Source organism: Parambassis ranga, chromosome 8 (assembly GCF_900634625.1).
Source record: "Parambassis ranga chromosome 8, fParRan2.1, whole genome shotgun sequence".
NCBI classification, from domain to species: Eukaryota; Metazoa; Chordata; class Actinopteri; family Ambassidae; genus Parambassis; species Parambassis ranga.
The window spans coordinates 1,887,673-1,946,803 of record NC_041029.1 but is presented as its reverse complement, the minus strand read 5'-3'; the positions used below and the strand labels follow the sequence as shown (position 1 = coordinate 1,946,803).

Sequence of the window (59,131 nt, the reverse complement as noted above, 5' to 3'; positions counted from 1 at the left end):
CAAAGGTTTTTGAAATTTATATGAAGGTTTAAGGGCCTGATGCAAGCACCACAAGGGTCAACGTGTGACAGGAGTGGGGCTGCTGAGGCCAATGAGACAGTGGTGTGCAGGTAGCTCAGTTTCCCCAGGAACACTGGGGATGGAGAGACATGACGGGGCACAACCCAGAGTTAAGGAAATACAGAACAGTGGCTGACAGCACAGACAACCACAACAATGTATAGATCTGTTCCCTTGATGAGAAGAGTCTGACAAAGTGTGCTGTGCCTGTAAGTCCTCAGTAAAGGATCAACCTGCAGACTGATACAGTGTGATGACCTTTTTCCTGTGGTGAGCCGTGTCTCTCTACAGCTCTCACACAACACTCCACAGAGGAAGGTTGTGTTCTGCTTGTTGGACAAGACACTCCAATATACCCGTGGTATGCTCTTATATTTTCAAAAGAGGGCAGAATAACCCATGAATTTGTTTCCAAGCTGCTCTATAGGCTGCTCTGGACAGCTTCATTTTCTGCTGTGTGTAAACTGGACTGTATGGTGACAGTATGTATGCCTTTGAAATACATAGTCATATAAAGTCATGTGACACAGAAACAATCAAAACTCCCAGTGTATACAACACATGTAAAACACATACTTCTGAGCCACTCATTTTAACTGAAATGTAGACTTTCATTTTGTATTATTGAGGGCCTGACTCCTTTCAGTGATGCCAGCCCCTCAGCCAACATAACATAATGTCCATATGTTCTTTTTTATCTTATGTTTGGGCTTTGTGGCAGGTAACACTTGCTGCATATGAAGGTTATTGATCGTAGGCGTGAGGTTGTGGTAAGTGTGTCCCCTGATGCAGTTTGTTTTGCTTTAAAATATTGTCTGACGTAAAAATGAATGAATGAACCCACTGACATGAAACATGCTATAACCCAGTCTGGCAGCCATTGTCATATTATTATTTCTATGCAACAGAACAGGTCGATTCATTCATCGTGACAACATTTCTATCTGTATTATATATATATATCGACTGGATTTCTGTGCCTGATGTGCACAACACTTCCCTGAACTACACAGCTTTCCTGGATACAGTCTGGACATCTTCGTTTATCAGACATAAGACACGTCACGTTCTTGATGCACACATGCATGCAAATCAGAGAGCTGGTTTTCTGTGAATCTGTGCTGTAAACCGAGCACAGAAGAGCTCACCTGGGTCTGTAGCCCTGCCCGGGGCTGTTTTCGTTGACGAAAGGAGGACGATCACTGCATATAAATAGAGCCGGGCTGCGCGGACGCACGCACAGAGCGTCGACTGTCCAAGGAGGGAAAACTTAGTCCTAAAGGTGCGCAAGACCCCGTTTAAGTAATGCCGTCTAAACTCACCTTCCCGATCGCAGTGATTTCCATGCTGGTGGCTTGCTGTCCTTCAGAAGCATGGTACAAACAGGTGCCCGGTCCGAGCTACTACTCAGTGGGCAGAGCATCAGGCTTGCTGTCCGGGATCCGGAGGTCACCGTACGCGAGGAGAGAGGAGCCCTACCCGTCAGAGAGCGGAGAGTCCGAGGCTGAACTACAAGCGCACAACTCCATCCTGAAGAAGATGGTCAGTGATCCCTGATTTCTGTCAGCATGGCTGCGCTAGTTTACAGCTAAAGAAAAAAGTGATAAAACCGCTAGATTTTTATTTGTACTTATTTAGAATATGCCAAGTTTGAAAATCAAGCGTTATTAGCGACACAATTTGGGACTTTATGAGCTAATGAACTCTCCATTCAGCAGTGCTGGGATATTAAATGTGGTTAAGAGCTCTGACTGTAAGGACAAGGACATTTCATTTGAATTAAACATGCCAGCGCAGCTAAAAGTTCCGTTGATGAATCAAATTGACTATATTTAGAGTGCATCATTTACAGTTGAGTTACATGTTTTCTTCATTCTGTAACCCTCATGCCATCTGTCCCTCTTCCCTCCACATAGCCCGTTTGTATCAAAGAGATTAGACCAAACCTGCAGAGCTGTCAATTTTTCCCGGAAACCAAGGACTTATTTAAGTGCAAAGCTGATGTCGTCCTCTCGCTGGACGCCCCAGACTGTGCAGGAGCCTGAGCAGCAGAAGCACCTGCTGGGCTGGATGAAGTCACTTTTCAGAAGGAATGCCATTTAAAGACTGTACAGTCTACTGACAGCATTGCACTAGATGGGAGATGTTTTCCATGTATGATTTCAGCAGTTATTAATCTTATGATATGCCTGTTCTAAACCTGTATGCTGTGAATGTATGATGTACATTTCCATGAATAAATGAATCATTGCTGAAATTGCACGTTTGTTTTTGTCACATATGCACCACAGTCACTTTCAGTCTTTTTAACAGGTAGGAGGCATCAATCAACCAGATACACTTATCCAAAAAATAATTTTATTTAAAATGTTATTTTTCAAATGTAAAGAATGTGCAATTGGTTAAATAATTTAAAATTACAATTAAAACCATGCTTAAAGAGTCTCAATGGCACCTTTAGAGCAATGGGGTTGAATTAAACATGCCAGCGCAGCTAAAAGTTCCGTTGATGAATCAAATTGACTCAATGGCACCTTTAGAGCAATGGGAGAGCGGCAAGGTTCTCCTGGATTATCTGTTCAACAGTCATGTGGAAGACCACTTGTATATTGGAAGTGTCTGTGGCAGTGGTGAAATGGTGGTACACAGGCTTGGCAAGACTGCCGTTATATGCCAAAAACATGGCAGTAATGTGATTGGCGGCAGCGTCCACATCACCATCTGCACCTACAAGAGGATGACAGTCAATGAGGAGTGAGGAGTTGTCTTCAGTTACTGTCCGCTACACTGCCTAGCCAACAACAACAACAAAAAGGTCACACACTAACAATTCCTTGGACTGCTGTACGCTTTGATTATGATTATGAGAAACTATAGACCCCATATAGAGCCTTCAATGTATTCCACAAAGCATAATGAAAAGTACTGTTCATCCGGTACCATCATGCACTGCGCAGACCGACGAAAAGAACGGGACAGAAGTTATGTTACCTGTCTTACAAATATAATGATCTGTATAACATGACCGGTTGTGTTTGTTTTATTGATGTTTTGCCATAAAACAAAAATGAGGCTATAACGGGACAAATTGTAATTGTTAGCAACGATTGTTTAGCTGGCAGAGATCACCACATTTTATTTCTGTTAGTAATTACGTAGTTAACGGCGGCAGAAAATGACAGAGGTAGTGTCCGAAATGTCCGAAAATGTTTTCTTGATAAGTTCACCATATGGTGCCCTACACTGAACTCCCCATATGGGGGGTAGGGAGGAGGGAGTGAGTGAGTGACGCAGCTTCGGTCATTCAGTAGGCCATATAGTCAGCTGACCTAACTTTTTTTGGGGCACATAACATGGCAGTGGGACCGAAGCGGGATGGTAGCATCCACCACCTTTACACTGGAACAGTGAATCTAGACTCATCAGACCACATGACCTTTTGACATTGCCCCAGAGTAAACACTCTGATAAGTGCGTTTTCTTAAAGCTAACCAGCTGTTTATTCCCTCTGCCTTGACATCTCACACTTTCTTCATTATACTTGTCTTTGTGTCCTCTCCAAAATGTATATGGGGTTAAGATTTTTTTCCAACCTTTCTCAGATCATGGTTCATCACTACCCTTCCAGCTTTAATAATACATACAACAGTTCTCCAGTTTCATTGTAGATATTGGAAGTTCCTTTGCTTTGCCTGCAAGCCAATAATTTTGCCATGTTCTGACCTTCACAGTCAAAACATTTCACATGGGAAGCTAATTGGTGCATCAGTGTTGCCAAGCACCGTAGTTACTACGCAATTTACTTAGCCCAAATGTACAAAACAAAAAAACTTGACAGACAGAGTCAAGGATTAAAATGTTGATGTCTGAGAGTCAAATGTACCTTTATAGCCAGGAAAAGAAAGTCTCAGGTGTCTCCCGGACTGCAGGATCTTCTCCTGGAAAAGGTCAGTTTTGTTCATGAACAGAATCTGTAGGAGAAGAATAAAAAAACTGTGACGACCTTCAAATAACTCTCTGCGCTGATGGTTTTCACTCAAGCTAGTCAAAATAATGAGAAGATAACCCATATCACTAAAAACACCTTACATGCAGTAGAGACACACAAGTGATTTATTTGCATGTAAAACAGTCCCACACACGGGATGAGAAATGTAACTACATCACATGCAGTCATCTCACCAAACAGAAGTCAGATGCCCCACATCCCATCCCACACTAATTATGTTTGTCAGACACAATCAAAGCTCAGACGTGCCCTGTTTTCTTAGCATAAATGATTGCAAAAAAAAAAAACCCAGTCAGTGTTTTAGTCACACTAACCTCTCCAATCCCACCTCCACGCACACTTAGCACAGGACAGATAAACTAAATAATGTAAAGTAATATGTGATGTCTAAAAATGAAATGTGGAACTTAATCTAAATGAAACTTAAAGCTTACCAGTGAGGTTCTCTGGAAGATGATGTTAGAGCAGACGGATGAAAACAGTTCAAGACTTTCCTGCAGCCTGTTCTGAGAGTATATGGACAAAGAACATATGGTTTAGAAAAACAAATCCTCTGTATCCTTTAAAAATCAAAACTATAGATGAATGTGATCACAGTTTGTCACCATACCACTAAAGGATCATACTGTAGTGTCATGTCGTAGCTGCTAAGGGCCACAACAAACAAGATGGCTTGAATACAATCAAAGCAGTTCAGCCACTTCCTCTTCACACTCCGCTGGCCCCCAACATCATACAGCCTGGGTAAACAAGATGTATTCAACAGTGATGTCACAAACGAAACAGATCTGAGAACTGGCTCTTTAAAGTGAACAATCGGAACAGACTCCTACAGGAGGTGGAGCCACCGTCCATAGGTAATATAGGCTACATACACTCATTGGATCTTTTTGCCAAATTAACTTGAATATTGTTTTTGTACTTTAAAATATTTACTCTGAGTATAATAAGCCATTCAAATAAAACACGTTGACAGTGTGTACACTACTGATTGATTTTAAAACAATTTAACAATGTTTTTTAAAAAACAACAAAAACTAAGGAGCCAGATGGGAACTGAAAGAGTCAGGGGGAGGAGAATGTGATTCTAGGATAGCAGTGAAAATTGGCCAACCATTTGAAATATTGAGTCAATGATGTGGCATTGTGTGGAGCTGAGGGTCTTTGTGACACAGGTAATGACTTTGGGTTGGAGTGTCTCCAGGTGCATGATTGCTGTACTTATGTCAGAAGAAATGAAACGTTTATCCTCTGGGTCAAATCTCACTTTTAACAAGCAAGGGAACAAAAACTGTTAAGCTGTGCCTTCAAAATAAATAAATCAAACTTGCTCCACATAAAAGATTTCTCGGTAGTTTTCCCACATGAAGGACCCCGAAAATACAGACATCATTAAAATGAATACATTACAAAATGAAAGCAGGATTACAAGATCATAAGATCATAGCTTCTTGATGTATGGTTTTATTTTTTTGTGCAAGTGCAGATACAGCTTATCCCATACAAATGTTTCAATGCCAGTGTATTTCATATTTTTGTTTGCGTTACACCCCTCTAACCCAAGAGCCCTAATATATATGTAAAGCAATAATGAATTGTGGGATCGAAAGTTCCATCTAGCAGGGAACATTGCCTTCTACTAAAATGTATATCTTTATATTTAAATGACAACCTTTTAAGAATGTTTTGAGGATGCTCAAATAAAAAATTAACTGAAACAAATTTAAATAAAGCGGCCCTGAAGTGTCATGCTAGATTTAGTCAACATAAAATAGTGTTTACAGGTGTGCAGTGAAATAGTGGAGATGTAATCCTGTTAGCATTTGCAATGCAGCTATTTTGAGCTAACAGCTCATTTTTTATATGATATATCTGATATTATCCAACTCTTTTTGGCCCATTGCAGATACCATTATATGCACATATTATTTTAATGGAAAAATGTGGCATGAAGCCTTTGCAGTCGTAGAACTGACAGATTGGCTGCTTTTCACATGACCGATGCTGCCACGAGCAGCAACCCTACACTTTACAGCCTCCTTTTAAGTGACAAATGTGCGTCATTGTGCAGATTGTTTTGTTTGTAGGTCGAGAGACTAGCAGTGTCATTGCATCACAGTGTGATGTGAACAAAGCTTTTCATTTACTAAGATGCATAATTTATCAGAAGGCTTGATCCCAAACCATTAAGATATATGCAGTAACTTTGTTCAACAACAATGCTTCAATAAGTTACAGAAAATTTTAGTCAAAACATAAATGTTGAAATATTGTCCTTATATAGATAAGAATTGTGGGTATTCAACCACTGACCACTTTGAGAAGGTCATCACTGAATATGTTGAATGATTTTAGAGAATGCTATCTGCATGAAGCATCGCTTGGACATTTTACAATGACATGCTCAGATTTTAGATTCATGCAACTTCAAAACATATGTCCTCCAAACCTTTTCCAGCAGATTTGAATATTTAGTTATTTTCAGAATTATGACATTAAACAAACGTGGTTACTGTTACAATAAGGGCTAGGGTTGATTTCGAGAATGTGGTGTGGGGCTGTGGTTTTCATGACTCATTTCTATGCTTTCTCTACATTTGCACTATTATTCCTGAAATAAAGACGTAGCATGAAGCCATCGACATGTCATGTCTGATTTATGCTCCCTCAGCTCAGTCAGCTTTCATCAGGAACGACTCGAGTCTTGCTCAACACACTCATCATATTAAAATGATCACTTCATGTATTGTTTATGTATATTTATTTAGTAAAATCAGATTTAGATTAGTGATAAAATAATAATCTTCCTTCAATATGGTGTATCATGACCGATGTCTGGGTCAGAGGAAGGAGGATCAATGCTGCTAGTTTCCAGTTACTAATAGTAGACCAATGCCATAGGTCATGTTTCAGATTTGTATAATGACAACTGCTTCTTAATCTGCCTCTACACAGACCTTACTACAGCTCATAATGAGCAGTACCCATGTGTCAGAGGTATGTATTATAAACAGGAGCATCCCATTATGAAATATGAACACCTTATGTACAAATTTCTCTTTTAATATCAAATTGAGGTTACATAGAAAATGTGTATCAACACTGTGCATTTTTATAATGATATATATGATATATAATTATAATTAAAGAGCTCATCTGACCCAAATTAAATTAAAGAAAAAATGTTTTAAAATGTAACTGCGTATTGTTTAATACAGGGGTCTCAAAGTAATGGCCCGCGGGCCGATATTTTGTGGCCCCCCACTTGACATCAAAGTTTAGTGTTAGTGCGGCCCGCACATTTTTCTCAAACGCACTTTTTGCTGAGGCTTGTCCTGTGCATTTTATTTTTATTATTAATTGCCCGTCAGAATTTCTCTGATATTTAGTTTTTTTGAGGAGTGGCAGCGTCCGTTCTGCTCGACGTGTCGTTTCTGTCTCTGTTTGCTCGCGCATTTCTCCGCTGCAGAGGAGTTCCGACACACACACACACACACACACACACACACACACACACACACACACACGTGAGCGTACTGCACCAGCGGAATGAGAGCGCGCATTGAAAACTGCGCCAAGCGACGCGCTGTCTGTTGGACAGTTCTCAGCAGCCTAGCCATGCTGGTATGTTGACGGTGTGTGTTTTCAGGTGCTGCGTGATCTCAGTGCGCATGTAGCAGTGCTAATCAGCATTTCCATTTGTGCTCGCTGTGAATACTCAGGTCACATGAAGTACTTGGAGTTTCTTTCTTTCTTTTTAATCAGGATGCTAGTTGAATGGAACACATGTTCTCAGTAGCTGCCCTCACTGTAAACAAGCTGCGCATGGTACAGCAAATCACTCATTAAGGAATATGACATGCAGTTTACTTAGTAAACAATGTTTAGATTTTAGTCTGAGTGAAACTGAGGGAAATTCAGGCCCAGAAAAATCACCTCTTATCAATTCGATCGATAAGGTCATTCAACTAACGATTATTGAATTAATCAATAATTTGCATCACTATTCTGACCTGTTATTAATAAAGCTTGAGACGATTGGACCAGTTGTACTTTTTTGGAATATTTGAAACCCTTTTTTTAAATGCGGCCTTAATGCGGCCCAGCCTCACCCAGACTCTACCCCCAGCGGCCCCCCGGGTAAGTTGACTTTGAGACCCCTGGTTTAATACAATGGTCACTAACCACCGATGTAACATGTCATTCATGTCATGGTCCATTCAGGGATTCAGTACAAATTATGACCGTACCTACCGTCACAAAATCAAAGTTGGTAAGTACCAAGTAGATTTCAAGGAAAATGCAGCAGTGCTCTTACCGAAACAGGGTTTCATTCACTTGAAACTGCGTCTCAATAATTCCACAGGTTCTCACTCTGACTCTCAGGACATCGGTTTCAGTAGGAATGTAGTCAGGCCCGACGATTCGACTCATGTTGTCAAAGAAACTGGAGAGCAAACAGGAAGAGAAGTAAGACACACGCCACATTTCTGCTTTTGTCAGATTTTCTTTAGCTTGTAGGATATCATAGGTGCCGCTGTCCCGTTGGTTTCTTACAGTATGCCTGTCTGTTTATTTCTTGATGCTCTCCCCACACTGGTTTTCCATCCAGCAATCAATCATAGCAGCTTAAATAACCAGCTCAGTCCTCTACTTCTCGCCAGTTCATCCATTTATTTCCATTTATGACTACTCCACACACTACATTTGAAACAATTCAGATGAACTGGAACCACCCCCGGCTTCCATGCAGCCAGCACAACTAGACTTCAAGCCCCTGTGAAGGACAATCACGTCATGGGAAACGTCATCTCATCTCCTCAGCTGCTGCAGCTTTGTGGGACTCAGCTCCGCTCAGTGAAACACGCCTGTCTTCTGCACCAACCCCTGTACCCTTGTGAACCTCATAGCTCAGATTCTGGCCCATTCCAGGTGACTTTAAGAAAGATTCACTATAAGTGCAGATTCTTTCTGCAATGCACAGCTGACGCTCACCACCTACTCCTCAGATACGTTTCTAAAGTATAAAGATTGTGGGGATTTGGGGTAGGGCAAATGCCTGGTTGGTGCCTGAAGAGCTCATGAGTACCTTTAGTCACTTCAGCCACTTTCTCTCACCTTCTTCTGTTAGAATCTGATCAATCCTGTCTCCAACTCTTTCAAGTCACACTTCTCACTCACCATTGTCAGACGGTCCCTGGATATTGGTGTGGACACATCCCCACTGTCCTGTGTTCTTTCCCTTTCGGTTTGAAACGCCTTTATTGGCAAACAACAAATAAAGCTTGGAGCTGCGCTGCCTCACCCACAGCCGCCGGAGTATGAGCGTCTTTGATCTTTGTGATTATTTTTTCCACGACTAATATAAAAGTTTTTAGTAGGACTGGAGTATATTGTCAATGCATTTGAAAGTCTATGAAAAATCTTACATTAACCCAAAACATAACCAACAGCTCAATGAGATCCAAATCCAAAAATGAGACCTAGTCTAGTTGGTTTTTAGATGACGAACTTAATTTTCAGATGCATATTCCCATTAGACATCATTGTAACACCTCAAAAATGGTTCAGTCTTATTCTGAAAGTTGGTTCATGCTTTCGTATGTAGCAGGTTAGACTGATGCACTACAAGTATTAAATAAACTTCAGCTTATTCAGAATGTGGCAGCTATAGAGCCATCCTGTCCTCTCTCCACTGGCAATCAAAGAAATGATTTTCAAACACTTGTATACACATGTGTTCCTTTCTTTTTGTCCTAACAATAAAACGTGCTATATATTTGATGACTTGTGTATTTTATTGCCCAAAAATGTGCCTTTAAGAAGTTAATGTAAAAATAAATATGTCCCCTGTTTAAATGCACGTTTTTAAAATGTTGCAAAGTAACAATAAGGTCAAGGTTATTAAAATTGTTGATTCGATTGGGATACTAAAACCCTTTTACTAACACATTATATATATCAAAAGTCATTTAACACGCCCAAAGGCCTTCAGGTCCTGAGGAAGTCAAGTGTGTCACGACACCATCTAAGCCAACATTTCTGCAGGCAGAAATCGATATGAGCTCCAGCTGAGTGAGAAGCCTGAAAGAGAGCTAGTTGGAGCTTCATGCCATCCTCCGGCTCTTATCGACATCTGATAATAAAGCTGTCACAGCTCTTTTCTGACTCACCTGGCCACCTGTCATGGGGTAGATTTTATCTATAGCGTTCCCCCGCTCTGTTAGTGCAGAGACAATAATTCATGTTCATAAAATGACTAGCTATAAAATATAACACATCACATTACAGCCTCTAACACTGGCAGGGGCTGAGTCACACAAAAACACATGTTAAAAAGAACAATGAGAAGTCTCATCACCACTTTTTCCTTGATAACATCATTCCTGCTCACACAAGTGCTATGTTTTATAGTTGATCTGTATTATAAAGGGTGCTTGTATCCACAGTTTGCACATGTTCATAAGCTTACACCCACAATTTATAAAAGGTATGATTTCAGTAAAAGTACAATTACCCAGCAGAATATACACTGACGTGCTAGATCAACAATCCTACAGGTGAAAGTCTTACTGTTAACTGTACTTAAAGTATTAAAAGTAACAGTACTCACACAGTGAGTTGTCTTCTAATCTAGGTGGTGCTTCAGAATAACCTAATAAAGACAACAAAGACTATAGAATTATGAACCTTCCTCCACAGAGCCATGCTGCAGGAGATAAAGACTGACCCGACCAGTCATAAAACTTGCTGATGCATTAAAAAAGACACTTCACACTCTCATGTTCTTTCTTTTATACTATTCTTACTGTTCTTCTCTGTTGGTCTGCTAACAAACCAAACCTCTTAATCCCATCAACCCATCACTGAAGATCCAGTGGAATCTGCTGCCGAGCCACGACCAACGCCTTTGGGAGTCACGCGAGAGGACGGCCGCATCAGCACCGAGGTTCTTATCTCAGCGACATCCTCACACCAGGACATTGATGTCGAAATTCTGAGTCCATTTCAAACAATAAGGAGGCACTAAGGCATCATTACTGCACTGCATTGGTAGGCTGAAAACAGTGTGCTCAGCTAAAAACAAAGCCCATCCGTCACATCCATTCTCATTTTTCCTTCATGGAATAAAATGTACTTGGACCACAAACTGGACTGGGGTAAGAACGTGGACACTGTTTACAGGAAGGGCCAGAGTCGCCTCTACTGTCTGAGGCAGCTGAGGTCCTTCAACATCTGCAGGACGATGCTGAGGATGTTCTATGAGTCTGTGGAGCCATCATGTTTGCTGGTGTCTGCTGGGGCCTCAGTCTGAGGGTGAGGGACATAAACAGACTCAACAGAACCATCAGGAAGGCGGCCATGTTGTGGGAGAGGACCTGGACTCTGACAGAGGTGTGTCAGAGGAGGACGTGTCCAAAATAAAGACCATACTGGACTGTCCCTCTCACCCGCTCCACACTGTGCTGACCAGCTACAGGAGCTCCTCCAGCAACAGACTCCGACTCCCACGATGCACCACTGAGAGACACAGGAAGTCATTCCTGCCTGTCTCCATCAAACTACTGAACTCTGAACTGTAACAGTCACTCAGATAGATTAGATATTCAGACAACGCTGTGAGTTCATTTTCAACACTTTGAAAGATGCAGCTTTAGTAAGATTTTCATAATTGCCCTTTATTTTGCTCCTATGGTGTTTTAACTACCCATCGACTCAGGAAACGCACACGTTATATTGTTATAGCCTGTCATGATGTCAGCAGCTTCCGTATCTCAAAGCCATTTAACGGAAACAACCCCATTCAACAAATAATGACAGACATATCAAGTATTCACCAGATAATATCCTTTATCAACATGTATCATATGTGTGGAGGAGGGGCGCAAAACAATGATACCAATAATTAAAATGTAACTACACTTGAGTTAACATCCGCACTTCATCTGATGGTGCACGCACTTGACAAATAATCTAGTCCTATAGTGAGGTGGGATTTCATGACACTGTGGAGGCAGCCGTCTTTTTAATAAACTGTTGAAAGCACAAAAGCATGATTGAAGGACAGTGATGACACATAATACTGTCCTCCCCACACAGACCTGTGCCGTATGCTAATCACCTAAGTCCTATAATATATGCAGAGAATCTAATTATAATACTTCAGAATTAATAAAAGTGCAGGCTCACATGTGCAAAGCTGCTTGGCCTTACATTAAACAGACCACTGACTCTTTAATCATGTCTGCTCCACCCTAATTATATATTGCAAACAGTGCCTGTTTTATGTTTTTATTATTTTATTAAATGCAGTCCTAATTAAGCCTCTCCGCCTACAAATGTCACAGAATTCATTTCCTGAGTTGCTGTGTATTGACAAGATGCCGTGACACTTCTTAGTGGGCAATTTCCCTTTTGACATTTCAGACAGCTATAATTGGGAGAGTTGTTAAGAAATCAAATCAATAATTTAAGATCAATCTACTCACTAGAGCGCAGAGTCATTCAGCTCAAACTCATAACCTCTGGCAGCAGCTGCTCGCACGCCTTGGTCAGCCCAAAGTGCGAAGAAGGCATGAGCCACGAATGGAAGCAGCTCCTGGTCATCTCCCCAACAGCAGCTGCAGGACAGGATGGAGCGAGCATGTGCCTGACCAGGACAAAAACAAAGACATGACACTGCTGTATTCAGTCCTATATGGAGGTTGTATATGATACCTTGCCCTCAAAAATACAGAGTAAGGCACAGCAGGTTGTGTAACCAAAGGTAAATGCGATTCCATTTCAATGTATAGGCCCTATCCAACCATCCATTTATCCATCCACTTTCTGAACCCGCTATGTCCAGCAGTATGGGCTCACAGGGGGCCTTCTCTCCAATAATTATTCATTTTCAGTCTGCTTAGAGTTAGGGTTTAAATTTAGTCAGGATCAATACATCTTGAATCAGCAACTGATCAACAAACACTTAGACGTCGTCAGAATGGCCTTCTGATCTCTGAGCAGACTCAAACAGGTCTGATTCTATTCCATGCAATACCAAGTGGCCATGGACAGGTAAAGACTGCCCTCTAGTGTAAAAGGGTGAGTGTCTGCATTTCACCTTATTCTTCTGGTTGGCCAGGTTTATTCTCAGCATTCCCATTCCTCGCAGAACGATCTTCATAGAGGTCAGAAGGTTGTCCAACACAGCAGGCTGTCAAAGGCGTCACAACGTGTCATTAGTTTCGGGTTTAGAAAGCAGTGACACTATGCGTGGAGAAATAATTGCAGCACCTTAAAACTCATCAGCTCCCGTGTGGAGAAACCATGACTGTGTATTATCTTTATCTGTTTGATCAGCGTGCTCTTCCCACTCTCCGCAGCTCCTGACAAACCAGATTCAGTTTAAGGCTGTATACTGACAGTAATGCAAAATAACTTAAAACAGTATTAACATACCAAGCATGAGGATTTTGACAACGTTCTTCTCAGACCTGGCATATTCAGTAAGGTCCTGTTCGATCTTAGAGCTTCGGATTTTGGCCTTTTTGCCTTCCTCTGTGACATCCTGGGTAAGGCACAGTCCCATGCAGATCTGAGGAGACGTTCAGTGTTACAGCACATGAATACAGCTGGTTGTTAATAAAACCACTTTATGAAGCAGTCACAGAACTTCTAAACATCAAAACAGATCAGCCGAACTGCAATGCCAAGATCACACGGGCAGCAGTGGCTCAGTGGTGAGCAGGGTTGTCCAATAACCGTAAGGTCGGCGGTTCAACCCCAGCTCCTCCCTAGTCATTGTTGTGTGTCCTTGGGCAAGGCACTTTACCCGCATTGCCTCCAGTGCACTCACTGGTGTATGAATGCGTATGAATGAATCTGCGGTGGTCGGAGAGGCCGTAGGCGCACCTTGGCAGCCACGTCTCCGTCAGTCTCCCCCTGGGGAGCTGTGGCTACCACTGGTAGCTTACCACTGCCACTGTGTGAATGTGGTGTGAAAGAATAATGCATCTCAATGTAAGCGCTTTGAGTGCCTGCCCAACAGAGCAGAAAAGCACAGTATAAGACCAATGCATTATTATTATTATTATTTACATACATTTGGATCCCTCAGATGATGGACAGTCAGATGGATGAATCATTGAGCTATAATGAGTTATAGTAATAATATAACAGAATATCCTCAGAGCCATCAGCCTCAAAGATGCTTGATGTTTTCTTCTCTTATTTACAAAGTAAAGCTTTATGAAATTGTATATGCACCATGTGAACAGTGAAATAATTGCATTTTTAGAACTGGGTACTTCTGTCCAAAGGTTTTTATTTCTCACCTTCAGGACAAAATAAAGGGGGTTGGAGTAGAGATGTTACATTAGTTTAGTCAGATGATGACAGTATAGACAACAAAAGGTAAGGTTACAACCCAGAAACACATCATGTCAGCACCTTTGCTGTTGTTACCCATCGTTCACAAGACTGTAGAATGTTTTGGTCTCCTCTGGAAAGAACTTCAAGGAGAGCGGATTGATTGTTGTGGAGAAGACTTCATGGCATTCAAGAAAGTACAGCAAGAGCCAGCACTGTATCCTAAAGCTGGTTCAGTGCAGAGCCTGTTCAGGAATGGCAGCAGACAGGTGTGAGGGAATCTGCACACAGTGAGACCAAGGCATTTGGAGGATGGCCTGGTGTCAAGAGAGAAGCCATTTATCTCCAGGGAATACATCATATTCTGCAAAAGCTACAGGGATTAGACTGCTGAGGACTGGGGGTAAAGTCCCCTCCGTACCCAAAAAAAAGCTTGTCCGGAGAAGCAAAGGTGACTCTACCATCAGTCCTGTGTCATGCCGACAGTGAGAGGTGATACTTCTCAGCCAAGGGATTGGGCTCACTCACAATTTTGCCTAGAAACACAGAAATCAGCTGCTCTGCACTGTGTGTGGGGAGACGCTTCAACATGCTTGAACCACACACTTCAATAGGATTACACGATACACATTTAATAAGATTTATATAATGCTTTTAAAGGAAGTCTATCAGGACCTTGCAAGATAGGTAAATAATCGGCAACCATACCACAGGTCGGATGAGGAACACTGCCTTTCCCAGCACCTTTGCAATTAGGCAAAAGGGGCTTGGGGAGAAAAACATCAAAATGTTAGGTTCATGACCAGGAAACTCCTCTTAACCTTATTTCCGTTGAGAACCTCTTGTCAAAAGCAGAAGGACGAGCCGGTCCCTTTAAATGTAAAAGACCCATGTCAGACACAGAGCTGGAGATGTCCCTCAGAAGAGGTTCGTCAACAGAAGCAGGTCAGAAAACGGTTTGGTCTGACACACACACACACGCTGAGAAATGATCAAATGATACACGCACCGAAAACTGCACAGCATCAAAACAGCGGAACAAACGGACGCTACTACCTGCAGCGGCGCCGGCAGAGTGTTCAGACAACAGAACATCACAACTCCTCGGCCTCTCCGGTGTAAGGTTTGCTTTGAGCCGAAGTCAAAAGCGACGCCACTCATTTCACTTTATTAGAAGCACCTGCGTGTGGCGTCGTATTTCAAAATAAAAGCTGCTGACACAAGCAATGGAGTCCTCCTACCGCCGTCCTTTCAAAATAAAACGACACAATTCATGAATGTGTGTTTGTGAAGATCACTGTTTAAGTAAACAAACTGTTAACCCTTCAGGTTCACGTCCTTAGCCCATATGTTTGTAATGTACGGAGCAGCTAATGGACATTTTTAGGTGTTATTGCTGCACAAAGGGTCACAGATGAGATTCAAAGCAAAGGTTCACATACTTTTACCAGAGGCTATTCAATCCATTTCTTGAATAAATAAATGACAATGTCAAATATTTCGATGATTTAGATTTTTTTTAAAATGGGCTGATGGTCTAATTCTAAATAATAAATCGACTTCTCTTTGAAACCAATGCTCCTCTCTGTCCAAGACTTAGCATCCACCGCCTTTGAGCTGTAGACAGACCTGAGTCTTGGCCTGAAGAGCTGGCTCTTCTTTCTTTTAGGTTCGCAAAGTTACAAGTCAGAACCAACTGCATAGACTACACTGCTCTGCTGCCTACATCCACTGCCCTTACATTGCTAGAACTAATCAGCATCTATTATTGATGCTATTTTTTTCAATTCCTGTAGAAATATCTACTCATGCATAAAACCCGAACTCAACAGCGTTTCCTCCAGGGAGAGATTATGAGCTGGATCATCCTAATAGAGCTCTGAGCAGGACCTGCTCCTGGAGCAGGACTCCTAGTGAACAGGAATGTGTAGATGGTTCAGGCACTGGTTAGGATGCTCCTGGCCACTGCCCTGGTGGCGCCCACGTGGTAGGAGGCCAAGAAAAGTGAGCTGGGACACATGTATTGCCCAAGAGATGGCTGTGGAAGAGGGAGGTTTGGGCACACACACACACAGTGTTTTTGAAATGAAAACAAAGAGACGACAGCTTTTCAGAATGTTACTATTATCAGTTATCAGTGCGCTGCAGTCCAAACAGCTTCTCCAGTGTATTTTATAACATATAGATTAGTGCCCATACATTCCAACTTGACAAACTACTGTGTCTTCTGAACAACGTGAAAACATCTATATGGGAGTCAAGGAAAGAGGGGTGAGTAAAATATACATCTACAAAAAATATTGGAATAGCATTTTCTTATGAACAGAGGTTAAATTGTACATGATACAAGTGAAATGATCTATCAGTCAACAACATTGATCTGTTTAATTTAAGGTTACAACAGACTCTTTTCTTTAGTGGAGCAGGCTTATAAAACACACCCAAAAAGGCCAGACATGGTGGAAATGTGCATTACAACTCCATGTCTCAGTAGATCAGTGCAGTCTGGAGAAGAATCTGATATGTACATGAGGTCCAATAACATCTGTTTACCCCAACTTACAGCAGAGGAGCAAGGGAGTATCTCCATGATTCCCTGTGCTTTCATCACTTCATGTTTCCATGTAAGACTACATGCCTGACCAACATCGAACATATTTTGAAGGTAAAAGAAATGCATTTAAAAATATGAAATATATATTTTTAAGATACAACTTCCTGTCCAATTTATTACAATTATCTATTGTCTATCAGTGTATGTATTAAAAACATGTAGTTGCATAATGTCCATCCCACCCATGTCCACTCACACACATGTGATCCCACAGCATTAACCCCCTGGCTGCTGGAAACAGGATCATGTGTGGAGGATGTTACTAGATTTTACTGTACACAGGTTTATATATTATTGGGCTTGTCACGGGTATGTCTACAGCACAGCTCTTTCTTTTGTATTTTCCTCCTCTTGTCGCTTCATGGCCTGGATCACAGCAATCTCTTTGGCCTCTTTTTTCTGGTTCCTGGCTTCAAACAGTAGCCTAAACGAATCCAATACAAAACAGACTTTAGGAACATTGTCATTTAGAATAAAGCCAACCTACCTATATAATTAGATATGCTTTGCCTTAAAAAAAATATGTTTGTTTTAACCTGTTTTTGATAATCCTTTGCACAATAGCATCTGTAGTAAGACTGTTCCCACTGTCAACAGTGCGCAGAATGCCTTTTCTCCTGGGCTCCTTCATATGAAGAGATACATGTTCAAACATCATCATTACTGCATTTCATGAAGGCAAAATAATTGTCAACATAACTTTCAACATGTGTTGGCAATTTTATATATTTAAGAGGGGACAATCTACATGTATTAAAAGGAATCACGCAGTGTGTCTTCTGGGCTGCATATGTGTCTCTGTCATAGCCTGTGCGATTTCTCCCGTCTCCCCCACTTTCATATTTCCTGTTTGTGTCTCTTTGTGTGTCCTCTCAGCAGAGCAATGCATGTGTGTGTGTGTATCTATTTTACTTAAGTAAAAATAACAGTGCATACTTTTACTCTGAAAGGTTTCTTGTTGTACATAAGCACACTGTTTCCTGTCATTAGGTGTAATGTCTTACAGCGTAAGGGTCAGATCCATCCTTGTCAGGGTATATTTCTGTCTTCCCATGACAAACAAGGTCCACCTATGTACACAAAAGGCACTTGGTAAGCTGGGCATACACTGTGCAGTTTGGGTAATGTTTTTAACACCAACTCACACAGTACAAAATGCAGTGAAACGCACACAAACTCAAGTCAACGCTCACGATTTACATGCTCACATTGTAAGGTTCAGGATCAGCTGTGACATCACTGCTCATACCACACATGACTTCAGGTGTTGTGTGTGTGTGCCCGGTGTTAGTCAATTACTGATAGTAGTAGTAAATTGATCAGTCTTACCTTAAAATGGTCCAACAAATCTTTTGTGACTGCAAAGGGAGCACCAATCACTACTTCGGACACATACTATAAAGAAGTAGAGAAAGACATTTGTAAAGAGGTATCTGTATAATTAGTGAATGAGTGATGGAAAAAAAACATACTCGACAAGCCAGCACGCTGAGGGTTCTCTCATGGACATTCATGATGGGGTAGTTTTTCCCTTTGTAACGATTGACCTCCTGAAAAACATAAGCAAACATATAGACCTTTCCGACACTCAGAAAGACAGTTAATGTCTTTTTATGCAGTAGTAAATGTGTTCTTCTTCTTTAGATACAACTCAGGGATTAGATGCTATCTACGTATTTATTCTATGTTCCAATTTCATCTTTGATTTCTATTTGTAACAAAAATAATTCTGATTAATTAAAGAAAGAATGAAATAAAATGACTCACTTGGTCAAAGTGCAACCCCACTATGATGTATGGCTTTTCTGCAAGCCTATGTACTGCTTCCAGGAAGTCCACATGGCCAATATCTGATGAAATGAGATGAGTCAAGGGATGATAACATGTTGTCCTCCATAACTGTGATAATACACAACATTATGACTATTATACATCGTGAAGTTGCTTGTTTTGATGAAAAAGTAAAACTGTGTTGGTTTCCTGTTGAATGGAAGGATACGGAAGAGGTCAAAGGCTCCAGCCACATAGATGATGGTGTCCCCCGGCTGAGGCTCCTGTCCTGAAGCAAACTGTATGATCTTCTGAGAAGTCTGCAGAAACTGAGACACCCCTGTCCAGGGACTGTGGCCCTTCTGCCCATATGAAAAAAGTAGCAATATGGTGTCTCCACATATGAGACCAGAGTGAAGTGTTGTGCTGCACTGCTACGCAGAGGTGTGCTGTGACTGAAAGTATTCAGCCTGCGCTAGTACAGTAACATGTTGAATTGTGAAGAGCTGCTGCTTGCACAGTGTTTCGAAGGACAGCCCTGGCTCTGAGTTACACTCCCCATTGAGGAACAGAAGTGGGATTTAGTGTTCAGTGGCAAGGCCTGTACTTGACTACAAAGTGGGTCCATATAAAGGCATTTCTCTGGGCCAAATAGCAACTTTTTATTTAACAGTTAGGGAGAAAGTGACGAACAGACCTTACTAGAAAGAGACAAGCTACCTACCTTTCCAAAGTTGTCTGTGTGCTGCTGATAGTCTGAGCTGTCCTGTAGAGGAAACAGAAGAAAATCAACTCTGAATTTTAAAATATGGGCACCCATAGGGAGTTAGGCAATACTCACAATGTTGCTGTGGTGTGCTTTGGTCATCAACAGCATCCTGCCAACCAGGTCTGTGGTTGAAACTCCCTGGGTCCGTTTACATTCCCTATAACAACATGATGTGCCTTCATAAACACACCAACACCCTACCCAGACTGTTTGTGTGCTCCTATAGTGCTGACTGAAAAGAAAAATCTCACCTATACCGTCCTGATTTCTTCACTTCTTCGTACGTGTCCTTCCCGTCCACCGTCAGTGTTATATCATCTGAAATAACACACACACTTCCCCTTCATCAAAGAGCCCTAACACTATGCTTCTGAACAGAATACTCATCATGTGCCTTACCACCGTGCACACAGAAATCACAGTTGTACTTGTTGAGTGTGTCCAGAGTAGTGACATAAGGAGCTCCTTCCACCACCTCATCCACCCATTTAATTGCCCGCACCATCTTGTATCGTTCTTCCTGGGTAAAGACTGGAGGACCTTTGTGTTTTGCAATCTCACCTGAAAAATACAAAGAAAAAAGAGATCAATGCACAGGGACAACAAGCTTTGTCATAGAGACATCTTATCTTCACTCCAGCAAAGAGAAAGGGACAGCCATGTATTGTATGATACGGAGCGTATATGTGCAATATGGATTATGGCTAGGAGCCTTACTGTCTGTGTGTACTCCAACAATAAGGTAATCCCCCATGGCCTTGGCCTGTCGCAACTGGTTGGAGTGTCCATAATGCACCATGTCATAGCTGTGAAGAAACCAACGAAGAAGAATGTCAATAAAACGAATAAAGAACAAGTGATTCTGTTGGATCTGGATTGCAGCATTGTGACTTCCGCCCATCAAACACTGACACTGCTACGTGTACAAGACATTAAAGGATGTTTAGTTCTTGGGGTTCATGGTAGGTTATTACCAACCTACCAGTTTGACACACGCACACATCAGATCAGATACATGATCAAAGTCTATGGCACCCATCAACTTCTCTCCTGCATGCTATGATACCATCTGTAGATAATTAGATTAGTACAGATTGGAGACTGAGATTGTAATCTAGCATAGAGAACAGATGGCTGTTTCCATCACTATCACCGCTGCCAGCAGCTGACATTAGTCTGAATGTTATGAACGTGCTCTGAGTGCACATAAATGAACTGAGGTTAAGAGCACATGTTCATTAAATGACAAGCTATGATATTCTAATCTGCAACAATAGAATTGACTGTATTTAATAATGACTGCTTAATTCGAATTGTGATATATACAGGACACAAATAATATATATGTGTGTAACTATTTTTATAATGTTTCTATTTATTTCACTATTTTTATTTATAACAATTTCACATTTTTTCTTACGTCCCTGTTAAACCATTTGTTATGTGAACCATGTTGGCACCTTTCTGTCCCTCCTCTGCTGCTGTAGCTCCTGCTACCTTTTCCCTCACAGCACTGCATTGCATTGCAGGTTGTGGTATTTTATTGTTTGTGTCGCAATACATTTAAGTTATAAATCTTTATGTGTATTATGGATTGGTCCTTCTGTTCTGTACCAATAAGTCACTGTTTTGATCGGTGCATTGTCAAGACAGCTGATCCTGAAGTACAAGCTCCATTGGAGAACACCCCAAACCAGATTTGTCAGTCCTCTCAGGATCTGTAGGGATTAAAAATCAACTGATATGAGACAGGTGGTGCTCTAAAATCTCACACCACACCTTATAAGAGTAAAGGTTCAATTGGACATTGGATGGGATGATCTGTGCATTATATTACCTAAGGAGAGAGCTGATTGGCTGCAATGCTTTCAGACTTTGACATTCATTTACAATTGCATAACACAGGAGGCAACAAGCAATCCTTCCCTTTCGGATAATGTTTGGTCTAAGTTCTCCAGTCGCCTCTGGATCTCCTCTTCTGTTCTTTCCCTCATGACTCTGGTGTGACAAGCTCTGATATGTATTTTGATAATGTGAAGGAACAGAACAGACATGTTACATCAGTGTACATCAGTGACACAGTCACACACACATGCTCTTTAATGTGACTAGTGCAGGACTTCTGCAGAACTGAGGGGTTTTGTATGTTTATCCTCCCCTGCGTGTTGGTTAACCCTGTGGATGTCCCTATTCTCCTTTACTGTACTGTTCCAGTTACTTAATGATTTATGTGTACTGAATTCACACTCCACACACAGCATGTGAATATTGCATGAGATGTAGTAGAGTAAGTGTAGTAGTATGTTTATGCAAATGAGCAGGGAGCAGGCTGAAAATAAGAAAATATTTGATAATGTTCCTGATTTGAAGACAGCATTGCTGTACTTCTGGTGATCTGTATGTAAAACAAAGCTCTATTTTAAAACTGAAGGATGAGAGGTTAAAAACACACATCAGGTTTGGATGAAACATCACATTTCAACACACACATCTCATCCCTTATTATCTGATGTAGGATGTCATAAATGACACTAAAGATCATCGATGCAGGTAGTGGTTGTTCCTGCCCCCAAGATGTTGTAGGTCAGTGACAACTGGCAGATTTTTTAAATTGGATTAGATAGATTAGATTAGATTGGATAGAAAGGAAGTCCTTAAAACATCACTCCTTCCACAATGTAAATTTAGTATCACTGTCACTACTCAATTCAATTATCTCTAGCTGCTTTACAGACACCCAGAGCCTGAACCCCGAGCAAGCAGACAGTGGCAAGAACAAACAGGAAGAAACCGTGAGCAGAACCCCACTCATAAGGAGAACCTTCCTGCTGCCAGTCGGCCGGGTAGAGGAGGAGAAGAAGAGGGAGGCAGGACAGAGAGGATGAAGGAGAGAGAGAGGAGAAGAAGAGGGAGACAGGACAGAGAGGATGAAGGAGAGAGGAAGAAGAGGGAGACAGGACAGAGAGGATGAAGGAGAGAGAGGAGAAGAAGAGGGAGACAGGACAGAGAGGATGAAGGAGAGAGAGGAGAAGAAGAGGGAGACAGGACAGAGAGGATGAAGGAGAGAGAGAGGAGAAGAAGAAGAGGGAGACAGGACAGAGAGGATGAAGGAGAGAGAGGGAGAAGAAGAGGGAGACAGGACAGAGAGGATGAAGGAGAGAGAGGAGAAGAAGAGGGAGACAGGACAGAGAGGGTGAAGGAGAGAGAGGAGAAGAAGAGGGAGACAGGACAGAGAGGGTGAAGGAGAGAGAGGAGAAGAAGAGGGAGACAGGACAGAGAGGATGAAGGAGAGAGAGATGAGAAGAGGGAGACAGGACAGAGAGGATGAAGGAGAGAGAGGAGAAGAAGAGGGAGACAGGACAGAGAGGGTGAAGGAGAGAGAGGAGAAGAAGAGGGAGACAGGACAGAGAGGATGAAGGAGAGAGAGAGGAGAAGAGGGAGACAGGACAGAGAGGGTGAAGGAGAGAGAGAGGAGAAGAAGAAGAGGGAGACAGGACAGAGAGGATGAAGGAGAGAGAGAGAAGAAGAGGGAGACAGGACAGAGAGGGTGAAGGAGAGAGAGGAGAAGAAGAGGGAGACAGGACAGAGAGGATGAAGGAGAGAGAGAGGAGAAGAGGGAGACAGGACAGAGAGGGTGAAGGAGAGAGAGAGGAGAAGAAGAGGGAGACAGGACAGAGAGGGTGAAGGAGAGAGAGAGGAGAAGAAGAAGAGGGAGACAGGACAGAGAGGATGAAGGAGAGAGAGGAGAAGAAGAGGGAGACAGGACAGAGAGGGTGAAGGAGAGAGAGAGGAGAAGAAGAAGAGGGAGACAGGACAGAGAGGATGAAGGAGAGAGAGGAGAAGAAGAGGGAGACAGGACAGAGAGGATGAAGGAGAGAGAGGAACAAACATGACAGGTTGTTGTAATTACAATGCTGAAACTATGTTTTGTATTTGTTAAATTTGGCTAATTTGTTAATTATATAAGCACTACATGATAATGACATAGGCAGATGTCAGGGGGACACTGCCTGTCAATGGAACTTATAGTTATTCAAATGGCAGTGACAGCTTGCAGTAACAGTGAGGAAATTAATGTATATATATATATATTTTAAATATTGACTTGCTAACAGTGTGTGCACAATAAGAAAACTGCACTATACAACAACATCCTATACAGGGCAACAGCAGAACCCGTGTTGTTTTTGCTGCAGAGCATGCTAATGAAGGACAGCATCTGTTACACAGCCTGTCAGAGGAATCCCACACTGCACCTGAGAAACTACCAAAAAGAGGCTCGTTTTCTCATAGCTATCAGAAAGACAGGTTCGGTATGCATGCGTGTGTGTGTGTGCACCTTGTGGCATTTTAAATACTGACATGAGATCCACCTGTGCAGGCTGGTATAGGCGACAGAACATATTGACAGAACTCAGCAGTGCACATAAAGACAACGCTGTGAAGAGGAGCAGGGGTGCATATCCAAAACGTGAGCACAGTGCTTTGGTAAGCAGGGACAGCTCGTGAGCAGATCACTGTAGGATGATGAAATATTCATTAGTGTCCGTTCACAGACACCTGAACTGCGCCTATGCTTCTAAGGAGCAAGGCGTACGCAGTGAAAACACAAGTGATCCTTAACATGTCAGCGCGGTTTTAATGCCATGCTAGGTTGGCTGGGAAACGCTTAGATAATCAGTACCAAAATATAAATACTGGTTTCTCAACAATCAAGATAGCAGTTGTCTGGAATGAATACACACTGTCCTGCACAGTACAGCAGATAGTGGAGGTGGACTTTACACTCCTCAGTGACTGTCTGGCAGCTAATCTTTGACCCTGTCGCCTCTTCTCAGGATGACAAGAACAGAGGCCTCTGTGCAGAAGACAGGGTCAAAGCCTCAGTCACAGCAACTACACCCTTCTCCTCTGAATATCTACTACAAGCTGAGACCTCTGAGCAGGGCATCCCTAAACAGGCAGTTAGCCCCTCTGTGGTATCATTGATCACAACTTGTCTATACACTGCCTAATAGGCGGTACTACTGAGTACCCGTTCCTTGGAATGTTTCTTTGGTGCTGCTGATAAAGCAGGATATCAGTAAGACCACAGCGATGTCCAGGGTGTCAAGGAAACAATGTGTTCAGTGAAAGAGGACTTGGCAGGTGTGGGCTGGAGGGGTTAGAGTGGGTTAATGGCTCGAGCTCTGTTGACATCGGCACTCTTTGCATGCTCACCCCAGCGGTTAATATTCCGGCATCCCAAATATTCTGCAACATGCCATCAAACCAAAGATAGGCAGACACACAAAATGGCAGGAATTCTCCCAGAGAAAGCCTCTGTAATCCTGCCCTCACTGACATTCAAAACATCCACTCTGCAGCCCACAGCCAGCAAGGTCTGTCTGTGGGAGGATCACGAGCACTACACAGCAATGATCAGTAAATACTACTGCAATCAGTTTCTCTGCTTTGCTGTAGGCTGGGATCCTGCTCCTGTGCCTCCTCTCAGACTGTTGTCAGTGTATCTGAAATATACATATTACATATGTAAACACTTCCAGGCCTGTCCATGAGACGTGTTTATATTTGCATAAGCAACAGAGAGAGCTATTAGCTGCTATAAAGGCTAAAGAAAACTCTTTTGATAATAACAGCATATATATACAAATATATATATAACAAGCACAATATCAGCATGAAATTCATTCATTGAATGAATGCATTTCATTTTTCATTCATTTGAGTTGAACATGTCAAACAATATTTAACACTTCATTACTGCATTAGTGCATGTCCATCTACTGGTAATCTGTTTTAACCCTAGTTATTCTGAATGTAAAAATAATAATAGCCTAATATTGTTTGGATTAATAGCAGTAGTAGTTTCACCCATTCGTTGCTGGTTGAGTGCGTTATGATGAAGATGGAACCTGCCCAGGTCTCATTATGTAACAGATACTGAGAGGGAAATAAATCAGGACGTCTGGCCATTGGCCCGGGGTGTGAAGGCGCTGTGAGGTGTGTGTCAGCGCGTGTACCCCACGGTCAGAATACAGCGCAAAGTTCGGGGATGAAGCCCTGAGACGGCCGCTGCAGCAGATCTGCCCCGCGCCAGGACACCGGTTGACGCATGCATTTAAACGTGCCATATATAAATAAAGACGGCGTTATGTTCATCTCACGACCCGATCGTCCAATTAGAGACTCACCATCCATCGCACCACACACGGATTCTTCTCCTCCTCTTCTCCGGACTGCACGCCGCGGCGGAGGTCGTCGCTGCGTCTTTCCCGGCTGCTGCGCTCACTTGGTGATGGTGATGGCCGTTCTTGATCATTTCAAAGCTGTCGTGTAATCTCTGTGTTAGCTACACTTCCAGCTGCAGTCCTGTAGAAATGCCGAGAGTCAGCTGTGTTCCCTGTCTCAGTGCAGCAGCAGCAGCGCGATCCGCCAACGCCTCCCGTGCCGGCGACGCAGCGACGCACGAAATCCGTAGCGTCAAGCTGCTCGCGAGGAAACCCCCGCAAAGGAAGTGTGCTTCACACACGCCCGTGCCTCTTACATGTGCGTATTTGCTTTATTTTGAAAAACCAGACAGAGTTCCGCACTTCATAACGCGGACTTGATAACAGACGGACGTGGAGGTGCCGGCGTGCGTCGCCAACGTGCTGTTACCTAATAGCGGCGTTTTGCAGTCATGGGACCAAATCTGAATTCCAAGGAAATAAGATGTGCTCCGTTTGGCTGCTAGTCTCATACCCGCACACCAAGCCGTTAGCGCGTTTATCTGCCTGGATGTCCGCAGCTGCAGTGAATGACATGTTTCAACATTTCCATTTTTTTATTATTCATCCTCAATAACTGATAAATGTTGATCTTGTCAGGTCTGTCAATTTATTCCATATTGTTAGAATGAACACCTCTCCACATAACAGCAGGCTTTCTAAATTATAACTACAAATATGTTATATATATACTCTGTATGTTATGAAGGGTCAGATATGCAGTGATTAAGGACAGAAGACATGTAAGCCCAGGCATGTTCATAATATGTGACCTGTATGGACGATACACTGATCCCTCTGTCTTTTGTTCAATGGAATTGTCTTTACACTCAAACACCAGCAGGGGGAACCAAAGTCCACATAACGTTTTAGTTTTATTGTGGCTGTCGCTTTGTGTCTTGAATTTTGTGGAAGCTGGAATCAGGACATTGACTCCACTGATAAATGACTGTGTTTGTTAGGATAAGAGTTCCACCATCATACCATTCAAGTGATTCAAAGAGTGGTGTAAGCTGGAGAACATACTGTATACTCCTCTCTGCCAATGGCGAACAGTGTTGCTGACGGCAATGACAACATTAATTGTACAGCAGGTTGTGGTCAGAGAACTGGGGCAGGCACCTGCTGCAGAAGTGGGTGAAGATGAAGAATGCTGTCCTAGATTTGCAACCAATTCGCCTTAACCCAACTCACCAAATTAATCAAGTCTTCAGAGGCCATCCGGGTGTCTGGGGCTGGCATCCAAAGACAGAGGGGTCGGATTTAAGGAACAGGTGACACAGACCGGTAGGAGCCTCAGGCTTTTAAGAAAAGGGTGAAATAGGAGCAATTAAGCATGCCCTAAAGGGCGGACTGTTAAGATGTAGCTTGTCTTTAACCATCAGTCTGCATGTTCTCTGATTAAACCGCTGCAGAGAAGACTGATGTTTGATGAGGTGCACTGAGAGGGGGGGTTCAGGAGCTCCATAGGGGGCAGAGATGACTAACTCACTACTTCCCCTAATCTAGGACAAGCACACCTAGACATCCTTCATGACTCTAATGTTTTACTCGTGTCGGGCCAAAAATATGTCCACCGAGGTTAGCCGAAGTGGGTCACCCAACAGCTTTTTTTGGATCACAGAAAAAGAAATTGTGCCATCTAAATGATCGCTGTCTTCTAAAACCCACCCTGGATGGCGAAACGCCTTCCCCACCAGTTTATTTCTGCAAGTATCAAACTAGGTCAATGACACCACAGAATATGACAAAACCCAGTTAGAGCAGTGCTTACATGCATACAGTGACAGAGTAGTGGCTCTTTTTCAAAACATTTTATTGGTCTTATAGAAAATAAACTAAGCTGTATCAACAAACATACAATATATACATTAATAACTTAGACACTTCAGAGTCACGTTTAAATCCACATTGTTACTGTATATATGAATACATCATACTTATCTACAGATTGCAAAAAGTACAATAATTTAATTTATAAATAGTTAGAATGAACTATTTTCATACAAAGTACTGCTATATTTTATTACAACCCATTCAGAAAAATAACAAAACAGGTGGCTTCAGTCAGAAATGTGCACCCTTTAAAATACAGACCCACTCCATAGATGAAAGGAAAAACACCTTCACAGTCACCTGTTACAAAGCAGAAGCTATTAAATTCCACTGCCACAGAAGTGCTATTGATCCTCTTTAACATGTTGCTTGTTTAAAAGAAAGCAGAAGAATCACAAATGAAATCTGTAGTACAAATTACAGTGTTAAGATCCATTCCAAATAAACACTGAACACATAAGGACAACAGAAATGATGTGGATAAGGCTACAGCAAACAAGCAGTACTGGCGTAGCAGCAGAGGAAACAGGCATGTGCGCGCCCACACACACTCTCTCTCTCACACACACTCACACAAAAGGGAAATACAAGATATTGCAAGTGACATTTTGGAGAGCATCTACTGTAGCATCCACTTTGCACTTTATGCACAAACATCTAACATCATAACAGCAGGAAGTTTCAGTCAGAATCAGTAACTGAGTAAGGCTTGAGTTTAACTGTCCCATGACTCCTTTCAAACATGGACCACACAATATAAACCAAGGGTGAGAGAACAAAACAAATCCACAAACAACTAAAAGAAACACAAAACACAGAAAAAGCCAGTTATTAAATAACAGACCATAGTTAAGTTTAACAATATCGATTACTCTTACATATACTCTTTCACACCTTTCCACTGAGTTGCATATTAAGGATCACTTTTTCACAATGATTAATATCTACTGTCACTACAAACTATACACCTGTATGTCTGAGAAAGAACCATTTCTAGAAGATTGAGAGATTGGTCAACAGTGCCACTCAAACACCTTAAAGACACGTCACATCAAAAAGAGTCACTCCACAAGACTGCCACAGCAATAAGGATGCCACATCTATTCTGGGCTATGTCAAGAGTCAGATATATATTTTCCCACGGTTTACCTGTCAACGCAGATGGCTGAGCATGGGACAAAATGAGGCTAGGATGCCTGCACACAACATGAGTACAAGCAGCACCCAGGTCAGACCTGGGGTTCTGACTAACACCTTGTCTAACACGATCAGACCTACAAACACGGTGAGGTCTGGATGAAGTGCATTCTGTTAACGTCATTAACAGCTACTTTCACCTTGAGGTGCACAACTGTTTCAGTGTTAAATTGCTTTTAGGGACCAGGAGAGTGATGCAACACTTGGCGCAGCAGTGCTGCTGGCAGCTGTTCTGTAATTCTACATAGTCGTGCTGTGTCTCTTTCTGAGGTGTGTTGAAGCCCTTTATGAAAAAACAAAAACAGAGCTGCTACCCCTGCCTGCTCGCTTCTTGTTGACTAGTATGGTTAGTTCATTTGCAGTGATCTGTTTTGTCCTGAGCAAAACAAGCAGGAGCTTAGTGCATACAAAGCCTCAGCCAAACACTTGATGTTAAATCTGACAACATTTCCAAGAGTTGTTCTGCATCACATGGTGGTTACACTTTGAGGTTCATGGATGTTACAGCCAGTAGAAGGATTTGTGTAGGTTCAAAAACAAAACTAAAGATTAAGATGATCAATTCATGAGAAATAAACTGCTTCAGTAATTTCATTTTAACCTCATTTTATCTATATTAAGATTGCAAATTTTGCATTATTATGGGCACGACCACTTCGAGGGACAGGCGGGTGCCGATTGACCGAGCAGACTTCCCAGTTCCGTGACTGCACGCTTCCAGCTCAGCTACACTCACGCTGCACCTCCTCGCCTGTATAAGGAGTTGGTGCACCATGATGCCTACAAGGATCGAACACATACATTCCGGATAGACACTGGCTTTCATTACTTGCAGTGTGAGGGGATGTAGTCAGCTTTTGGTGTTGGTGTGGTGTGTCTTTTGAATAAACGTCATGTCTCTACATTCTGTCCTCCCTGGCTCAGTGCAGTAAAGTTTAAAATGAATATGATTTGTAACTAACACCAAGGAAGCAGAGGATATCACAGATGCCAATACACAAAGACAACTGACCTTGTTTACACCATCTAGTTTAGCTCTACAGGTTTGATTTAAATAGCACAGCATTGACATCTATACAGTGAACAACACTGCCAACTTGTCACTTACACATCACATCACGCGCTACCCCACAGTACGCGCCTAGTCACTAGAAAAAAGCTATCAGACTTCAATAGTAAGCCACTTTTGGTACAATTGCAAAAAAGATGTCACAGACTTTTTTTTAGATTTTCTTTTCTGTATTTCTAGAAACAATGGAAGATAGGCTACCTAGTAATAAAAACCAAAAAGTCAACATTAGACAAAGTTTTCTACACTTTTCAAACTCAAACAGTAAAGCTTGTAAAGTTGTTTTCCTTTTGGAAATATCTGATGACATTGTTTACAATTACAAAAATGCAATATATATCTTATCAACAAAACATTATTTTCTCTATGAGCAAAAACGATGATTGAAAATAGTTGTGGATTCTGCCATCCGAGCAAAACATGAGGATATGACTGGAATAACATTCAGGTTTTCAGATATTGAAGAAGAGTCTTGACATACTGGAATGGCATCAGCTCTGAACAGTTAAGGACTGCAGATCAGTTCTACTTCACCATAAATATGCGAGACCTCTTTGTATCTTCAGTGCATACATATATTATTGCATCGACCATATTCATACTGAAAAGCATGTTTCCCTAAGTCTGCCCATATGAACATAAACAGAAATGAATGCTAGTTTGAAAGCATTTTTTCATGCTCATTCTCTTGGCAGACAACCCACAAAATCACAGAGTGGACTAATTTACTAATTTGGGGTTTGTCCAAATTGTTGTGAAGATCTGTAGCATTAAGAGAGTGTATGACCATGTGTTCTTATTTAAGTCAGTGCATTATAACAAGCATGATGGGAATATGTGCTGGTTCGTTCATCAATGTATGAGGAATCCCAGCTATAATTATTTTACTGTTGTATCTGTGAGACACGTTGTTTTTATGTATACTGCGTTATCAAAATTACAAGCAAACCGTCTGAGTTTCAGGTCACGCAGTAATGCCCCTAGTTCACTTTTAAAATCAAGTATTTCAATATTGCTAAAGCTACATTTCAGAACCAACTGTGAGGTCCTACATCACTGTGTCTTTCTGGCACAGGTGTGTACAAGTACAGTCACACTACAATGATGAATCTGAGGAGCATATTGATAGTGCTAATAGTAAAACGAGACCTCACACAGTATCCCATTCCAGGTTACAATGCACTGACTTGTTAGTTGATGAAAAAACCTCCCCCTTCCCTGTCTGCTACTACGACCTGGCCTCTGTTTTGGATTTAACGATGGTGATGACACTAGTAGCAGCTACTTTACCAGGGATGAGTGGGCCCATGACAGAGGCCATAGGTCCCCTTGCTGAGGTGACAGGGTTGCGGGCCACAGTCCTTGCAAAGCTCTGGAGGGCCTCATACTTTGAACGCAGAGCATCCAGCTCCACCTTCATGCTGGCATTCTCTGTGGCCAGCTTGTCCACTTCTTGCTGCAGCTGAGCCTTTTGTTTTTCCAGTTCTTCTTTCTGGGTGACACGCTTGACACGGCAACTTGCAGCGTAGCCCCGGTTCTTAAGGGTGCGTCGCCGCTGCTTCAGCTGCAGGATTTCCTCCTTTGAAAGCCCCCGTAAATGCTGGTTTAGTTCCCGCACTGACATCGTGACCAGCTCATCATCTGTCAGGCTGGTGCCATTTTCCCCAGGTTCCCGCTTCACCTGCAGATGATGATTAGTTAGTGCTGGTGCATCATATAGTCTTCAGTCTTTTTTATTACAGTTTTTACCTTCAAGGCCTTGTTTCCTTTGTTTGTGGTAGTCATGCCACAAAAACAGCGTCAACCTGTACTGCTGGTTGGTCTGTGAAAAGAAATGACCAATAATGCATGATACACAGCACCAGGCAATAAATTGAAAAAACATTTGTACTAATTATATTTTCTCACAAAAGCAATCCAAAAAAAAAGTGGGTCAATGACACTTACTGCGGATTTACAGCGGCCACATAACATAATTGTAGTGACTGCTGTGAACCACTTCCATTTTAGTCAATGAGAGTATTACAGACACATAGCAGCATGTTTCAGAAGCGTAGCTACACGTTGCTCTGAGATACATGCTGGTTCTATTTTGGAGCTCTGTCAATTTGCACCAACCAGACCGACCAGACAGGAAGTCAGGCACCGGAACACCAGAGAGCATCCGGTAGATTTTCACTCTCCCTCATTTAACATTACAACTGATGGAGACACACATGTACGAGGAAAGGTTCACTTCATATGATATAACATGCTTTTATATGGAAAAATGCAGCAACTGTTTCAGAGTGGAGGGTGAGAAGCTGCTCTGTGTGTATATGTGTTGATGGAGACAGAGGGCTCAGCAACATACTCATACTCATACTCCCAGCCTCATACATGTAGCACGGATGTTGCCATCAGGTAAACATGCAGATAACTACCTGCTTTTTTAATCTTGCAACATACGCACGGATACACTATGCTTCAGAAACGCGTCTGGTGCGAATTGTTGCGCTGAAGATGCAACAAAAACACGCCGCTTACGTTACACGGTTGCTGTAAATCTGGGGTTAGAACACATAGCTGTCACTATAAACAGATAAATAACTACAACATAATTCTGGTTAAGTAGGTCCAGGTTGTACAATTTAGTGGTAAGTTCTTTAAATATCTCAAGCTTGAAAAAGGATTCCATTTGGCTGGCTGCAGTTTACATCATTTCATTATTTCTTGGAAAAAGAATTCACTTCTGTCAAGTATAGCTTCTTGGAACTAATACAGACTTGTGCCCTTCCACCCTAATTTAAAATAGTTCCACAAGGGGACACAAGGCAGGCTTTCATTTACTGTTCAAGTGCTCCAGTCTAGACAGCCACACCTGTCTAGAATTGGCTGGAATCCAACTGTAATCCCATAAATCAATGAAGGCAGGATACACTATAACTACAGAAGAGGCCTGACAAACTGCAGAATAAGACGGCTGGAGTACTACAGGAACAAAAAGAAATGCATCTGAAGTGAAAAAACATAACCTGCTGGTGTCAAGATATACACAGGGTCAGGTGTTTTTCCCAGGATAGATATGCACAGATGAGGATATACAGTTCAGGCCTTGGGTACTTTACACTACATACAATAAATGCTGTGTCAGCAACACGGTCAGCCCAGATAGCCCACTAGCCATACTTAGCAAGCAGATTCGCACAGCCCAGCAACGTGTTTCTAATGAGCTCATAAACATGTGAACACACAGTAAAGACTATAACAGGAATACAATAAGTGTCCAAGACTTATATATTGTGTAGAGGTAAGTGGTCCTATAGGGGTTGAAGAAGCACATCAGCAATCCTATGATACACTGAGTAGAAGGAACTCTGAGGTAAGAGGAGTTGATCAGGATGCTGGACAGATTCTCCAGCATCCTCCTCTCAGCCACTGAGTCTAGAGGGCAGCCCAGGACAGACTTCACCCTGTTTATCCTATTGTTCAGTTTCTTTTCCCTCCCTCTCTGTGATTTTACCACTCCACCATAAAAGTTGCTGATGCAACCATAGTGTCATAAAACATCTTCAGTAGTATCCTGCACACAGCAAAAGACCTGTGTCTCCTCAGCAGGCAGTGGAGACGTTGTCCCTCCTTGGAAAGAAAACTAGTGAAGTCTGTGAATTAACATATCAAATACTCAGGCCTTTGAAATATGATTTTTCTTTGCAATTTATGCATAAAATGTCTGTGTGTGTAGTCTATAGTCTGTAGTCTATCTCTCTGCAGAATGATTACCTAAATTGCGCTGTCACCGAGGCTGGGACATATCAGCAGTTTAGACATGCTTTCTCTTTCCTTTCAGAAATTCCTTGGGCCACTCAAACAGCTATGTTTCTCTGTGCAGCAGATGCATTTGTAAAAAGATAATGGCAGACTGTGCATTTTTTTACTATAAAAGGATGTCTACTAGTAAAACCTACCTTTGACTGGCCTTTGTGGTAACTCTTTTCCAGTAAGCATTTGGAGCACAGATGCAAAGCATAATTGGATAATGGGCTGCCTGATGATGCACAGATAATGAACAAATAGACAGCAGAGTGCTACACTAATAGCTACTATGGTAAAAGCAAAAATCGCTTGTGTCTTAATATTTCATACATTTATATATTAGACCAAACATTGTTCAAAAACCAGTAGGTTTCTTGAAAACGGACAGAGGTGGCACTCTACGCAGGTTGAGGGGGGGTGTTTTGTCATACATCTGTGCAGGGTAATATAGTAGGCAAGACTTGGCCCACCTAAGGCTTACGGTAAGACACTGTGAAAAAACTGTACCCAGGCTGAAAGCCTCCAACACAGGCTGCTGCCAACAGACTGCTTCCAATGACAGGGCATGGCAGAGCAACACAGACAAGGTCCAATGCACAGCTGCTCCCTTCCACTATCAGGCATGTCATAACTCTCAGACACAAAGAAAGGCAAAGAAAGGAAATATCTACAATTTACTATAAGGGAACAGACATTTCTCAATTTTTAAAATTCCTTTACACTCTATTGTAAATCATCAAGGATTTTCTGTGTGTCAAGCAAAGGGAGAAAGATGTGCTTACAGTACAGTACTGAAGGAACGGAACAAGTGCAGGGACACAGACGTCTTTATGCTTACTGAATTTTTATGAATCGCCTAGGAACGCTGACAAATCAGAGCTGATTGCTTGTGGAGGAGAGACATCACACCCACGGGAAAAACAGAAAGCGCTGAGTGTGGACACGCAGACACAGGGATTTGTGAGAGATGGACAGGATGGGGGGATGAGATGAGAAGAAAGAGTGAGACGGAAAACAGCCTTTTTGAAAAATGCATAGTAGCCACATTTAGAAGAACATGTATAGAGAAAATATACTGATCTCAGCAAGGACCAAACCAAGGTGCCAATTAGTAAGTTGTGAAGTTGAACTAACACAAAAAGAGCAAACCAGCCAACCTTAAAAAGCTGTTTTCATTCAGCTAAATCTACAGAGAGAGGTTCAGCTTAGCTACTGGAGAATTTGAAGGAAGGGGCTGATTGGAGAATGCTGATGTGACATGATAGGTTTGGCTTTGAGCCTGGGGCATGCTGTAATGATCTCATCCCATCTACAGGATCCCTCCAGGGGGCAAGGATGGACACCATTTGCTAGGGGACTCTTTGTTATAGGGGAACTGAGACTACAGCTTCCACGCAGTGCAACCGCCTGATGAATATTTAACACCGTCTTTCCTGCCTTAGGTGGGGTGGGAGATGGGGCGGGGTGGGAGGCTGAATAAAGATGCTCAGAAGGTGATTCTTCAAGGGTACATCCAAGGCTCTTCCATCACCGATTCTCAAAATGGCGGTAGACTGATGAGGGGGAGGGGGTGGATTTGTTGTGCTAGAGATGGCATGACTGGTGGTTCGGGGCTGCAGGGAGGACCAGCTCCACTTGACTTGACAGCAGCGTAACAAGATTATCAGGGCCATACGAGAGCCCCCCCACCCCCACAGCCAGCCTTAGAATTCAGATTTTAACAGTGTCTGCTCCCTGAATATCAAACATGTGGCTGCAAAGGACTAAAAGGCTTGAAGGTTTGCTGATGCAGGGCAGTGGATTGCACATCCCATAATGTGTCATGGACAAATGTGTCCACACAGATTATCAAACCCCACCAGGCACACAGAAATTTGCCATGACCAATTCTTAAAAAGAAGTGCTCAAGCACTTGGCACTGGTAGCTTGCTAATGAAGTGAACAAGACTGGAGACAGAGGTGCATGCTGATGAAAGCATCCAACAAAAACAAATCACCGTGGTATATTATACTGCATACTGAACAATACAGTAAACAATAGACACACACAAGGCACATAGTTTGTTCACTTGCTCTCGAGATTCTTAATCCAACATTTTCACTCTGGATGCAATTACCATCCTTCCACTACTTTAATCTATCCCTCAAGCTGGAAAGATCAATTAAATATTCAGACCCAATCATTTCCCCTTATCAGGTAAGATAAGTCAATTATTCACACGCTGCATGCGACTGCTGCCATTTAATTACAAATTAAAAATCCGACTGCTAAATAGCTGTGGAGGAGATACTGGAAGAGTGTGTGTGCGCCTGCGTTAGACAGAGGTGTGATGTAAAGAGGGGAGAGAAGCTACTAACTACTAAGTATTAGAGTGACAGGAAGAGGTAGAGGGGATTGTTCCACAGCTTTCACAGAAAAATGCTACATGCTTGTTGTAGAGGGACAAATGAGGCAGTCATGTTTGAACATTTGTATCTTGAACTACTGAAATAACTAACCTCTGGAGAACCTATTGATGTTGTTCTGGCCCCCCGCTCAATAAAGTGTCATGCTGTATAAGGCACAGATATAAAAACTGTTCTAAGTTTAATTTTTACCAGCTCTTGTTTTAGATTGTTGTTTTAGATTGATTTCACTCTGTTTGGTTGTGGCTGTCATTAAAAAAACCATCAACAATAGTTTTAGAATAAACACAACAGAACAGAAAGGCTAACAATGAATATTCCAATTATGAACCTGGGCCAGTAGCTTTATTAGCTTGCATGCTCCTAATTTTACAAAGCACTGCATTCTAACAGTGACTAGCAAGGTGATAAAATGGTATGTAATTCAACAAATCACTTCAACTAATGAATAAATATCTATACAATCACAAAAGCAGTATCTGCCTTTCAGCAGCAACATTAACGTGATCCCATAAACTAACTATTTATAAATAATAAATATTTGAAAGAAAACATATTAGATCATTTATAATAGATTTCTCATTTCTCAACCTTAAACAAAAACATTTCTTTGTAAATTATGTCAAACAACAACAATATATGTTGTTTCGCCATGTGACATCCATTTGTTATTTTGTTAAATAAGACATAATAATTTAAAGTTCCCTGGTATAAGATGGAAAGATAGATAGACAGACTTTAACCAGTAGGACAAGACAAGATACTGGCCCTCTAGTAACTGCCTGGAGCAGCTGCCAGAACAGAGATACTTCAGCATTGCACTGGCTGCACATCAGGACCTTTGCTACACTGGCTGAATACATATGAAGTGCATAATGACCCAACAATACTGACACACAGACTTCACACCAGCTGGACTAAGCAAAGAAAATCCAACACGATGTAATGCTTTATGCACTCAGCACACTTAACAATATACTGTATATATAAAAAGATGAATGTGACATGTTGTGTTTCCTGTGAAGAAAGTTCTTTTTTTATTAATAACACTACAGCCACTGTCTGGAAACAAACTTCTTATTGATCTAACAGTTAAAGGATTTAATCAGATAAACGGCATTAATGTGAACAACGCCATATTAACATTATTTTTTGTCAAAAACAGGGGACCCTTTGCTGAATATGTAACACAGGTGCTTCAGCAAAATAAATAACAACTAGCCTCAGTATCTTCAAGCTCCTTAGAACAATTAGGACAAACGGAACAAAGTGAGAGCAGTCTAGCTATGTCTCCTTACACTCTGGAAAACAAATGATGTACACTGACACAGAGCGATGGAGATTGATGTTGACTTACCTTCTACACACCTTGGAGTATCATCACATCTCTTGTTAGTGTCAGTTTACAATTGATGTGTTCTGCATGTACATTTAACTAAGACACAAATAGGTTACATACCAAACAGCAGCCATCTTATCTCTACACTCCGCTCACCATGTTCTGTGTGAAACTGATAAATCTACACACAGCAGGATAGAATAGAACGAAACAATAAACGTATGAATAAGGAGCTTGAAAGTCTGTGGACCCCTCAGAATGTTCCATATTTCTGTAAAATGATCCAAAACATCAGCAGATTTTCAGTCCTGAAAGTAGACCCAACCACTGATCTCCAAATCTAATTACCATACCAAACAAAAAGAATTTAAACAAAACGCTGCCGTCTTGGCGGAAGTATTAGCATGAGAAGCGGAGCAGGGATATTTCAATGCTACCAAAACACTTGCAAGACGTTTCATCAGATCCCCCTACTCTTGTAAGGGGGAGTATCTTTTTTCTCCTGCATGCTGGTTTACTTCCATTGGTGACCACCCTGTCTGCCGTCATGCCTTATGTTCTACATGTCATCGTCTACCCTCGACACCCAGTGGGGACACCACTGGGAACAAGTTGTGCATTCCGTTTCAGTTCACCTGTGTTGTATGCAGCCTTATTTCATCTTTGCCTCCATGAATTCGGTGTCAAATCTAACAAGTGATCTCCACTACATCTTCCAGCCCCACTCAGCCCTTATATGGCCCATCATCTACAGACAAAGGCAGAGATGGGATACACTAAAACACACTCCCCTGTTCACATGAACTGAGATGATGAAATAAGTTGAATATCTGTGCAAGAATGGGTCCATTCTGTCAAAAGTGCACACACAGAAAATTCCACACAGATGAATAATACCATGATTATATTAAATGAGTCAATGAAATATGTAGCCACGTTGATTATTATTATTAGATCATCTGCCATCATGCATTGATCAAACAGCTAAGTCACTGACACCTGAATGCAGCCTACATCATCACAGCACCGCAATAAACAGCTCGTTCTCAGCTGAGAATCAGATGAGGCATAAACGCATGTTGCTCATCACTTGATGCTCGTAGCTTGATGAGTGACTTGCTGCAGCGATCGACACCATTTCGATCCACCTCTTAATACCAGCCATGGTGATACACATCGACCGTTCTGCACAAAGCAGACCTTTGTCCGGTGGTGCCATATTACGGGGTGGATCTTTGAACGTTTAAATGCATCATTGTGATGATTCAGCATGGTGAAAAACACCGCTGCTTCTGTGCTGACTGTCATTAACATACTGTGAAACCTGCTGGATCCGACTGTCATTGTTATGATTTAAGCTGAAATACATTGACACCTCATGGTAACATTTCCTGGAGGACGAAGCCACGTATGTTTTAAAGCTGCACTGAAGGACAGAACAAAGCAAACATCTGTCGTTTCCAATCCTGTAATGTAAGAGAACGTCGGCACCAACCTTCCGATAAACCGCCGGCTCGGTCCGCTGGCTCCGTTTCCACAGGGAGGTGATGAAGCAGCAGGTTCGCACAGCGAGGAGCATGAAGCGCTGTGGACAAACAGGTTACAAATCACGACCTGCACGGGTTACATGTTGTGACATTCCACGACTCGAACCCTCAGCGCTGGTGGAAAACAACTCCCCGCCCACAAAGCAGCCAGGGAGGAAAGCCCCGTGCTGAGCCCTGCTACTACGACAGGACCCACACAGCGCCGAAGGACGTGCCGGCCCAGAGCTCCCACCACTGCTGCAGGAAATGTGAATGACTCCAGAACTTCTGCTGTTTACAAAAACCCGCTGACGTCTCAAAACAATATAGTTCAACTATTGCCACCTCACAGCGGCCGAGGCGTACAGGAACAACCGTCCGTATATGATAACAGTCTCGGGAAGTGTGTACAGCCTCTTTACTTCCAGAACTTCCACACAAATATCGCTAAATGTAAAGGAGCTAGCTATAGCTAACGTAACCAGCTAGCTGCGGCCAGCCCGTCAGCGGCGAGGGGGAGCGTGCACACGTCCACGGACCCACCTGACCACAAAGGAGGACTTCAGCTCCAGAACACAGAAGGAGCCCGGTAAACAGCCCGGTCAGCCCGGTAAACAGCCCGGTCAGCCCGGTAAACAGCCCGGTCAGCCCGGTAAACAGCCCGGTCAGCAGCCCGGTCAGCCCGGTAAACAGCCCGGTCAGCAGCCCGGTAAACAGCCCGGTAAACAGCCCGGTCAGCCCGGTCAGCAGCCCGGTAAACAGCCCGGTAAACAGCCCGGTCAGCCCGGTAAACAGCCCGGTAAACAGCCAGCTCGTGCTCTCCTTGTTGATTCCTTTCTCTTGAGACGACACCTGACGTCATCGTGTTTGGTCACGTGCCTTCATTCATGAAACATCTTTTTTTGGCACATGGAAAAAAAAAATCTACATTTATCGACGATTACGTGTTTATATCTAATAAAACAACTCCAGACCACACAGGGTTATTGATTAATGACAATCATGAGGCTGCTTATCACTGCAGAGCAATCACACTCTAAATATGTAGTAGCACTACATATCATCTCTTATATTGTAAATATATGTTGTAAATATTGCCTGAAAAATTATGGGTCATGCAATACTTTGGATTTCTTCCACCCACATGTATTCTCTTCATGTTCAGTTTTACTATATTAGCTTGTCTGCAGTGGTTTATTGACAGCGTACTACACCATCAGTGATGTCACAAATCACACTTCCTCTGCCTCAGAAATGATCGGTTCTTCTTGTTTCCGGGGTTACTGCTGTTGAAGATGCTGATCCCTCTAGATCGGACCCAAACAGCTTCTGCAGTGACCCCTGCTGCTGTAGCACTTTGTCCGGAGTTGTCTTCTTAATGGCAGAAGGGAGGTTTGCTCTTGGTCAGCCAAAATTTGCAGTTCCTTTATAAAATAAGTATAGGATCATTTATAAAAAATGTGCAAAAAATACATACTATTATAACATAATATATGGGCATAAAGGCAGCTTCATGTGCATGTTCATATGTAAACTAAAAAAAACTATTTATCAGTATTACTTTTATAATATTGATTAGTAGTGTTCCAAATCCATCCTATGAGAAAGATTCTTTCTATATCAATCGACAGTGATGAGGAGGCTGCAGAAACCTCATGTAGGGAGTGGATGGTGGCGCCACCTGGTGAGCAAACGTTGCCCTTGAGCTGTCCAGGGCGTCGCTCTGAGTCTAACAACATTCCAGCAGCTCCCTGTGCACAAGGTCACATTCAGATTATCTACAACATACCCTGCATCTGTACGTTTTAAATATCCAGACTGAGTCAAAGCAAACATTTCTAAAGTATGGAAGTACCACAGACCCACAGTAAAAAAATAAACTAGGCAACATATATATGACTATACTTGTTTAAAATATACAAGCGGGGCTTGGGCTCCGAGGCATACAGCCGGTCTCCTGGGTAAGCCCATGTTCACGCCATGGGCCATCAGCGAGCGCATCTACAGCTGTGAATGCCTGCAAGGCCACAATCATACAAATTGCAATGACAGAAAGAGGGCAACAATTTAAAGGACACATTTTTCAGTACTGCAAAAGGTAAGGCAACGCTGCTGCAGAACACCCTAGACATTCTGTAACTGACTCACATAAGCAGGACCACTGCCACTCAGACCAGTGACAGCATTTAATTAGGTGCTCTTCCACTTCAGTGCAGTAGCCAACACTGGCCATCAGCTGTTCCAAAACCTTTCCATCTTCCACCTCTCCATGAGTGCCTGTGGCGTAGACAGTTGGCCCTGAACGCACCACCACAGGAGTGTTGGTCATGCAGCGTATTACCTTCCTTTTATAGAGCCTTGTCTATATGCATTCAACAAAGAGGGATTCTATAGAATTAAACAGTAACTAAAGCTACAAGTTTGATTTATGGATTGTTAACATGCTTTATGGGATGTAGGTGTATAGGTTTAGTTAGTGATTTGATTTAGTTCCAGATTTTTTATTTGAATTCAGCTTAAATAATAATAATAATGCAATGTGACTGCCCTCAACATTTGTCTTTTGGTGGATGTAGCATCAGGTGGCATGATTGGCGGTCATTTAGCCAATCTCACCCCTTCTTAACTGTGTTCCATAAAAAACGTCTTGAAGGAAACTCTACAGATGAGTCCAGACGCCTCACTTCAACCTTTTGAAATATTATATTTTAAAAATATATCTTTTTTACAATAGGCTACAGGAAGCCACAGGCATTGCACTTGTGGAGTTGGATGTGAAACTGCAAATCATTGGTTCAGTCACATATATAATAAACGTAAACCTTTAGTCCTATCAGCCCAGTCTAAAAGCCAACTGGTTTGAACTCTAGTGTTATCATGGTGAGGGTAATTGGAAAACTCAGTGTGTTTATGTTTGGGTTTTATTAAACTAAAGGTGAACAAACCAATGCTGGTCTCACACATCAGCTTAGTGGTTTTAGAATGCTAACAACCTGTATGTGCATGTAAATGGGTCGAGGATCACCTTCCATGTATTGGACAGTTCTACCACCTCAGACAAATCTGCCTCATCACCATGGTTAAATACTGTAAATAGATATAGCCCACTCATTGTGTTATTTAAGATATTCTAACAAGGCTTAATATATAACTGATTGCATGCACTAGAGCTTTGTACCTTCTCTCTGCAGCTAATAGTGACACCTGCTGCACAGGACCCAGTGAGGTGACGGTCCTCCATATCTGGCCCGGTCTCATCAAGCACAAAAGGACTAATGTGGGGCTTCACAGCCCGGATGACAGCGTCACCTCTGCTTACTGTCTCCTTGTTGGTGGTGGTGAAATTCACACCCAATTTCTGTGAAAAGAGCTGTTTATTATTATTATATAGTTCTCCTGGAGACAAAAGTATTGAGGAATTACATGCTGATGTATTCAACAAAGACACAGCACTCACAGATTGATCACAGCTGTCTACCCCCCGTGGCTGCCTGGGAGACCTGTGTCTGGAGAACTGGCTGTGATTCTTTGGGTGGAAATCAGTGGGCAAATGTTCAGACATCATGTAAAAGTCTGAACCTACATATCAACAACATGTACGCACAGGTGACACAAACGTGATTAACAACCACCACAACTTTAGGCTGACTGCAGCTGTGCCAGGTGGTTTCTGGTTCTGGAAAGTGAAAGTAAACAATGGATAACATGTTAGCGAGTGGTCTAAGAAAAGAGAAGCTATGTGAGGATTTGCATGACTTTCTGTAGTCAGTAGATGGGTATCAGTTAATAATCAAAAGACGTGTTGAGTTTCTCTTCATTCCACTGTAAAATCTCAAAACTCACCTGATTTAATGTGTTATCGTTGCTGTATAAATAAAAGTGAATGGGATCAAAGTAAACTGAAGCTACAGTATGCCGCACTGAGCGTGTGTTACAAGAATATTGAATTTATTATTTAGGTTATTATTTGGAATAGTAAGCAGCAAGATTGCATGGACAAGTCACACATTACATACTTAATTACAATCATAATGATTATATGAATCTATTTTGACCTTTTAATGTATCCTGTGTGGTAAGAGTACATCACACTGAAAAGGTCGGGCTGACCGGTAAACAGCAAAAGATACGGAAATGAGAAACAACTAATTACACAGATACTTTGAACTGATCATGGAACACTACATTATTAGAATACAGGAAGTACATAGTAAAAGAAGGAACAACAAGATAATCAATTTGATGCAGCTTCCACATTTCTTCTGTAGCTATTTGTTACCTTAAACATCATACTAGTGAATGCAATGCATTAAAAAACCTAGAAACATCAATATCTAGTCGAACTGAAAAAGATGTGTCATCTGCAGTAACCCTGTAACAATGGCTTCCTACCTGGCTATCCAAACCCGCCCTCTCTCCCTTTGAATTTTCAGTACAGTACAGTACACCAGCTAACAGTGTTGACAGTAGTCACAAGAAAAGCTGCATCAATGCAGTGCTCTGGTGCTCATGCACATCTGTGAGGAGGGTGCGGCTGTGGAAGAGTGGACAGGTCTTTCATAGCACTGCTCTGCTACTCTGAGTTCAGAGGCAGTTGAACATATAGACACAATAATTACATGGAGCGGCTTTTGTGACACATTGAGGAGCGTTTTTCATACAGCAGAGCTCGACACAAAGCGAATCCTCTGGGAGTACACAAGATCAACAAAATACAAAACCAGGTTAACATTGGTGAAGACCGCCACCACCAGCTTACTGTCCCAGGGACATTCCCCACGCGGGCAGTCTTCAGGACGAGTGGTGGTGCCATACTTCCTATCAAAGCTGAAGATGGGCCAAATGAGTGCAGTGCTGAGGTAGAGAATCACAGCGAAAAATGTATACACAATCACAAACCGATCGAAAGGGAAGCGGAGGGCAGAGGTCCTGCCGGAGACTGTCAGAATGACCACTACCACTGTGACGGAGAAGCACAGGCTATACACCACCACGCAGTACTGGGTAGCAATGTACTGGTTGTACTCACTGTCGTAAGCCAGTGCCCCAAACATGATGCAGGCCACAAAACTCTGGACTACCTTAAGCAGACCTGACACAGTGGCCATGTAGCCCACCACGGCTCCTGGTTTGGCCCGTGTCAGAAACACCTCAGCTCCATACGGGAAGCAGCAGACGCTGGAGCAAACAGTAACAGCAATCCGGTAGATTCGGACTTCACAGCTCTCTTCGTGGCACTCTGTTTCAATGAAGTAAACAGGATAGACCACAGAGGCGGTGATGTACATTAGAGTTGCCAGCATGGCAAAGGCCACAGTGAAGTTATCCCAGGAAATTGGCATACAAGTGTGGAGACGTGTAATGTCCAAGGTAAACACGAGAAGCGTGACTGCAAAACAAAAACACCACACAAACATGCAAAAGGTTCCGTAGCTGGCACTGTACCCTGCGCTGTGGGACACAAGGGCCATTATTGTGCAGCCGAGCAGTAGCTGGCACATACGGGCGAGACCTAAAGGTGAGAGCACAGCCTCTTTGTTGAGGTAGTGTCCTCCATGAGGATCCATGGTCAGCGGTGTCAGAGAGTCTCAGTGCCTGCTCTCTGGGTTGGTGTCCTTGTGGCTTCCTTTCTATTACACAGACCTCACCCTTTTCCTTGGTTTCTTTTTATAGATGGTCCCTAATTACAAATGTCTGTATTTTTCCCAGCGCTAGCCTTATGATTACAGCAGTGTGCTAAACATAAGGTTGCATTTAGGCATGCTTGTAAATGTGCTCAGTAGCTTACAATAATACAAGTTTAAATTGATTTCTCCTTGGGTGTGGAAGTCTGTAAACTCTGCAGATAGAGACGTATTCCAATTAAATAGCACAAATATTAGCCAGTTTATAGAAGTTATATAGATTAAATATACAACACGTCCTGATCTTACTCAAAAAGTATGTATGTCCGTTGAAATGTGGATTTTTTATGGAAGTGTTTATCCAGTGTATCAAAATGTTAAAATAAAGTCATGTCTTCACCAATGAGCTTCCAATAGATGTCACATCCAGTGATCAATAGACCTCAGTGCCAGAAAGGTGGTCCAGCTTTGTTGTCTTGTCAGTCTGCTTGTAATTTCACTCCTGCAGGCCTTCAAAGTCCTTCCAACTGTTGGTCCTGTCACCGGCTCTTCGTCGTGCTGCGTCCGTGCCCCTCTCTTCTTGATTTTGGTGTCCTATACTGTCTCTTTTCTCATGGAAAACACACACTGTTCCCCCGGTGTCAGCGTGCACTCGGTGGACTGCTGGAAGCGGCTGTTTAAATGAAAGTTTGTGCAGATCCCAGTTACAGGCCCTGCCAACTCTATAAATAGGGGGTCTATATTCCACAGACGGGTGGGAGGCTACATGTGGCAGGCCAGCATGGGAGTCGTATTTCTAAGAGGCTGAGTCAGAGCCCAAAGGAAGAAACTGGCAGCTGCCCACACAGTAATGACAGGGATGGAAGCTAAACTTGCATTAAAGACAGAAATTACATACAGGTTGAGAGGGATGATTCCACACAAGATGGTCGCTTTGACCTCTGCATGTGTACAAATGGGTTGTGAGTTGCTTAAAATACTTTAACCTGTGATTTGATTTACAGACTCCAAGGTGACAGCATCTAAAACTGCCTAAAAAACACAAGTTTTTCAGCCCTGCATATTGCTACCAATACTATATCATGAAAAAGTAAACATTGCATATTGTACCAAGTCTGCTGTAAAACTTGTTTTATGTTTCCGCAACTGTTGAAACTCACAGTTTACAAGTTGGCTGGATACGTAAATGAAACTTGGTCACACAGAAACACAGTCTAGCATGGAATAATTCCAACCAATCAGGTTGCTTCTTTCCATCACTGAAACCACCAGTGGGCCATAGCAATTAATACTAAGTGCACTGATATTAGGTGTTATCTAGAAAATGTGTTATGAAACTGTTTTATGATGTATTTTTCATAACAATAATCTCATATGTCAAAATACAAATATCTGTGTTAATGCATATTCTAATGATATGTTTAACATTCATCATTATTTAAATAAGAACAAGACTGCGTAAAATGTTCACCTTGTAATATATGTAACTTTGGGAGGGGGGTCTGATACAAAGACATGCAATCACATCACAAAGAGAAAAACAGCAATGTATTTACAATTTACAAAGAATCACTTCTCTGTGAAAATAGCACTTATAAATATGATTTACATAAGAAAATAAATATGTAAATTACCATTGTAGCTTGAGTTCTTTTTATATTGTTGTTACAAAATATGTTACAGAATAAAATTAGAAATACTTACTTTATGGTAAGAGATATGAAACAGAAGTCCTTTAAAACAACATTATTATATAAAACAATGCCATTACATTTAAAAACAAGTGATTTCTATTATAAAATAATAACAAGGGAGTTACACTAGTGAACCCTGGAAAGAACCGATACAAAAATATACAATTCACAATAGTTCTCCCTTTGAATGTTCATTGCATTGGTGTGAGGACCGAGGTGATCTAGCATGGACATCTGAACAATCCTCTCGTGGTGCTGTAGCCAGTGAGAGTGAGGTATAGACTAGATGTAAGGGCACTGTGGTGGATTCTGTGTGTAGTTATTGGTAGACTTTAGACTTTTAGCACCACAATCAAACTTAACTGGGCACCATAATTCTTCAAGACATGATTTTAACACTGTCAGTAATGGGTTACCATTAAAGGGATATTATCAAAGGACAGGAACCACAGTAAAGCCTGCCTGTTACTTGTTTGACTATATTAGTCAGGATATGTTTGATTTAAAGAAAGTGTTAATCCGACTGGCATAATACAAAGGTTGTATGAGTGTCAGTGTCAGCACAATAGACAGACTTCTACTGTGTGCTATTGTTCTTGAGGTAAAAAGTTTCCTTCCTGATCCAGTGCTTCTCTCCCCTTGTCACACACCCCTGTTTCTGCCTTGGTGTCAGTTAATAGTTGTGTTGCAGGTTGTAAACAGTTTGGAGAAGATGTATGATTAGCCAACAGCATCCTTGTTTTTTCTTTTTAAACAATGAATAGCACAAAGGGTAAAAATCATCCTTAAAACTGGATTACATTCATGGTATTCATTTCTTTTACAAAGGAAAAAAATTGTTTCCACAGATAAAGAGATGTGTGCCGTGTCTTGTTGCCCTGTGTTGACTGAGGTCTGCACTAAACAGGAAGGGGATGGGATTATACTGCAGGTAGAGCAGGTTGCAGATTAGGATGGGTAGCTGGAGGTACTAGCCTGGCCAGAGAGAGACTAGCCGGCTCTGCTTGGTTTAGCTTGGAGACACTGCATGTATGTGTGTTCCTAGCTGCCGCTACTGAGCATGCCCAGTAACTTGTTGGGGTCCATGCCCTGCTGCTGGGCCATTTTCTGCACATCAAAGCCCATGTGCATGAGGAACTGAATGACGGTCATCTCTTGTCCTGTGAACTGGTCTCGGATGGTGGGGCAGGTGGGGTTGCAGTGTGGCCACGGGCAGCTGTCAATCAGGTGCACAGGGCAGCCTTTGGGTGGAGCTTTGTTATTCCTGTTTTCATGAAGACTCCTATCCCAGCAGTGAAGTGCCCGAGGCAGGGAGGTACCTTTGACCTGAACATCAATCCAGTAGCTGCAACACAACACAAGAGGGTGCTGTCAGCTCATATGTAGACACTCTCCTTACATGAAGAGCACTCGTGCACTAAAAGATGAAACCATGCTCACTTTCTGGTTATAACTTCATGTGACAGACATGCTGGAGCAAACATAGCCCTGGAACAAAGAACACAGTCAGCACAATAAGTTCGATAATCCCCCTACAGCATTTCTGCTAAAATGCAGACTTTAGCTTACGGAACGTCTTTGAGCGTGTTCCTCAGCTCAATGCCCAGGTTTTGGATGTAGCGCCACTGGCCTTCCTGCACAGGCTGGCCTGTCAGCTGGATGTTGTCCACTGTTAACTGAGCCTCGTCAAATAACCACTGGACCACAAACACAGGGCCTACACAAGGAGAATGAAGCAGAGCACATTAACACTGTCTGCTTACCTGTTTGTCAATGTATTAAGATTAAGATTAAGAAACCTTTATTAGTCCCACAATGGGGAAATTGCATTTTTGCAACGGCATACAGACAGCAAGGGATAAGTTAAGAAAAAGATATATACATTATAAAATAGACTACCAATAAAAAGATATATACATTATAGAATAGACAGTTTACATATGAACAGTTATTGCACAGATGAGTGGAGGTAGAAGTGGTTTATAAGAAAACTGTACATAGTGCATCAAAAACTAAATAAATAATTTATTGTACACTGTGGTGTGTGAGTATTGCACCTATCAGAAGTGTTTATTATACAGTCTGACAGCAGCAGGAAGGAAAGACCTTCTGAATCTCTCCTTCACACACCGAGGGTGGAGCAGTCTGCCACTGAAGCTGCTCTGCAGGGCTGACAGGGTGTCTTGCAGGGGGTGGGACTCATTGTCCAGCATGGATGTCAGTTTTGTCAGGACCCTCCTGTCACCCACCTCCTGCACTGAGTCCAGAGAGCGGCCCAGGACAGAGCTGGACTTCCTGATGACTCTGTCCAGCTTCTTCCTCTCCCTCTTAGTGATATATGTACCACACAGAACACAAACTCACTCTTTATGGATGGGAAGACTCTGTATCCAAAGAAGCAGTTCCACTCCTCTCCTTCATGGGTTTGTTTGCACTTCTCAGGCACCACTCCTCCCCAGTACCTGACAAACAGGAGGTGATGCTTACATTAGCATCCTCATAATCTCAACACTGCATTCAAATATGCTACTGATTTATTGTTTTTCCCATACTTGATGCCTCTTTTGATGGTCTCAGTGGGGGCACAGCTGACAGCGTCCACACACTCGGTGCAGTCGTACTGCTTGTTGTCCAGGAACCAACCAGAATCAGAGAGGCCTCTCACTTGTATTCCAGTGTGTCCAAGTCTCTCCAGTAGCTCCGCTACACGATCCACGTTCAGGAGAACTCCAGTACCGCCGGCACTGTACACCGCAACATGACACATGCTTATCAGTACGCACACATCAACATAAATGAGAGATAAAAGCGTTTGTGTTCATGAGCGTACCTGCTTCCTGCTAAAAGAAGCACCTTGGCATTGTCTAACCCTTTGTTCAGCAAGTCCTTCACAACCTCCTGAATAATCAGTGAGCCCATGAAGGCATAACCACCTTCACATATAGGGAGAGAAAGAGCGAGGCTGTGAAATGTAATTACAACTACAGCACTATAATTGTGAGGTCATGCCTTACGTTGCTCTGTTTTGACTGTAGCTCCACTCCACACGTCGCTGGAGCAGTAAGGTACGAACCTGCACAACCAACCTCAAATTAATCTTCATAGCTGTAAACAAAAAAGCATCAATGATCACACACGCACCATGCGTGCGCGTGCGCACACACACACACAGAAGTCTGCTTACACCATGTTGGCATTCCACCAGTGAGGGTTTTCCTCCGGCAGTGGAGACAGGATCCCTGTGCCTGTAGAGACACATCAACATATATCATTAGCCATTCTGGCTCTCCTAGACACCTCATCTTACTCTCTGTCATAACAAAAGGATTACAGTTATTACAGAGCAATGATGAAGACTGTTCCTGTGGCAGTGGGCGCCAGGTAACCCCACGTTGCTTCAACACTGTGTCTGACATAATAATAAGGGATCTATTTTTTTCACCCTGTGGTGAGGCCACAGGAAGCTAACGGGAATGGAAACACAGTCATCTACACAAACGAGCTGATGCAGACCTGTTTTAGTTTGGGGCCACTTGGAGGAGCTCATCAATCTCCTCATGGTCTCGTATCGACTATCGCAGTTTTCCTTGGTGAAGCAATACCAACCACCTGCACACAGACACACAAAAAAACATACTGTATCACAGATATTATAAATAATATACATAAAAAAGTGTTTATTCTAAATACTGACCCTCTAAGAATATCAGCCATCGTCTGCTGCCTCGAGACTCCTTAAGGTAGTATCTACAAGAAGCAAACATCAAATAAGACCTTTGTAGACATCATAAACTAAACAACAAGAAATGTCATATAATATGTTAAATATAGATGAAACATCTCCCCACTGTAGACACAGAAGAATACCTTATATACCCTGACCATCATTCTTTGGTCCTTACCACATCCAGAAACCATGATCAATGCCACCCGACCTAATCCTAAACCAAGTACCTCAAATCTGGGTTTTTATTTATATAGATATAGTATTTATATATCTATAAAGTTCTATCTTCAACATTACACAGCTTTAGTGCTTTGAGCTTTTACCAATATGAAGAAACGAGGCACCTAAAGCAATATGCAACACTTGAGATATATATGTTTATATGTGTTTGGCATTTCCATATTTCTAGGCATCTATTGGTCACATATTAATGCATGCATGGATGTGTGCTCTATTGTGTTAGTCCAGAAGAGGGCAACGCTTCATGGTACATGCATCGTTATCCTTCATTCAACAGGATTTACATGTAAAGCAGCAAATGGAGCAGATGCTTCTGTTTGTATTTGATGTCTAAACTCTAAAGCCTGCCACATACATTTAAGGAAAACAGACTTGTCTAATGCTCAGATACTGGATTACATTTCAGTGTTTTATACTCTTATAGTTTGTGTATAGTGCACAAAGTGATTCGTAGTGAGATGGAAAGGAATCTGTGTCAGCCCCACTCAGTTTATCACATGCAAGAGAGGAATGGCAGCGTTAAAGCTTTCCATGTCTTTAAGCATGCATGTGTAACACTGGCATTGTCAGATGGATTAGTAATCTAACTGATAACAGGCACAGTGGATGAATAGGCCATCTGCCAGTAACCGCTTTCTGTGCCTGTCTCTTAAAAAGCCAAAAGCTTTACAGCTCACACACTGCTCTCTCTGAGCTTTAACAGGGATTAGTCGCTCATATCAAATCCTACCTTCATCAAACTGTGACAGTCATCTAAAAGTTGATGGGCAACTGTAACAGTACAATTTATACTGACATCACTGCAAATAATTAACAGCATGCTTACTAATGTTAACACCTTTTACTGTGAATTCCTAAGAGAGGCATGTTTTGCTGTTTTAGACACACATTTCATGCATTATGCCTCCCAGACCCTTTTTACAGCCATGTTCTCTAGACTCATATAACCTAAATAAAGGTTCTCTCACAGACTATATACCTGTGTGATGACAGTGGTCTTTTAGTGATCAACCAAAAACAGAATTAGGTTGCACACTGATTTCTCAACAAATTATCCAACATTTGCAGAGATCCAGTTATTAATCATCATTTTATCGTTTGTTTATATTCAATGTTTTATATATATATATATATATATATATATATATATGTTTTATTATATATTAAGCAACAAGCAAATATAAAACAAGAACCAATCTTAGCCACGTAACTGTATAGGCTGCTGTTAAAATGTTAGAGTCAGACGGACAGAGAGGGTGATGGGCGGGTATCTGAAACTTCAATCTAAACTTTCTGCAAAGCAAATCCTGCATTCTAATTTAAGCCAAAGGAAATGAAGCGGAGACCATGCGGCTATCCGCAAATTTCACGCTTCGCTGACGCAAAGCAGCTGCGAAGCTGAGCCTTATCTGTATTAGAACATGGCACCGTTTAGGGCTTAGACTGTTTTTAATGATTTCTTTTTAATATGCCACTTTAAATGTTTAGTAGAAATAATATTCGGAACATTTTAATTCTCCCTAACGATGGTGATGCGCTCGGATTATGGGTTTATTCAAAGAGAATAAGCAGAAAATGACTCCTACTGTACATGGCCCACACCGAACAGCTGACCCTAGACTGGCCATTTTTGAAATGATTATTATCAGATAGTACATACCCAGCGCTGCTTCCATCGTTGCAGGTAACCGATGTATTTTCCAAAAAGTTCAGCTTCATGTCATGGTCGAGTTTCTGCGCCGAGCATGGATACAGAGACTGCGCCAGGTTCTTCACCTGTGTCATGAAATTATCCATGTTTTCCTCCACCGCGGTGAAATCCAGGGGGAAACTCTCCGCGGCCTCACCCCGATCACCAGCCCGGTACGTGGGAGGAGGAGGAGGAGGAGGAGGAGGTGCGCGTCTTGGTTGTGGATTGCGGCCACCCCGGAACCTCCGTGCGCAAAAAACCCCCGACTGCAGCAGCAGCAGCATCAGAACTGATGAAAGCAGTTTGAAAGCTGCCATCTTAGTCATCTTAGATGTTACACGTCCTTCCTCCAAATAAACTGTATTGCCTTGGGATACGAACAAAAACAGACCTGACGGCGCTGAGAAACTAGTGGCAATTACGCACAAATTTCACTTGCTGTCCTCCAAAATCCTCCAAATGTAGTTTACTGCACTCAAAAGAAGTCTGGGATCAATTCTAATCACGCTGTTACATTTCTGAACATACTTAAATGTTGTTGAAAATGCGCCGAGAAGCAGACAGAACAAGTTGTAGTGCCATACTCGTGTATTTTATTCAAACTTTCCCCCCTTGTGTGTCCGTCCAGCCAATCGCAGAAGCGGGGGCAGGACTCCAGGCAGCGATCAAGGCTTCAGACTGCCCCTCTTTTTTTCTTTTTTTAATTTATTGAGGGAAAATTGTGCAAGCGCTGGTTCTTTTGATCCTCTATGGTTTATTTGATGTGGTTACTTTTATTGGTCTTGACCATTTCCTATTCTACCACAGCTTTATGAAGTGAGACTACGCATCTCTTTACATGCTTGTCTGAAAAGTGGGGAAAAGACAAATATTTGGCTGACGCCATCTTTCACTTCAGGTTTAAAGGAAGATTTCAGAGCTGCTCACCTTTATGGTCATTTCTATAGCTCAGAGCTATGACAGGTTAGCACAATGATAATTGAGTGAGGATGCTTTAGACTTTTTGTAGATCCAGTAGTTCTAGCTGTCAATCAGATCAATTATTAGATCATGTTTTGCCTTCATTTTCTGATGTAGAAACATCACTGATGACATGAAGATTTCATCAGTGTAGAGTAACTTATTGCTCCGTATTGTGCTTAAAGACAGTTAAATGGTATGAAGTCACCAGCAGCACTGATGGTATTCATTGGGAACTTCAAACAGATGCCTGTATAGATTAAAACATGTGGTACGGCCCAGGAGGAATGGCTCTGTCACTGACTGAGTCTAGTCATTTTGACCCATACCTCCCTGTTTTATCACACGTCATCCTCAAAAATGTAACCCTTAAATCTCTAACAGATGGAACACACTCACTACCATGAAGAGATGCCCTGGCTGTGAAACATCTTCCAAGACGTGTGAGCAGCAGATGCTGGCAGAGAAAATGAAGGATCTTGTTTAAAAATGAGCAGCAGGCTCTGTTTAGTTCTGCTACTGTTGATTGTTGACAATAAATATTTCTCACATTCACCCCCCCTTTTAATATCGAATTGATATATATTTGATTATGCAAGTCTGAAGCGTATCCTAGAATTAGGTCAATTAGAAAATGACCCAGCTGTTCTGATGGCAGACCCTCAGAAGTGCCCCCTACAGCCCCCTCCCCACCTTCAGGCCTCCTCTGAAAGTCAAAGCCTGTCTTTCATCTCCGAACAGTTGCATGTGCCCTCATAGATCCACAGGTTTTACTGCTTAAGTCTGGGCTGGCAGGACTGCCTGCCTGGTCACAGCTCCAGGTCTCTTTGCATATGCAGCCTCTCTGCTTCTACTTGCACATCTTCATCACCCCCACCCCCAAATGTTGTTGTTGAGGGTCCATTCATGTTCATCAAATCCTGCTAGTTGGAACTGGTCAAACACATCAGGAGGGTTCAGCCTCTTGAACGGGACAGGCTCTGGCTCACATCATCAGAAACAGGTGGAGGTCCTCATTGGAAGAACAAAGAAATCACATCTATAAAACTTTTATGTCTCCTGGGTAGTTTCTTTAAATTCCTCGAAATTCTCACTTTTCCCACACAAACTATAAACAGCATCAAACATATGATGGCAGGGTAAGGACTGTGGGACTCAGCAACCCTTCGCCGTAGCAGTGGTGAAGTGATTGTATGTAATACAGCACAGGACTTCTACATTTGTTGAAAAGTTCAGGTTCAGAGGCCATTTGATGGATTTTTAACATTATTCTGGATTACACTTGTTTCTCTGAATAAAATGGACCATAGTGTATTTTATTGATTGATTCTATTGAGTAGATAAGCACTTAACTGTGAGTTTGCCAATTTACAAATTTAATGTGACTCTCCTTAACATTTTTTGGAGCGCTCTGACGTGTAACGTGTTCTGATCCCTGTGAAAATATTGCAACTCTCATCTCCTGTTCTGCATCACTAGAAGTATATCCCCTTAACTGCATGCTGTAAATATACAGAGATTTCCATGTACCAATACGCTCATTTATTTCTTTTATGTTGCCTAGAGAATCGGTAACCAACCTTTGATTCTGGCTTAAGAGGTGCCATTTAAGATGTAAATAGAGAATAAGAGAAAGGGAAGCAAGAGACATCTGTTGAGCAGGCTCTCATTTTGTAAGAGGAGGACATCTATTGGTTACAGATGATGCCCTGTTTAAAAAAAAGAACTCTTTTAAGATAGGGCAGGTTGCATTGGATACCTTCTCTCAGGCACCAAGTGGTAATCAAATGATTTCACAGTTGATCTGACAGGTCAGCTGGTTGCAGTTTCATGTTCATATGTCACATCATTCATAATAACTAAGGTAGGGGTTGTGCCTGTCAGGGTGGAGATACATGTTGTGTTATGTATGTAAAAAAATGTTGATATTGCAATGGCATGGTGCATATATCTGGCGTCCACCTGTGGCTGTAAGAATATAATGCATTTAAAAGTTTTGCTTGGGAGTTTTAACCCAAACCACGATCTTACCGTAACTTAACCAAGTAGTTGGATTTAAATTTACGTTTCACAAAGTACAAATAAAGCATTTGTCCAAAATTCTTTCTGGAGTCAACATGTGCTGTTCATTCCTAAGGACATGAGCTTTCCTGTCATCGCTAGTTCCTGAATCACCAACTGCAATGTCCTCTAACAGGTAGCAACAGAGGAGGGAACAGAGACCAATTATCCTTCAAGGCCTGGTATTACTCTTCAGTGAGGCGGCAGCCCTCCTGGCCCCGTGCCTAGGCTCATTTCCACCCTTTAGTCTGCAAAATGTTTGTTTATCCACCAAAGGACATAGAAAAACCCTTCATTACAGGACATGATAGTGGAGCCACAACACGTCATGGACTTTCTGTCCTTTAACCTGCTCCTCAACTCTTTTCAAGTCCACACCCGGCTGTAAAACATGCTCATTATTCAATTACACCAGAGTGTTGATGAAGATTCTCAGTCATCCAGGTCATCATACGTAGAGAAGGTTGAAGCAAGGCGTCTGGACTTGTAGAGTTTTCTAGAAGACGTTTCGCTGCTCATCCAAGCAGCTTCATCAGTTCTAACTGTTTGGTGGGGAAACATGGTTTATATGTGGTTACAGACCTATGTGGGTGGGTCTGGGTAAGAGCCGCATTTGAAGCTGTAGACGTTAAAAAACAAGGATTTTTGTATTATTTTGGTTTTATGAATAATGAAGATTAGTGAAGAATAAAATGTACATCTGATATGGTGAAAAGTCTTAAAGAGACAGTAGGACTAAGTGAAATAAAGTCTACTAAACTACTTTTCCCTGTCCAAGGAAATCAGCCCATGATATTCTTTTAGCACCAAGAAGATGGGACTACTGTAATGAAAGAAGACAATGATGATTAGTGCCAGCCTCGGAGCCCAGCCTGGTACCTGCTTTGATGTCACATTTTAGAGTATAGGGGCTGTGGCTGATGCCCAAGAGCACCCATAGTCGCCAAGCGTCTGAGAGGCTGCCTTTCATCAGGCTGACATTACTCAGTTACTTGATTACTTTCCATGCACTCTTCCAGGCCTGGGAATTCTCTCTCCCAAGAATCTAAAAATGTCTTCCTTGTCTTTACACCCCTTAAACTGAAATTGAGGGAAACACAAATCTGAATTTTAGAGTAAGAAAAAAAAGTACACCATCCACAGTGAAGTCTTTTCTTTGCTTGGATTTCCTTCTGTTGGGCAGAGAGCAATGATAAATTACAAGAGAGAATCTAAAGTCGAACCCAAGTAAACTGCAGCATGGAATAGATAGTTATATGATTGACAATGCCCAATGCCATCTTCTTCTGCCTGTCTTCCAAAACACACAGACTCTCATGAAGAGGTGTGTGTGCACTGCCGACGAGCATGTGACTAGAAACTAGAAGAGAAAAAAACCTTGTACTGTGTACTGGGTTATTCCTCAGTGGATGTAGAAACATGACTTGATGTCTTCAAGAATGTGAATGTAAATACTTTACAGAAGGTTGTGGCGTGTGATATATATATAATTGCTGTTTAGAGTTCAGATTGGAGCAAAATGCAGACAAAAGAGGATTCAAGCAGAAAAACATGAGCAGAGAGCGAGCTTCTTTCAAAAATGAAGCCAAAATCCAGAAGTCCAAAACCCAAAAGCAAAACACCATGACCGAGTGGTACAAAGTACACAAAGGTACAAGCAAAGCAGCCAAGGAAATTAGCTAAAACTAGGAACACAGGTAGAAACACAGGACAAAGCACATTAGGACGGGGAAGGCCAAGGAGGGAAACACAAGAGGAAGTACAGACACAAGGAAACGCTACTTTCAAAATAAAACAGGAAATCCAACAATTACAAACTAGGAAAACAAAGCTACCCAGACTGACGTCAGGACAATATTAACAATAATTAAAAAAAATCCAATTCAACTAAGGTGTGTGTTTACTCTGTCTCATCGTTGGACTACTGGAAACATGTATCCATAGGAAGGTGACATATCCTTTCTCCTGTGGCAGGAAGGAAGTTTACTCAGGCCTTACTCACAGAGAGCAAAACAAGCTGTGATTGAGACACGCAAAGACTATTTAGCGGTGATGTATTTGTAATTCACATTCCTGGAATGTGGGGATTGGATGACACCCCCCACCCCACACACACACAAATAGCAGTACATGTGTGTTCAGATTATGAGGGACTACAAAAACAATTAAGGACTACAATGCTGACTGAATGCTGTCACATCTGGAGGACAGGTGTAGCCTCTTTTATCACATGTCCAAAGGTTTTTAGTTTGCTTATTTAAAAGTCCACTAAAGTAGTAGTGAAGCCGTTATGTACCTCTGGATTTGGTACAGGAAAGTCTGGGAAATGCAGAAACATGTCTGAAGCGTAACCTCTTCTCTGGCCCTCACTTTGAAACCAGATGAAGCTCGGCTGCGGCCCTGAAGTCATTACACCTTCAAAGGTAATTAACACATGGCTTTTGTTTGGGCCTGATGAGCCCCAGATTATGTAGGTACAGATGGTCAGGGGGCTGACGACAGACACCAAGAGCAAGGTGTGCTTGGATGTGCTTTCATGTCAGCAGGAAGTGCTTGACCCCTGTTCCCCTCTTGACCCCAAATCTAGGCTGTCAACACCATAACTTGAGTGGCCTGTAAAGATTAACATGTGCACAGAGACAGAAGGCAGTCGGACCCCTGCACAATGTGCAAGTGAACGCAGCTGGCATCTCTTTTGCCATGCTAATGTATGGTTATAGAAGAAGAAAGGCTTGTTTTCCTATATTTTTACTTAATTAAAGTACAGAATGGACTGTACATATAGTACACACAAACATCAACACACCGTCTGTTGTTTGGAGTGTGGAGGCTCCGTTTTATCACCATCTTGGCCTGAGTCCTCTTTCAGAGGGAGTGTAGACCTTAATATAATCGTAATCAGGTAAGTTATATAAGATCAATTGTAAACAATTGCTGCAAAGCTTTCTATTGATATGAAGATTTTTGGGGATTAACTCAAACATATATCGAGAAACTGCCTGTTTTAAGATCACGTTGGAGGGGCAGAGTGAATTTTTCCATCTCACAGCGAATCCTACACATGGATCTCCTTCAGACTGGGGAATGAATGTGGCTAGGGTGGAATCGAATCCTGATTGGTTTTAAGTCGAATATGTTCAGACCTGTTGTAAAATTCAGACCCTGTTCAGGCCGCGGTGGGACAGTGTGTGAGTGCATGCGTCGTGTGCTTTTTTTGGTTTCTTCGTTCTTTTTTTTGGTCCCAAGCGCGGATTATTCCTTTGAACTCCTTCGTAGTTCAACGGATGTTTACATGCGGCTTTTGTGTGCAACCCGGATACTATCCCCCGTGAACCTGGTAACCTAAGTATGCTAAGTATGACGTTGCTAGCCGGATTCATGTTCAGAACTGAGCCAGATTTCATCAAATCAATTCAGATTTAACAGGATTTGCGCTGTTCTGACTCAGAAAAACAACTATCTGGCTCGATCCTGATACGGGCTGAATCCCGCTCTAGCCTTGGAGGTGTTAAAGTGCCAGAAACTGATAGCAGCTATTTTGCCTATGTTCGCTCAGTGGACATTTGAGAACAACAAATTCAATGAATAGTTAGTACAATACAATAAAGGCTTGATGTTTTCTGAAATTAGGTGAATTTAGAAGAACGCTAACGAAACCATTTGCTCTTTTTCAGTTGTAGACACAAACAATTTATTTATTTTACAGATCCATTCCTTACAACAAAACCAGAACATCTTCTTTTTCTCAATGAAAATGTGTGCTGTCTCACTCTAGTTTCAGCTTGCTGTAAGATTCAGATTCAGATAGCAGCAGTGAAATCTACCCCACATGTTGTTACTCAGGAGCACCAGTTCTACATTATCTGTTCTCCTACAAGCATCAAACACACAGTGATCCCTACAGTTTGATATACTGTAAATTATCTCGAGCAGACACTTAGATCTGTGGGTCAGCAGCCTGTCTCATGAGAGTGTTTGATGACAGCTGTTTACTGTCTTAAAGGTCAAGATCTTCAAAGCTTTCCTTCTGTTCTCCACAGGGCACCCAGGCAACAGCTGCTGGAATACATTGGGGTTTGTGTTTATATATGAGAGAAGAGGTATGTCAAGCTTTTTTTAACTGGGA

The 59,131-nt window shown here is 42.2% G+C and overlaps 7 protein-coding genes across 8 annotated transcripts; 1 reads left to right on the top strand and 6 right to left on the bottom strand.

Annotated features, from left to right (window-relative positions):
• Nucleotides 1–977: 977 nt before the first annotated feature.
• LOC114439323 (neuropeptide B-like) lies at nucleotides 978–2,257 on the top strand. Its single transcript, XM_028411179.1, has 2 exons — nucleotides 978–1,602; nucleotides 1,977–2,257. The coding sequence occupies exons 1-2, from the start codon at nucleotides 1,366–1,368 to the stop codon at nucleotides 2,103–2,105; spliced, it is 366 nt and encodes a 121-aa protein (XP_028266980.1). The 5' UTR covers nucleotides 978–1,365; the 3' UTR covers nucleotides 2,106–2,257.
• A 293-nt stretch (nucleotides 2,258–2,550) lies between these two features.
• On the bottom strand, nucleotides 2,551–15,579 carry LOC114439319 (guanine nucleotide-binding protein G(o) subunit alpha-like). The gene is made up of 10 exons (XM_028411175.1): nucleotides 15,476–15,579; nucleotides 13,511–13,646; nucleotides 13,346–13,437; nucleotides 13,173–13,265; nucleotides 12,559–12,719; nucleotides 8,388–8,516; nucleotides 4,680–4,809; nucleotides 4,504–4,575; nucleotides 3,944–4,031; nucleotides 2,551–2,787 (listed from the first exon to the last, which is right to left on the bottom strand). The coding sequence occupies exons 1-10, from the start codon at nucleotides 15,512–15,514 to the stop codon at nucleotides 2,597–2,599; spliced, it is 1,131 nt and encodes a 376-aa protein (XP_028266976.1). The 5' UTR covers nucleotides 15,515–15,579; the 3' UTR covers nucleotides 2,551–2,596.
• A 1,015-nt stretch (nucleotides 15,580–16,594) lies between these two features.
• Nucleotides 16,595–26,069, bottom strand: LOC114439318 (ethanolamine-phosphate cytidylyltransferase-like). The gene is made up of 13 exons (XM_028411174.1): nucleotides 25,767–26,069; nucleotides 20,290–20,378; nucleotides 19,972–20,133; nucleotides 19,824–19,890; nucleotides 19,645–19,729; nucleotides 19,528–19,569; nucleotides 19,033–19,165; nucleotides 18,801–18,883; nucleotides 18,506–18,583; nucleotides 18,363–18,428; nucleotides 18,038–18,103; nucleotides 17,570–17,658; nucleotides 16,595–17,457 (listed from the first exon to the last, which is right to left on the bottom strand). Exons 1-13 carry the CDS (start codon nucleotides 25,892–25,894, stop codon nucleotides 17,349–17,351), a joined length of 1,197 nt encoding a protein of 398 aa, XP_028266975.1. The 5' UTR covers nucleotides 25,895–26,069; the 3' UTR covers nucleotides 16,595–17,348.
• A 1,599-nt stretch (nucleotides 26,070–27,668) lies between these two features.
• LOC114439321 (transcription factor MafG) lies at nucleotides 27,669–39,848 on the bottom strand. 2 transcript variants are annotated; one of them, XM_028411177.1, is made up of 4 exons: nucleotides 39,553–39,848; nucleotides 38,979–39,068; nucleotides 31,693–31,765; nucleotides 27,669–31,624 (listed from the first exon to the last, which is right to left on the bottom strand). In XM_028411177.1, the coding sequence occupies exons 3-4, from the start codon at nucleotides 31,726–31,728 to the stop codon at nucleotides 31,172–31,174; spliced, it is 489 nt and encodes a 162-aa protein (XP_028266978.1). In that variant the 5' UTR covers nucleotides 31,729–31,765; nucleotides 38,979–39,068; nucleotides 39,553–39,848; the 3' UTR covers nucleotides 27,669–31,171. The 2 variants fall into 2 exon arrangements, with proteins under 2 accessions (XP_028266978.1, XP_028266979.1); XM_028411178.1 differs by lacking the exon at nucleotides 38,979–39,068.
• Nucleotides 39,849–40,257: 409 nt separating this feature from the next.
• LOC114439877 (pyrroline-5-carboxylate reductase 1, mitochondrial) lies at nucleotides 40,258–43,297 on the bottom strand. The gene is given in 10 exon segments (XM_075353413.1): nucleotides 40,258–40,397; nucleotides 40,400–40,436; nucleotides 40,553–40,606; nucleotides 40,653–40,760; nucleotides 40,930–40,992; nucleotides 40,994–41,026; nucleotides 41,158–41,196; nucleotides 41,198–41,371; nucleotides 42,188–42,367; nucleotides 43,289–43,297. Coding segments are annotated over 10 exon segments (837 nt in total).
• Nucleotides 43,298–43,520: 223 nt separating this feature from the next.
• On the bottom strand, nucleotides 43,521–45,338 carry myadml2 (myeloid associated differentiation marker like 2). Its single transcript, XM_028411176.1, has one exon. It carries the CDS (start codon nucleotides 44,574–44,576, stop codon nucleotides 43,665–43,667), a length of 912 nt encoding a protein of 303 aa, XP_028266977.1. The 5' UTR covers nucleotides 44,577–45,338; the 3' UTR covers nucleotides 43,521–43,664.
• A 1,858-nt stretch (nucleotides 45,339–47,196) lies between these two features.
• notum1a (notum, palmitoleoyl-protein carboxylesterase a) lies at nucleotides 47,197–52,547 on the bottom strand. Its single transcript, XM_028411172.1, has 11 exons — nucleotides 51,955–52,547; nucleotides 50,022–50,074; nucleotides 49,841–49,936; nucleotides 49,512–49,572; nucleotides 49,342–49,400; nucleotides 49,158–49,260; nucleotides 48,880–49,071; nucleotides 48,692–48,789; nucleotides 47,897–48,044; nucleotides 47,768–47,815; nucleotides 47,197–47,672 (listed from the first exon to the last, which is right to left on the bottom strand). Exons 1-11 carry the CDS (start codon nucleotides 52,308–52,310, stop codon nucleotides 47,369–47,371), a joined length of 1,518 nt encoding a protein of 505 aa, XP_028266973.1. The 5' UTR covers nucleotides 52,311–52,547; the 3' UTR covers nucleotides 47,197–47,368.
• Between the last annotated feature and the right edge of the window lie 6,584 nt (nucleotides 52,548–59,131).

What these genes read in the sequence shown, in the direction of transcription:
- LOC114439321 (XM_028411177.1), bottom strand. Translation starts at nt 31,728, where the DNA reads ATGACTACCACAAACAAAGGAAACAAGGCCTTGAAG. An exon ending in AAGGAAACAAGGCCTTGAAG is followed by an intron (nt 31,625 to 31,692) that starts GTAAAAACTGTA and finishes CATCATCTGCAG; the next exon opens with GTGAAGCGGGAACCTGGGGA.
- myadml2 (XM_028411176.1), bottom strand. Translation starts at nt 44,576, where the DNA reads ATGGATCCTCATGGAGGACACTACCTCAACAAAGAGGCTGTGCTCTCA.
- notum1a (XM_028411172.1), bottom strand. Translation starts at nt 52,310, where the DNA reads ATGACTAAGATGGCAGCTTTCAAACTGCTTTCATCAGTTCTGATGCTG. An exon ending in ATGGCTGATATTCTTAGAGG is followed by an intron (nt 49,937 to 50,021) that starts GTCAGTATTTAG and finishes GTCTGTGTGCAG; the next exon opens with GTGGTTGGTATTGCTTCACC. An exon ending in AACACGCTCAAAGACGTTCC is followed by an intron (nt 47,816 to 47,896) that starts GTAAGCTAAAGT and finishes TCTTTGTTCCAG; the next exon opens with GGCTATGTTTGCTCCAGCAT.
- LOC114439318 (XM_028411174.1), bottom strand. Translation starts at nt 25,894, where the DNA reads ATGATCAAGAACGGCCATCACCATCACCAAGTGAGCGCAGCAGCCGGG. An exon ending in TGATTTCTGTGTGCACGGTG is followed by an intron (nt 19,891 to 19,971) that starts GTAAGGCACATG and finishes GTGTTATTTCAG; the next exon opens with ATGATATAACACTGACGGTG. An exon ending in ATTTGTTGGACCATTTTAAG is followed by an intron (nt 18,104 to 18,362) that starts GTAAGACTGATC and finishes TTGTGTACATAG; the next exon opens with GTGGACCTTGTTTGTCATGG.
- LOC114439323 (XM_028411179.1), top strand. Translation starts at nt 1,366, where the DNA reads ATGCCGTCTAAACTCACCTTCCCGATCGCAGTGATTTCCATGCTGGTG. An exon ending in ACTCCATCCTGAAGAAGATG is followed by an intron (nt 1,603 to 1,976) that starts GTCAGTGATCCC and finishes CCCTCCACATAG; the next exon opens with CCCGTTTGTATCAAAGAGAT.
- LOC114439319 (XM_028411175.1), bottom strand. Translation starts at nt 15,514, where the DNA reads ATGTTCTGTTGTCTGAACACTCTGCCGGCGCCGCTGCAG. An exon ending in GTGAATGAAACCCTGTTTCG is followed by an intron (nt 4,810 to 8,387) that starts GTAAGAGCACTG and finishes TTGTTTACCCAG; the next exon opens with GCTGTATGATGTTGGGGGCC. An exon ending in TCTTCCAGAGAACCTCACTG is followed by an intron (nt 4,032 to 4,503) that starts GTAAGCTTTAAG and finishes CTTCTCCTACAG; the next exon opens with ATTCTGTTCATGAACAAAAC.